Source organism: Rana temporaria, chromosome 12, assembly GCF_905171775.1.
Source record: "Rana temporaria chromosome 12, aRanTem1.1, whole genome shotgun sequence".
NCBI classification, from domain to species: Eukaryota; Metazoa; Chordata; class Amphibia; order Anura; family Ranidae; genus Rana; species Rana temporaria.
Genome location: NC_053500.1, coordinates 114,015,221 through 114,082,014, shown reverse-complemented (window position 1 = coordinate 114,082,014; position 66,794 = coordinate 114,015,221). Strand labels below are relative to the sequence as shown.

Genomic DNA, 66,794 nt, shown 5'->3' with positions numbered 1-66,794 from the left:
ACTAAAACAGAATAGACAATAACAAGGACAATAAAAAATATTAAAACTTAAGAATTGTCAATAAAAGCATTAACGTCAACCTCTATATTGAGTCCAAAAGGGGTATAACTCTTAATCCTGTGGACCCACTGCATTTCAGATTTGGAGATGCTTCTCACTAATGGGCTACCACGCCAGTGGGGGGCATATCTATCAATCCCCAAAAAAATAGTTTTTGAGGGGTCCCTATCATGAACCAAACGGTAATGTTTAGATACCGAATGATTCAAATAACCGGCTAGAATGTTGGTAACGTGTTCATTAAGTCTCACTGAGAGGGCTCTCTTGGTTCTGCCCACATACTGAAGCCCACAGGGGCACTGGAGTAGGTAAACCACCCCTTCGGTCGCACATGTGATAAAGGGTTTAATGGTGTGTTGTTCACCTGTGACCGTGGAAACAAAAAAGTGTGTTCTTCTATGTTCACAACCACTAAGGGAACACACCCGACATTTCCTACACTGGTAAAAACCAGTGAATGAGTTGAGAAAAGTAGTTTTAATAGCAGGTGGATCAAGAACATTGGGGGCCAATTTGTGTCTCAAGGCCGAACCACCCTTAAAAATCACCTGTGGGTTGTCTGGCAAGACAGGACCCAGAATTGGGTCATTCTTGAGGATGTGCCAATGTTTTTTTAGAAGTTTTTTGACACTAAAATGCTGGGTGGAAAAGGTAGTAACAAAGGGGACAACAGGCAGCTTACTAATGTCACGTGGTTTAGTCCTCAATAAGTCAATCCTATCAATACCTTTAGCCTCATTTAGTGTGGATGTAAGGGTACCCTGATCATAGCCTTTTTCCAAAAATCTATTCATCAAAATAGTAGATTGCACCAAAAAGTCTGACTCATTGGAACAATTGCGTTTTATACGTAAAAACTGGCTTTTAGGTACAGATCTCAGCCAAGAGTCATGATGGCAACTGTCCGTGGGGATGTAGGAGTTTCTATCTGTACCCTTAAAAAAGGTACTCGTACAGAAAGCATCACCTTGGACTGAGATTGTAAGATCTAGAAAATTGATGCTAGATTGACTTGCCTCAAAGTTGAGGTGAATGCCTCTCTCGTTGGTGTTGAGAAATGACATAAAAGATTGAAGCTCTATAAGGGGGCCATCCCATAGGAGGAGGATGTCGTCAATGTACCTGGCCCACAGCTTGAGCTGGGGTTGTCGGCAAACATAGACGACATCCTCCTCCCACATGGCCATAAACAAATTGGCCAGACTGGGGGCATATTTAGCCCCCATAGCCACACCCCTATCTTGCCGGTAGAACTGGTTTTGAAACCAGAAATAGTTTCTAGTCGCAGCAAAATGCAATAACTCAAGTATGAAAAAGATTTGTTCATCAAAAAGACCAGAGTCCCGTCGAAGATAATACTCAACTGCTGATAAGCCTAAATCATGAGGAATCACCGTATAAAGTGACGTTACGTCAGCTGTGACAAGCCACATATTTTGAGAGGGTTTAAGGCTAGATAGTAAATTGATAACATGTCGGGAGTCCTTTAAATGAGAAGGCATCCTGAAAACTAACGGTTGTAGAAAAAAATCAATATACCTGCCCACCCGGGAAGTGAGGGAATCTATCCCACTTACGATAGGACGTCCCGGGGGGCAGGTAAGATGTTTGTGTATTTTCGGTAAATAATAAATAACTGGTGTTCTTGGAGCCTTGGGTACAAGGTATAGTTTCTCTTTTTTGTTAAGAATACCATCCTTGTAACCTTTAGAAATAAGTTTGGTTAACTGGTTAAGGTATGAATTTTTTGGGTCACACGCTAAAGGGGTGTAGGTGTCTCTATCTCCCAAAATTCTATCCATCTCGGCTAAATAGTCGGTTCTATTGAGGACCACTATGCCTCCCCCCTTATCAGCAGGCCTAATGACAATCTGCTTGTTGTCACACAGAGAGTCAAGGCCAGTTTTAAGGGTGTGATTAAATTGTGTTTTTTTAATGGGGAGACGATCCAAGTCCCTGAGGACAGTGTCCCTAAAGACTTTGATTGATGGAGCCGTACCCCCAGGGGGGTTGTACAAAGATGCATTGGAAAGACCTGTATGTTTAAAATCTGTCGCAATCGGTTGAGTCTGAACAATAGGATTGGAAAGCATATACCTTTTGATGTTAAGCTTACGTATAAACTTATATGTGTCCATATAAGTTTCGAATTTGTTTAGTTTGCGTGGTAGAACAAACTTCAAACCCTTGTCTAGAATTGCTTGTTCAGCTTTATTGAGGGTTACAGTACTAAGATTAAAAATACCAGAAGGTGTTAAACTCTTTGCCTCTTTAAGTCGTAACCTTCTTCCCCCTCTGACTCCTCTATGGGGTCTCCGGCTCGTTTGACACCCTGACCGGGTTTGTGAAAACCCCATTGCTGGGGATCTTGACCATAGGAACCAGGGCCCCCATATGGGTATTGGCCATTGGGGGGGGGTAGCTGTGAAGATGGATTGGTCCCCCTCAAATTGCCATGATAAGGAGTGATCTCCTTAGTATAGGTATCAATGGGACCATCTCTATCGCGGAGCGGATAGAATCGATTTTGAATGTCTAACTGGTAATCAGTATTCCTATTCGCCGCAGGGGGTGGTTCAAAGTGAGTGGGGCCAGTAACATACCCATAGGGAGGAGGGTATGGAAAAGGCGCACCCCGATAAGGTGGTATGTAGGGTGGTGGGACACCCATATTAGTGGGATAACCCTGTGTTCTCGGTTGAGGAGCCCTAATAGGTTGGGAGTTCTGATGGTTAGAGGAATTACGACCTCTTCCATTTTTAGGGTTCTGATTGGCTTTAACAGTCCTCTGGGAAAGGGGATACTGTTGGGATGAGACATACCCTTTATTCCCTTTAGGGGCTCTAAAGGGAGATCCATCAATAGGGCGTGTATGGGAAAACAGATTAGCATGAGGGTGGGAAAATGATACCTGTTGGGCCAATAAAGGCGTCTCAGGTTGGTTAGTTTCCATAGTCTCAGCTACATTCTCGGCTAGGATTTTCCTTTGCCAAGCAAAAACCACTTGATCATGGTAATCTAGTAAGTCTCTATTATACTTTTTCTTTTTCTTGTTCTTTTGATCTCTATCCTCTTTCTCTAAATAGTTGGATAGTGTTTGGGATTTCTCTTTGAATTCAGGGGTATCACGGAGAGGTTTGAGTTTCTCTTCAATTAATTTGATTTCGTCGTCCAGTTTTGTCAGTTTGTGGAGTTTCCTCCCAATCAAAAACTGGAGGAACTTGACCCCTGCATCATTAAAGTATTTATACCAATCGGTAAGTTCAACATCCCCCTTCTGGGGGGGGACTTCCCACCTCAGACTTCTAGGTACCATACATTGTTTGACGTAGGTCTCTAAGTAGGCTATATCCCATTGAGTATGAGTCTCGGATACAGTAAGATTTTTGAGTCTGGTGAAGATGCCATTAAGGTCACCCTCATCTTCCTTGTATGACTCAAAAACTCCAGAAGTATCTACCTTCCTGGAAGCTCTGTATGAAAAAATATCCATAACGAATGGATAAGTGGAATGACCCCACTATACCCCACTAAAGCTGCAGTAATGATTGTATGTAAACAAATTATGACAAAAAAAGAAAAAATACCGCGCTTAAACCCTAGAAAAATAACTAGCTCAGCTGCAACACGACAGTGTCATACAAACACAAATACAAGTAAAGGAAAAGAAAATGTTGCGCTATTAATAAAGGTTAAGCTAAAACAAACAATTGATAACAAAGAACAAAATTAATGAAAATAAAATTGCAAAGACCCAAAGTTTAGAAGGGAATGAACCACATAACTAGCAGTAAAGTCTTTGTATCAATCAAAAATGATTGTAAGCAAGTTCTTCAATGTAGAAAATAAATTCATATGTTGAAATCATATGTGGTGACCAACACCACTAAATAAAGGATGGAGGCTTACCAGATGGCAAGCAATGGAGAGCTTGCGGCTGCAAACCCCAGCCAGGGCCTTTTGATGATCCTCGCAGGGAGATGACAGGGGATGGATGTTGAGGCCTCCCGGACACAGAACCACAGGATTGCAGCGTATCACACACAAAAAAGACTTAATGGTGAAGTACAGCAGGACCAGCACATAAATTTATTCGTGACTCAAGGGACCACCACCACCAAAACACCCTATGGATAGGAGGCTTACCAGAACAAAAAGCAGTGTGAGCATGTGGCTAAACCCCTAGCCAGGGCCTTTATATTCCCAAGCGGTGGCGATATATCTTAAGGGTCCTCCGGTATGTTATGGTCAGTGGATGCATAGGAAAAATAATAATGCCCACATGGTGAAGTATGTTGACTCAAAAGATTTAATAAAAAAATAGAAACACTTACAGAATAAAAGCAGAAATGGATAAGAAGCCGGCCGGCTCTCATAAACGCCCGTCCACACGGAACGAAAAACGTCTTGCGTCAGCACGCTACCTTCCCGACGCACGTTTCGTCAAAAGCTGACGTCATCTGGGGCACGGGCGACGTGCTGACACTACACATATAAATAGGCTAAAACCAAGCCTCGATCTGAGTCACGGGCTAAGTGAGACTTAATGAACACGTTACCAACATTACGTTACCAACATTCTAGCCGGTTATTTGAATCATTCGGTATCTAAACATTACCGTTTGGTTCATGATAGGGACCCCTCAAAAACTATTTTTTTGGGGATTGATAGATATGCCCCCCACTGGCGTGGTAGCCCATTAGTGAGAAGCATCTCCAAATCTGAAATGCAGTGGATCCACAGGATTAAGAGTTATACCCCTTTTGGACTCAATATAGAGGTTGACGTTAATGCTTTTATTGACAATTCTTAAGTTTTAATATTTTTTATTGTCCTTGTTATTGTCTATTCTGTTTTAGTTTATCCTGTCATTTGTGAACTCGATCTGAGTGACGGGGTGATCTACATGCTGGCCTCTTGAGAGCCTCATTTTTTCTATTCCCCCCCCCCTTTTCCTTCCCCACTTGTATTATATATAAAACTTTATATGCCTGACTAGAGATAGTTATGGTATTTACTGATGGTCCACATCACTGTTTACCTACAGTATAACCTTTTTTTTCTGCTTTCTACCAGAATTCAATTTAATTGGCACATTTTTCATAATATATTACTTGGTTTACACTACACTGTACATATTTTTTATGTATATTTTTACTATATATATTGTATATTTACATTTAAAAATATTTACTATTTATTTATTTTTTTCTTGGAGTTCTTGCACTCACAATATTTTTAGTATATTTTTTCTTAGTATTATTTATTCATTTAAATATAAATATTTTCAGGTATATTAACCTGTAGCTTATCACTTTTATATTCCACTTATTGCATCTAATTAATGCATCTTATTCACAATTTTTGCACAAATATTTGGCTTTTTAAATTTTCAAGCCGAATTTTGATATTATTATTTAATATATTTTATATAATATTATTTTTTATTTTTGATTCTTCACTTGTTTCACTAACATTTTTCTACATTTCTAGTGGTTGATTCACTGCTGACTATCAGGGAACCATTACTTAAGTTTTTCACTTAAGGTGGTGCTTTTTCTTTAATTAATATAGCCATTTATTTATCCGGTATAGCTTAATGTGTTTTTTATATTCACTTATATTTATCCATCCATCCAGCATAGTTCAATGTGTTTTTCACACATTTGATGTAGACCGTCATTTATCTATCTTACCACAAGATGGCCTAGAGGTTTGGGATATAAGTAAAAGAAAAACCCTCCTTTGCCTTGTTTTTGTTTTGCGTTCCAGCATGGCCTCCATGGGCGGTCACTTAGCCCGTGACTCAGATCGAGGCTTGGTTTTAGCCTATTTATATGTGTAGTGTCAGCACGTCGCCCGTGCCCCAGATGACGTCAGCTTTTGACGAAACGTGCGTCGGGAAGGTAGCGTGCTGACGCAAGACGTTTTTCGTTCCGTGTGGACGGGCGTTTATGAGAGCCGGCCGGCTTCTTATCCATTTCTGCTTTTATTCTGTAAGTGTTTCTATTTTTTTATTAAATCTTTTGAGTCAACATACTTCACCATGTGGGCATTATTATTTTTCCTATGCATCCACTGACCATAACATACCGGAGGACCCTTAAGATATATCGCCACCGCTTGGGAATATAAAGGCCCTGGCTAGGGGTTTAGCCACATGCTCACACTGCTTTTTGTTCTGGTAAGCCTCCTATCCATAGGGTGTTTTGGTGGTGGTGGTCCCTTGAGTCACGAATAAATTTATGTGCTGGTCCTGCTGTACTTCACCATTAAGTCTTTTTTGTGTGTGATACGCTGCAATCCTGTGGTTCTGTGTCCGGGAGGCCTCAACATCCATCCCCTGTCATCTCCCTGCGAGGATCATCAAAAGGCCCTGGCTGGGGTTTGCAGCCGCAAGCTCTCCATTGCTTGCCATCTGGTAAGCCTCCATCCTTTATTTAGTGGTGTTGGTCACCACATATGATTTCAACATATGAATTTATTTTCTACATTGAAGAACTTGCTTACAATCATTTTTGATTGATACAAAGACTTTACTGCTAGTTATGTGGTTCATTCCCTTCTAAACTTTGGGTCTTTGCAATTTTATTTTCATTAATTTTGTTCTTTGTTATCAATTGTTTGTTTTAGCTTAACCTTTATTAATAGCGCAACATTTTCTTTTCCTTTACTTGTATTTGTGTTTGTATGACACTGTCGTGTTGCAGCTGAGCTAGTTATTTTTCTAGGGTTTAAGCGCAGTATTTTTTCTTTTTTGTCATAATTTGTTTACATACAATCATTACTGCAGCTTTAGTGGGGTATAGTGGGGTCATTCCACTTATCCATTCGTTATGGATATTTTTTCATACAGAGCTTCCAGGAAGGTAGATACTTCTGGAGTTTTTGAGTCATACAAGGAAGATGAGGGTGACCTTAATGGCATCTTCACCAGACTCAAAAATCTTACTGTATCCGAGACTCATACTCAATGGGATATAGCCTACTTAGAGACCTACGTCAAACAATGTATGGTACCTAGAAGTCTGAGGTGGGAAGTCCCCCCCCAGAAGGGGGATGTTGAACTTACCGATTGGTATAAATACTTTAATGATGCAGGGGTCAAGTTCCTCCAGTTTTTGATTGGGAGGAAACTCCACAAACTGACAAAACTAGACGACGAAATCAAATTAATTGAAGAGAAACTCAAACCTCTCCGTGATACCCCTGAATTCAAAGAGAAATCCCAAACACTATCCAACTATTTAGAGAAAGAGGATAGAGATCAAAAGAACAAGAAAAAGAAAAAGTATAATAGAGACTTACTAGATTACCATGATCAAGTGGTTTTTGCTTGGCAAAGGAAAATCCTAGCCGAGAATGTAGCTGAGACTATGGAAACTAACCAACCTGAGACGCCTTTATTGGCCCAACAGGTATCATTTTCCCACCCTCATGCTAATCTGTTTTCCCATACACGCCCTATTGATGGATCTCCCTTTAGAGCCCCTAAAGGGAATAAAGGGTATGTCTCATCCCAACAGTATCCCCTTTCCCAGAGGACTGTTAAAGCCAATCAGAACCCTAAAAATGGAAGAGGTCGTAATTCCTCTAACCATCAGAACTCCCAACCTATTAGGGCTCCTCAACCGAGAACACAGGGTTATCCCACTAATATGGGTGTCCCACCACCCTACATACCACCTTATCGGGGTGCGCCTTTTCCATACCCTCCTCCCTATGGGTATGTTACTGGCCCCACTCACTTTGAACCACCCCCTGCGGCGAATAGGAATACTGATTACCAGTTAGACATTCAAAATCGATTCTATCCGCTCCGCGATAGAGATGGTCCCATTGATACCTATACTAAGGAGATCACTCCTTATCATGGCAATTTGAGGGGGACCAATCCATCTTCACAGCTACCCCCCCCCAATGGCCAATACCCATATGGGGGCCCTGGTTCCTATGGTCAAGATCCCCAGCAATGGGGTTTTCACAAACCCGGTCAGGGTGTCAAACGAGCCGGAGACCCCATAGAGGAGTCAGAGGGGGAAGAAGGTTACGACTTAAAGAGGCAAAGAGTTTAACACCTTCTGGTATTTTTAATCTTAGTACTGTAACCCTCAATAAAGCTGAACAAGCAATTCTAGACAAGGGTTTGAAGTTTGTTCTACCACGCAAACTAAACAAATTCGAAACCTATATGGACACATATAAGTTTATACGTAAGCTTAACATCAAAAGGTATATGCTTTCCAATCCTATTGTTCAGACTCAACCGATTGCGACAGATTTTAAACATACAGGTCTTTCCAATGCATCTTTGTACAACCCCCCTGGGGGTACGGCTCCATCAATCAAAGTCTTTAGGGACACTGTCCTCAGGGACTTGGATCGTCTCCCCATTAAAAAAACACAATTTAATCACACCCTTAAAACTGGCCTTGACTCTCTGTGTGACAACAAGCAGATTGTCATTAGGCCTGCTGATAAGGGGGGAGGCATAGTGGTCCTCAATAGAACCGACTATTTAGCCGAGATGGATAGAATTTTGGGAGATAGAGACACCTACACCCCTTTAGCGTGTGACCCAAAAAATTCATACCTTAACCAGTTAACCAAACTTATTTCTAAAGGTTACAAGGATGGTATTCTTAACAAAAAAGAGAAACTATACCTTGTACCCAAGGCTCCAAGAACACCAGTTATTTATTATTTACCGAAAATACACAAACATCTTACCTGCCCCCCGGGACGTCCTATCGTAAGTGGGATAGATTCCCTCACTTCCCGGGTGGGCAGGTATATTGATTTTTTTCTACAACCGTTAGTTTTCAGGATGCCTTCTCATTTAAAGGACTCCCGACATGTTATCAATTTACTATCTAGCCTTAAACCCTCTCAAAATATGTGGCTTGTCACAGCTGACGTAACGTCACTTTATACGGTGATTCCTCATGATTTAGGCTTATCAGCAGTTGAGTATTATCTTCGACGGGACTCTGGTCTTTTTGATGAACAAATCTTTTTCATACTTGAGTTATTGCATTTTGCTGCGACTAGAAACTATTTCTGGTTTCAAAACCAGTTCTACCGGCAAGATAGGGGTGTGGCTATGGGGGCTAAATATGCCCCCAGTCTGGCCAATTTGTTTATGGCCATGTGGGAGGAGGATGTCGTCTATGTTTGCCGACAACCCCAGCTCAAGCTGTGGGCCAGGTACATTGACGACATCCTCCTCCTATGGGATGGCCCCCTTATAGAGCTTCAATCTTTTATGTCATTTCTCAACACCAACGAGAGAGGCATTCACCTCAACTTTGAGGCAAGTCAATCTAGCATCAATTTTCTAGATCTTACAATCTCAGTCCAAGGTGATGCTTTCTGTACGAGTACCTTTTTTAAGGGTACAGATAGAAACTCCTACATCCCCACGGACAGTTGCCATCATGACTCTTGGCTGAGATCTGTACCTAAAAGCCAGTTTTTACGTATAAAACGCAATTGTTCCAATGAGTCAGACTTTTTGGTGCAATCTACTATTTTGATGAATAGATTTTTGGAAAAAGGCTATGATCAGGGTACCCTTACATCCACACTAAATGAGGCTAAAGGTATTGATAGGATTGACTTATTGAGGACTAAACCACGTGACATTAGTAAGCTGCCTGTTGTCCCCTTTGTTACTACCTTTTCCACCCAGCATTTTAGTGTCAAAAAACTTCTAAAAAAACATTGGCACATCCTCAAGAATGACCCAATTCTGGGTCCTGTCTTGCCAGACAACCCACAGGTGATTTTTAAGGGTGGTTCGGCCTTGAGACACAAATTGGCCCCCAATGTTCTTGATCCACCTGCTATTAAAACTACTTTTCTCAACTCATTTACTGGTTTTTACCAGTGTAGGAAATGTCGGGTGTGTTCCCTTAGTGGTTGTGAACATAGAAGAACACACTTTTTTGTTTCCACGGTCACAGGTGAACAACACACCATTAAACCCTTTATCACATGTGCGACCGAAGGGGTGGTTTACCTACTCCAGTGCCCTGTGGGCTTCAGTATGTGGGCAGAACCAAGAGAGCCCTCTCAGTGAGACTTAATGAACACGTTACCAACATTCTAGCCGGTTATTTGAATCATTCGGTATCTAAACATTACCGTTTGGTTCATGATAGGGACCCCTCAAAAACTATTTTTTTGGGGATTGATAGATATGCCCCCCACTGGCGTGGTAGCCCATTAGTGAGAAGCATCTCCAAATCTGAAATGCAGTGGATCCACAGGATTAAGAGTTATACCCCTTTTGGACTCAATATAGAGGTTGACGTTAATGCTTTTATTGACAATTCTTAAGTTTTAATATTTTTTATTGTCCTTGTTATTGTCTATTCTGTTTTAGTTTATCCTGTCATTTGTGAACTCGATCTGAGTGACGGGGTGATCTACATGCTGGCCTCTTGAGAGCCTCATTTTTTCTATTCCCCCCCCCCCTTTTCCTTCCCCACTTGTATTATATATAAAACTTTATATGCCTGACTAGAGATAGTTATGGTATTTACTGATGGTCCACATCACTGTTTACCTACAGTATAACCTTTTTTTCTGCTTTCTACCAGAATTCAATTTAATTGGCACATTTTTCATAATATATTACTTGGTTTACACTACACTGTACATATTTTTTATGTATATTTTTACTATATATATTGTATATTTACATTTAAAAATATTTACTATTTATTTATTTTTTTCTTGGAGTTCTTGCACTCACAATATTTTTAGTATATTTTTTCTTAGTATTATTTATTCATTTAAATATAAATATTTTCAGGTATATTAACCTGTAGCTTATCACTTTTATATTCCACTTATTGCATCTAATTAATGCATCTTATTCACAATTTTTGCACAAATATTTGGCTTTTTAAATTTTCAAGCCGAATTTTGATATTATTATTTAATATATTTTATATAATATTATTTTTTATTTTTGATTCTTCACTTGTTTCACTAACATTTTTCTACATTTCTAGTGGTTGATTCACTGCTGACTATCAGGGAACCATTACTTAAGTTTTTCACTTAAGGTGGTGCTTTTTCTTTAATTAATATAGCCATTTATTTATCCGGTATAGCTTAATGTGTTTTTTATATTCACTTATATTTATCCATCCATCCAGCATAGTTCAATGTGTTTTTCACACATTTGATGTAGACCGTCATTTATCTATCTTACCACAAGATGGCCTAGAGGTTTGGGATATAAGTAAAAGAAAAACCCTCCTTTGCCTTGTTTTTGTTTTGCGTTCCAGCATGGCCTCCATGGGCGGTCACTTAGCCCGTGACTCAGATCGAGGCTTGGTTTTAGCCTATTTATATGTGTAGTGTCAGCACGTCGCCCGTGCCCCAGATGACGTCAGCTTTTGACGAAACGTGCGTCGGGAAGGTAGCGTGCTGACGCAAGACGTTTTTTCGTTCCGTGTGGACGGGCGTTTATGAGAGCCGGCCGGCTTCTTATCCATTTCTGCTTTTATTCTGTAAGTGTTTCTATTTTTTTATTAAATCTTTTGAGTCAACATACTTCACCATGTGGGCATTATTATTTTTCCTATGCATCCACTGACCATAACATACCGGAGGACCCTTAAGATATATCGCCACCGCTTGGGAATATAAAGGCCCTGGCTAGGGGTTTAGCCACATGCTCACACTGCTTTTTGTTCTGGTAAGCCTCCTATCCATAGGGTGTTTTGGTGGTGGTGGTCCCTTGAGTCACGAATAAATTTATGTGCTGGTCCTGCTGTACTTCACCATTAAGTCTTTTTTGTGTGTGATACGCTGCAATCCTGTGGTTCTGTGTCCGGGAGGCCTCAACATCCATCCCCTGTCATCTCCCTGCGAGGATCATCAAAAGGCCCTGGCTGGGGTTTGCAGCCGCAAGCTCTCCATTGCTTGCCATCTGGTAAGCCTCCATCCTTTATTTAGTGGTGTTGGTCACCACATATGATTTCAACATATGAATTTATTTTCTACATTGAAGAACTTGCTTACAATCATTTTTGATTGATACAAAGACTTTACTGCTAGTTATGTGGTTCATTCCCTTCTAAACTTTGGGTCTTTGCAATTTTATTTTCATTAATTTTGTTCTTTGTTATCAATTGTTTGTTTTAGCTTAACCTTTATTAATAGCGCAACATTTTCTTTTCCTTTACACGATCGGATTAGCCGACGTAGGACATTTGTTGCCGGAAAGTTTGTCTGTTCTCACAGCAAACATTTGTCTGATGAAAAAGCGAAAAAGTGTGTCCGATGGAGCGTACACACGGTTGCATTGTCCGAAAAAACAGGTCTGTCGGACAATTGTTGTCAAAAAGTCTGATCGTGTGTATGGGACTAAAAAGTCCCAAAAATTCCCCCCATTTTTTCTACTTTCAATCTAGCAGCACACATTAGAGGGGGCTACACTAGACATGTGCAACTCGTTTCAGTCCAAATACAAATTCGGGCACATTTTTTGTTATTCAGGGACTTGGATGTTTTAGAATCTTCAACTGAAATTGTAATAAATTTAGTTGAAATCCGTTAAAATGTGTTTCCTTTTTTCATTTTCTAACAAATTCCAACTTTTCAAAACAATTATAATTCCGATCGGTCAAAAAACAAATCGACCAATTTAAATTCTGTGTGAAAAAAATTAAGCCAGTGATGCTGTGTAAAGTAAAAGCAATCCTAGCGGCTCGATTACTTTATTTTTGCCTAAAAAATTGCATTAGAGAAACTGCTGCGCAAATACCATGTGACATACAAATTACAACACCCACCATTCTATTCTCTAGGGCCTCTGCAAAAAAAAAAAAAGAAAAATATGTAATTTTTGGAGTTATAAGTAATTTTATAGCAAAAAATACAGATTTTTACATGTAAACAAAAAGTGTCAGAAAAGGGCTGGTCTTAAAGCGGTTGTAAACTCTGCTTGTTAATTTTTACTTACAGGTAAAGGCCTATAATAAGGCTTAGCTGTAAGTAAAATGAATACCTCCTAAACATGCAATGTTTAGGAGATTTTCACCCTGCATGCAGCCAGTGACATCAATAGCGCATGTGCTCTGAAGATATGGCATACCTTGCCGAAACTTCAGAGCTTTGTGTCGAAATTGAGGGCTCCTGCGCATGTGTGGGAGTGAGGTCATCGCAGCTTTGGCCAATCACAGCCGTGGAGCTTGCGAACCTGGAAGAAAGACAGGGGGAAGATGTCAGCCCTTTCAGCAGTGACATTACAGTTAGGGCCGCCATCAGGGGGGTACAGGCATTACACCTGTAAGGGGCCCGGGTGGCAACCCCCTTTAAAAAAAACAAAAAACTTTTTTTTTATATATTTTTTATTTCTTTTATTATATACAGTATATATTTATATTATTATTATTAAAGGGCCCAGAGGTCCCCGGATGACAACCCCCCTTTTTTTTATAAAAAAAATTATATTATTTTATTTATTTTTTATATATATATATATATATATATATATATATATATATATATATATATATATTTTATTATTATTATTAAAGGGCTCAGAGGTCCCCAGGGCCCCATGTTGCAAACCCCCTTTTTTTTTATAAATGTTTATTTTTTTATTTTTGTCTATATATTTTTTTTATTAAAGGGCCCAGTGGTCCCCAGGGCCCTGGATGGCAACCCCTCTTTTCTTTTCTTTTTTTTTTGTATATGTATTTTTTTATAATTTTTTTATTAAAGGGCCCAGAGGTTTTTTTTTTTTTTATTAAAGGGCCCAGAGGTCCCGGATGGCAACCCCCCTTTTTTTTGTAATTTCTTTTTATATATATACCTACATATACCCACACACACATATATATATATATATTTTATTAAAGGGCCCAGAGGTCCCCAGATGGTAACCCCTCTTTTTAAAAATAAATAAATATATAGCCCCGGATGGCTACCCCCCCCCCCCATTTATATATATATTTTTCTTTATTTCTTCTCAATTCGTGGCAGCCCCCCCCCCCCCCGCTTCTCAATTTCAGGTGGCAGCACACCCCTCCCCCGTTCTCTGCTCCAGGGGGCCCATGCCTGAAGCTTTGTAAGGGGCCCCATAATTCCTGATGGTGGCCCTGATTACAGTACTGGAGGGCTTTGTTCACAGGTATTTCATAATCTGCTAGTATGCAATACTTGCACATTATGCCATTGCCTTGCAGGGTTTTTATTTTATTTTATTTTAAACATCCACAGTTTACAGCTGCTTAACCACTTAAGGCCCGGACCATTATGTATGTGAAGGACCTGAGGTGTTTTTACAATTTGGCACTGTGCTGCTTTAACTGGTAATTGCGCGGTCATGCAATGTTGTACCCAAACGAAATTTGCGTCCTTTTCTTCCCACAAATAGAGCTTTCTTTTGATGATATTTGATTGCCTCAGTGATTTTTATTTTTGGCGATATAAACGGAAAAATACCAAAAATTTTGAAAAAAAAATATTTTCTACTTTTTGTTATAGGAAAAATATAATAAACTCAATTTTAGTCATACATTTAGGCCAAAAATGTATTCAGCCACATGTCTTTAGTAAAAAAAAAATATGTCAATAATCGTATATTTATTGGTTTTCAAAAGTTATAGCGTCTACAAACTAAGGTACATTTTCTGGAATTTACACAGCTTTTATTTTATGACTGCCTATCTCATTTCTTGAGGTGCTAAAATGGCAGGGCAGTACTAAACCCCCCCAAATGACCCCATTTTGGAAAGTAGACACCCCAAGGAAACTGCTGAGAAGCATGTTGAGCCCATTGAATATTTTCTTATTTTTGTCCCAAGTGATTGAATAATGACAAAAAAATTAAAATTGTTTACAAAAAGTTGTCACTAAATGATATATTGCTCACACATGCCATGGTTATATGTGGAATTGCACCCCAAAATACATTCTGCTGCTTCTCCTGAGTACAGGGATACCACATGTGTGGGACTTTTTGGGAGCCTAGCTGCGTACGGGACCCCGAAAACCAAGCACCGCCTTCAAGATTTCTAAGGGCATACATTTTTGATTTCACTCCTCACTACCTATCACAGTTTCGAGGGCCATAAAATGCCAAGATGGCACACAACACCCCCTCCCCCAAATGACCCCATTTTGGAAAGTAGACACCCCAATATATTTGCCGAGAGGCATGTTGAGCCCATTGAATATTTTTTTTCCCCCAAGTGATTGAATGATGACAAAAAAATAAAAAATTCAAAAAGTTGTCACTAAATGATATATTGCTCACACATGCAGTGGTGTATTTAGGTTTTGTGCTGCCCAAGGCCTGACTAAACTCGAGCAACCCCTAATTTAAATATGATCCACCCCTTCCTGTCAAGGTACACCCCTTACTGTTTAAGACCTGAAATTTTCCAGTGGGGACACTACTTCCAAGGGCCTTGGGGGAGGGGGGGGGGGAATTCCCTTAATCTGCAGAGATTTCCTCTCACTTCCTGATTGGCTATGGGGCAGGAAATAAAGAGAAATGAACGGATGGCAAAAAAATAAATTAACAGGGGCTATAACCAACCCTCATTGAAAATGGAAAAAAAAGTGTTGCTTATAGTTTGACTGATGGGCACTGATAAGGCGGCACTGCTAAATTTATGGAGGACCAGGGCAGCCATCAGGAATTATGGGGCCCCTTACACAGCTTCAGGCATGGGCCCCCTGAAGCAGAGAAGCGGAGGGGGGGGGGGGACCTGCGGACCTCTTAAAAAAAATTGACCCTTTAACCACTTGCTTACTGGGCACATAAACCCCCTTCGTGCCCAGGCGAAATTTCAGCTTCCGGCACTGCGTCGCTTTAACTGACATGTGCGCGGTCGTGCTTCGTGGCTCCCAAACAAAATTGACGTCCTTTTTTCCCCACAAATAGAGCTTTATTTTGGTGGTATTTGATCACCTGGCGGTTTTTATTTTTTGCGCTATAAACAAAAAAAGAGCGACAATTTAAAAAAAATATATATTTTTTTACTTGTTGCTATAATAAATATCCCAAATAAAAAAAAAAACAATTTTTTTTCTCAGTTAAGGCCAATACGTATTTTTCTACGTATTTTTGTAAAAGAAAAAAAAAATCGCAATAAGCGACTGGTTTGCGCAAAAGTTATAGCACCTACAAAATAGGGGACAGAATTATGATTTTTTTTTATTATTTTTTTTTTTACTAGTAATGGCGGCAATCTGCAATTTTTATTGGGACTGCGATATTGCGGCGGACATATCGGACACTTTTGACACAAATTTGGGACCATTCACATTTATACAGCGATCAGTGCTATAAAAATGCACTAATTACTGTATAAATGACTGGCAGGGAAGGGGTTAACACTAGGGGGTGAGGAAGGGGTTAAATGTATTCCCTGGGTGTGTTCTAACTGTGTGGGGGGAGGGGGGTGACTGGGGGAGGTGACCGATGCTGTGTCTCTATGTACAAGGGACACAGATCGGTCTCCTCTCCTCTGACAGCACGTGGAGCTCTGTATTTACACACAGAGCTCCACGTCCCTGCTGTGTCACCGCCGATCACGTGTACACGACGGACATCGCGGCCGCCAGGTACACGCATCGGCTCTTCAGCGATGCGCCGGGACAGTGTTTACCCAGTGGCGCGCGCGGGTAATGCTTTTAAAAAGACGTCCAAAGACGTCCACCCGGCACTTGATAGCCGCGCTGTTGACGTCTTTTGTCAATAGCGCGGGTCTGAAGTGGTTAATAAAAAATTAAATAAAAATTAGTGCTGTCAGTTAAACGCGTTATTAACGGCGTTAACACAAACCCATTTTAACGCCGTCAATTTTTTTATCGCACGATTAAGGAGGTTCACCCTTTAAAAAATTTTTTTTTTTGTCAGCACGTTCCTCTTAACCCTTTCATGCCGACGGGACGCATTTATGCGTCCTCGGCGTTCGGGGGTTATACCAGGATGATGCCTGCAGCCGCAGGCATCATCCCGGTACCGTTGTTTAGAGCGGGCGATCGGCTATCCAAACATAACAACCGATGCGGCTAAAAGCCACTCGGTTGTTATGCCGGAGGAGCGGGAGGGGACATCCCCCCTCCCGCCGCTCTGACCGGGCCTCCCGTCCCACCGGGAGACCCGATCCTCCATCCGCCGCGTTCTGTGTTCAGGCGGAGACTGACACTAAGCCGTAAACGGCTTTGATTCAGTCTCCGCATTGAAACCACGGAAGCGGCGTCATGATGTCACTTCCGGGTTTCTCGGCTGCCAATGGCGCCGGATTTAAAAAAGTACACAGTATTCAGAATCGCCGTTTTCGGCGATCTGAATACTTTGAAGTGCAAAGGAGGGCTCAGAGGTCTTTTAGACCCCGATCCCTCCATAAAGAGTACCTGTCACCACCTATTGCTGCCACAAGGGATGTTTACATTCCTTGTGACAGCAATAAAAGTGATCAAAATGTAAAAAAATAAAAAAACACAATTTAATATTATAAAAAAATAAAAAATAAATAAGAAAACAAAAAAAAATGTTTTAAAGGGTGAACCTCCTTAATCGCACGATTAATCGTGAGTTAACTATGACATTAATGCGATTAATCGCGATTAGAAATTTTAATCGCTTGACAGCACTAATAAAAATATATTTTAAAAAATAATTTTATAAAAAATAAATTAAAAAAAGGGGGGTTGCTTAATGCTCAACTGAGCGCGATTTCGATCCAGCGCTATGCACGTCTGCAGCAGCTCTTCTCCACTCTCCCCCCTCTCACAGGCTTAGAGCATTTGGGAGCCATTGGCTCCAGCTGCTATCAGTCAAAAGCTGTGAGTATAGCCTGGGGGCAGGGCCTAGTCCCACTGTCATTGTCAATTAAGCTTTTCATATTGATGTAACAATTTAAAAGAGACAGCGCACCCAACCAGCTATAGTGACATTTCTTTGGGTGTTGATGTATTTAAACACATTTTAGAGTGTTGCTTTCTCTGAGAGACACAATTCTTTTCACTGTGTCATTTAATAATCACCAAGTGCAGAAGTTTTTTTTTACACAAATCGACTAAGACAGTGAGGCTCCGGATCGAGCACGCACAAGTGCCCCATAGCAGGCAAGGGGAGGAGCCAGGAGCGCCGAAGGGGGACCTGAGAAGAGGAGGATAAGGGCTGCTCTGTGCAAAACCATTACACAGAGCAGATAAGTATAACATGTTTATTATTTTAATGAAAGAAATGTAAAGCTTTACAGTCACTTTAAAGCAGAGTTCCACGCAAAAATGTAACTTCCGCTTTTCGGTACCCTCCCCCCTCCGGTGTCACATTTGGCACCTTTCGGGGGGGGGGGGGTGCAGATACCTGTATAATTCAGGTATTTGCACCCACTTCCGGGGGGAGACTTCCACGGGAGTCACTCCACTTCCCGCCCCCCTCCCCCACTGCCTTCTGGGAAACACACTGGTCCCAAGAGACAGAAGGGACCACGCCGCGCTACTCACGCAGTAGGGAATCGGGCAAAGATTTTTAAATTGAGAATTTTACAATTATTTTGGAGACTAGAGAAAGGCTTAATACTAAAGTATAGATTGTGAGGGCAGAAAAACACTTTCTGAATAAAGCAGATCCTCTAGCCCTGGATATCAGGAAAGAATTCCCTCTATATTTTGTGAGGAGAATGTGTAGGAATAGAACATTCATTAAAAATGTAAATAAAATTCCCTGAGAACTTGATATCTTTTTCTAGTTAAGTGGAATGTTTCATTACAGGATTTAATGGTCTATCTTGTTCTTGGGGTGAAGCTAGAAGACCCCTGATATCTCCATTGAGAGGACATTGTTGTCACTACTGTCACATAAGGGGCTTGTCAGTACATACATATATACATGGTTAGGACACATGTTAATACACAAACACCTATTACTAGGGGTGCAACGGATCGTCATTGATCCGTGATCCAAACGGGTCAACATCCGCGGATCGGCACACCACGCGATCCGCGGATTGAGCCCATAGGAAAGGCCGCCGCCTCGGCCTAGCTCCGGAGCGGTGGGCATCTCAGCTATGACTAAGCATTGTATAACAATGTGAAACGCGTCAGATATATCATCCCACCGTTTGCTGTTTGTGCAGTGTTTTTTTACTGGATTAAAGGCTTTTATTGTTTTTTTACATTTATCGGAGTGCGGCTGTCCATACCTTTTTGCTTCTATTTATGCTTCGTGCATTGCCTGCACCCACTGGATTTTTCTGAGTCCATACTTACCACCGAGGTGCACTCATCTGGAGCGGAGGTCTCTTTCCCCCGGCGGCAGCCTAGGTGAGCTCCCCAGAGCGGCGCGCTGATGGGGGAGATGTGGACATTACAGTGGTAGTGGGGGAGATGTGGGCATTACAGTGGGGGAGATGTACATGTGGCATTACAGTGGGGGAGATGAACATGTGGGCATTACAGTGGGGGAGATGAACATGTGGGCATTACAGTGGGGGAGATGAACATGTGGGCATTACAGTGGGGGAGATGAACATGTGGGCATTACAGTGGGGGAGATGAACATGTGGGCATTACAGTGGGGGAGATGAACATGTGGGCATTACAGTGGGGGAGATGTGGACATTACAGTGGGGGAGATGTGGACATTACAGGGGGGGGGAGATGTGGACATTACAGTGGGGGAGATGTGGACATTACAGTGGGGGGGAGATGTGGACATTACAGTGGGGGGAGGATGTGGACATTACAGTGGGGGGGAGATGTGGACATTACAGTGGGGGGGAGATGTGGACATTACAATGGGGGAGATGTGGACATGTGGACATTACAATGGGGGAGATGTGGACATTACAATGGGGGAGATGTGGACATTACAATGGGGGAGATGGACATGTGGACATTACAATGGGGGAGATGTGGACATTACAGTGGGGGGAGGATGTGGACATTACAATGGGGGAGATGTGGACATTACAGTGGGGGGAGGATGTGGACATTACAATGGGGGAGATGTGGACATTACAGTGGGGGGGACATTACAGTGGGGGGGGAGATGTGGACATTACAGTGGGGGGGACACATGTGGACATTACAGTGGGGGGGGGACATGTGGACATTACAGTGGGGGGGGACATGTGGACATTACAGTGGGGGGGGGAGAACATTACAGTGGGGGGAGATGTGGACATTACAGTGGGGGGGAGATGTGGACATTACAGTGGGGGGGGAGATGTGGACATTACAGTGGGGGGGGAGATGTGGACATTACAGTGGGGGGGGGACATGTGGACATTACAGTGGGGGGGGACATGTGGACATTACAGTGGGGGGGGGAGAACATTACAGTGGGGGGAGATGTGGACATTACAGTGGGGGGGAGATGTGGACATTACAGTGGGGGGGGAGATGTGGACATTACAGTGGGGGGGAGATGTGGACATTACAGTGGGGGGGAGATGTGGACATTACAGTGGGGAATATATATGGTGGTGATCCGAAAAATGATCCAATCCGTGACTCTGATCTGAGGAACGATCCGAACTGTGAGTTTTTTGATCCGTTGCACCCCTATCTATTACACATCCCTACACACACACACACCAGAAGAGGAAGAAGTAGCCATAGAGCCCCTTCCAGCCTTGCAAATGTGACCAGTGCATCCAAGTGGTAATGAGCCTCGGTCATGAAATGATTAAATAAAAGAGGAAGAAATTCAAATGTAAATATACCAAATTTGTATTGTGTGTTTATGAAAGTATAATTATGGATCTATACACATTTGTTTCATTTTACAACTATATATACTCTGAATAAACCAAGAGTCATTTGGTAAAATCAGTTGGCCAGAAGTGAAGATCTAGTGTTCCTGTCGCCCATTCCCTGACACACTTTTGACCAAGAGATTCCAAGCCTGCCCACCACGGCAAGGTAGACTCTTCTAGGGCAGGACCTTCACTAACTACACTAAGCTACCCTACTGGATGCTAGTCATCCTTTTTCTAATGTGATGATTCCTTAATATGTACAACTGATACAAGCAAAGGATTGCAGGAGAGTCCTACTACCCAACTGGCAGGTATAGGTGACCACGTCAGTGTCCCTTGTCTCTGCACCATCATACTGTCAGCAGTGCGGCTGCTTTATGGGGGCACCAGACCGATTTGTCTTGCGGGCCAGTCCATCTCATAATACTGGCACTACACTAAAAGTGTAACACAAGCCGACAGGGACTCTTTTCATGCTGCCCCCCTGCAAAGTGCTGCCCTAGGCCAAGATACAGCATTGCACACATGCCATGGTTATATGTGGAATTGCACCCTAAAATACATTTAGCTGCTTCTCTTAAGTACGGGGATGCCACGTGTGGGGCTTTTTGGGAGCTTAGCCGCGTACGGGGCCCCGAAATCCAAGCACCGCCTTCAGGATTTCTAAGGGCGCAAATTTTTGATTTCACTCCTCCCGTAGGAAAAGAATGATACCAAGATGATACCTAAACCCGCAGGCATCATTCTGGTATAACCATTCCAGCAACATACCAGTACGTTGATGGTTCTTGTTGGACATGTATTGTAATCTTTTTTTTCATGCAGCCTGTTGGCTGAACCAAAAAAAGAGATTGATCGGTGGGTATGCCCACCATTAGAATACCTCCCTTCATCCACCCACTTCTAATGATGGGCATACATGCATCATTTATATATGCCGAAGTATGGGGGCATCCTCCCGCAAAAAAAGTTATGCCGCGCACACACACACGCGGTCGGACTTTTCCACGGACAAACCTCCGTCGGATTTTCGACCGTATGTACGCGGCATTAGGAGCAAAATCACTCCTCCGCCCCTAATGCCCCCATGCTTCGGCATTTATGTTCTTTTTTTTTTTTAACTGTAGTGGTGAAATCCCCTCCTACAGCACTGGAGTCACAGCTTTATGTATCGTGGGAGCAAACGCTGTTGCTATCAAGCTAAATAAAGTTTGCGCTGCAACTGAATGGCGTACCTGCTAAGCAAATGATGGTCAACATTAAAACAAAGTAACATTACAGTATAACAGTAAGATCATACCATACCTGCAAAGCAAATAAAAAGAAAACATAGAAAAAAAAAATTTTTTTTAACGCAACCTGTGCCTAAATATATATATATGCTGAAGCACGGGGGCATCCTCCCGCAAAAAAGTTATGCCGCGCGTACACACAGTCGGACTTTTCCACGGGCAAGCCTCCGTTGGAATGTCGACTGTATGTACACGGCATTAGGAGCAAAATCGCTCCTCCGCCCCTAATGCCCCCATGCTTCGGCATATATGCTCTTTTTTTTAACTGTGGTGGTGAAATCACCTCCTACAGCACTGGAGTCACGGCTTTATGTATCGTGGGAGCAAACGCGGTTGCTGTCAAGATAAATACTCGCCCTGTACTGTGCAATCCTACCCGCATTGCACGGTGCCCTTCTGCCCACCCTATACTGTGCCCTCCTTCCCACCTAATACTGTGCCCTCCAGGCACCCCCAAAATACTGTGCCCTCCTACCCCCTGGTACTGTTGCCCGCTGCACACCCTATACTGTGCCCTCCTACCTGCCCCATCCTGCTAAACCTGTACTGAGCAATCCTACCCGTCTCTCACAGTTCCCCCCTGCCCACCCTGTACTGTGCTCTCCTACCGGCCCTGTACTGTGCCCTCCTGCTCAACCTGTACTTTGCAATCCTACCTGCCTCACACTGTTCCCTCCTGCTCAACCTGTACTGTGCCCTTCTGCCCACCCTATACTGTGCCCTCCAGGGCCCCCCCTCAATATACTGTGCCCTCCTACCCCCTGGTACTGTGACCCTTTGCCAACCCTGTACCCCCTGCCCGCCCCACCCTGTGCCCTCCTACCCACCCCACCCTGTGCCCTTCTGCTCAACCTGCACTGTGCAATGCTATACATCCCACCCTCCTACCCGCCCCACCCTGTGCCCTCCTACCCGCCCCACCCTGTGCCCTCCTACCTGCTCAACCTGTACTGTGCAATCCTACCCGCCTCGCACTGTGCCCTTCTGCCCACCCTATACTGTGCCCTCCTTCCCACCTAATACTGTGCCCTCCAGGCACCCCCCCCCCCCCAATATACTGTGCCCTCCTACCCTCTGGTACTGTGGCCTCCTGCCAACCTTGTACCCTCCTGCCCACCCTGTACTGTGAAATCCTACCCGCCTCTCACAGTTCCCCCCTGCCCACCCTGTACTGTGCTCTCCTACCGGCCCTGTACTGTGCCCTCCTGCTCAACCTGTACTGTGCCCTTCTGCCCACCCTATACTGTGCCCTCCAGGCCCCCCCTCAATATACTGTGCCTTCCTACCCCCTGGTACTGTGACCCTTTGCCAACCCTGTACCCCCCTGCCCGCCCCACCCTGTGCCCTCCTACCCGCCCCACCCTGTGCCCTTCTGCTCAACCTGCACTGTGCAATGCTATACATCCCACATTCTGCCCTCCTACCCGCCCCACCCTGTGCCCTCCTACCTGCTCAACCTGTACTGTGCAATCCTACCCGCCTCGCACTGTGCCCTTCTGCCCACCATATACTGTGCCCTCCTTCCCACCTAATACTGTGCCCTCCAGGCACCCCCCCCCCAATATACTGTGCCCTCCTACCCTCTGGTACTGTGGCCTCCTGCCAACCTTGTACCCTCCTGCCCACCCTGTACTGTGCCCTCCTACAACCTGTACTGTGCAATCCTACCCGCCTCGCACGGTGCCCTCCTTCCCACCCTATACGGTGCCCTCCTTCCCACCTAATACTGTGCCCTCCAGGCACCCCCAAATATACTGTGCCCTCCGACCCCTTGGTACTGTGACTCCCTGCCCACCCTGTACTGTGTCCTCCTACCTGTGCCATCCTGCTAAACCTGTACTGTGCAATCCTACCCGCCTTTCACTGTGCCCCCCTGCCCACCCTGTACTGTCCTCTCCTACTGGTCCCGTATTGTGCCATCCTACCAACCCCACCCTGTGCCCTCCTGCTCAACCTGTACTTTGCAATCCTACCCACCTCACACTGTTTCCTTCGGCCCAACCGGTACTGTGCCCTTCCGCCCAACCGGCACTGTGCCCTTCCGCCCAACCGGCACTGTGCCCTTCCGCCCAACCGGCACTGTGCCCTTCCGCCCAACCGGCACTGTGCCCTTCCGCCCAACCGGCACTGTGCCTTTCCGCCCAACCGGTACTGTGCCTTTCCGCCCAACCGGCACTGTGCCCTTCCGCCCAACCGGCACTGTGCCCTTCCGCCCAACCGGCACTGTGCCCTTCCGCCCAACCGGCACTGTGCCCTTCCGCCCAACCGGCACTGTGCCCTCCGGCCCAGTAGAGGTTGTAATCTTGCCACGGACGAATGAGAGTACTTTTCTGATGAACCGAAGAACTGAAGAGTCTTTAGTCTCAGCCTTTTCTTTTATATTATTTTCCTCAGCCCAAAGCTTCTCGAACTTCTCCTCATATTCATCAATCGGTATCTGTAGCTTCAGCCGTTGACGCCGTTGACGTCGTTGTCGTTGCTGTTAACACAAAAACAGAAACGGAAATCAATTCCTGTATAAACAAAAACAGACAGCTGGCAAAGAAATAAAAGTAACTCACATATACTATAAATGCCAATACTTACAAAGCAGCAGAAGGCCAGCAAACATAAGATGAAGATGACCACTGCCAAGACAGTCGCTATAGAATAGCAAATTCTCCTGTATTCCAAATACCCAGAGATGATAGCTGCTGTTGCCTCCTCTAACGTTTCTACCATAACTGAAAAAAAGGAAAAAGAGAAGTTTAGAAACCATTTCATTTAAAAATTATTATTCATAACTGAGACATTTTTAGAAATATATAGAAATGACAAATACAGGGCATTGCATTTAAGACATTTTTTCATATTTTTCTACCTTTTCTTTTAAATAAGACATGTTTTGTGCATTAAAATGGTTTTGAGCCTTCATGAGCTGTACTGTGATTAACCACTTGCTTACCGGGCACATATACCCCCCTCCTGCCCAGGTGAAATTTCAGCTTCCGGCACTGCGTCGCTTTAACTGACAATTGCGCGGTCGTGCGACGTGGCTCCCAAACAAAATTGACGTCCTTTTTTCCCCACAAATAGAGCTTTCTTTTGGTGGTATTTGATCACCTCTGCGGTTTTTATTTTTTGCGCTATAAACAAAAAAAAGCAACAATTTTGAAAAAAAAAAACAATATTTTTTACTTGTTGCTATAATAAATAGCCCAATTTTTTTTTCCAAATTTTTTTTTCTCAGTTTAGGCCGATACGTATTCTTCTACATATTTTTGGTAAAAAAAAAAAACGCAATAAGCGCTTACAAAAAATGGGACAGAATTATTATTATTATTATTATTTTTTTTTATTTTTTTTTTTTACTAGTAATGGCGGCGATCTGCGATTTTTTTTATTGGGACTGCGACATTATGGCGGACACATCGTACACTTTTGACACATTTTTGGCGCCATTCACATTTATACAGCGATCAGTGCGATAAATATGCACTAATTACTGTATAAATGTGACTGGCATTCAAGGGGTTAACACAAGGGGGTGAGGAAGGGGTTAAATGTGTGCCTGTATTGTGTTCTCACTGTGTGTGGAGGGGGGGTGACTGGGGGAGGTGACTGATCTATGTCCCTATGTACAAGGGACACAGATCGGTCTCCTCTCTCCCCTGACAGGACGTGGAGCTCTGTGTTTACACACAGAGCTCCACGTTCCTGCTCTGTCATTACCGATCGCGGGTACCTGGCGGACATCGCGACCGCCAGGCACGCGCATCGGCATCTCTGGGACGCGCCGGTCAATTGACGTCCTGTTGGATATTCAGAGCCACCGTGAAGCCGTCATTTGACGATGGCCCGGGGCTCATGTGGTTAATAACGATCTTGTAGAGAAATAGGGGAGCTTTATAAATAAGAAATGACTGAACATCCACATGTGTAACAGTGATGTGTGAAATCCTAGCTTTACAAGGAAACCCGTTACTGTTACCCAGGTGACAGCGATTAAAGCGACACAGTTTAAAAATGTTTCTGGCAAAGAAGATACCGTATTTTCCGGCACACAAGATGACTTTTTAACCCCTGAAATTCTTCTTCAAAGTCGGGGGGTCGTCTTATACGCCGGTAACCTAATATGCTTACCTTATCCGTGACATGCAGATCGCGACCGTCCTTTTTTGAAAAGCCGCGCCTCCTCTTTCTGCTGTTCCGTGATAGGCGGAACACTCAGCTTCCCAGGAGACACTGGGGCAGATTCAGATAGATTAGCGGATCTTTAGATCCGCGTAATCTATCTGATTTTCGATCTGCCGGTCCAATTTTGCGAGGCAAGTGCATGATTCACCAAGCACTTACCTCGAAAATTGCACCGTCGGATCGTAACTCCCCCGGCGGAATTCAAATTCCGCGGCTAGGGGGAGTGTACAATTTAAATCAGGCGCGTTCCCGCGCCGATTTAACTGCGCATGCGTCGCCGGCGAAATTTGCCAGTGCGCATTCTCCAAATGACGTCGCTAGGACGTCAATGTTTTCGGCGGCTACGTAAATTCCGGCCATCCGTATTCCCGATCGACTTACGCATACAACGTAAAAATTTGAATCTCGGCGCGGGAGCGACGGCCATACTTAACATTAGCTACCCCTCATATAGCAGGGGTAACTATCCGCCGGAAAAAGCCGAACGCAAACGACGTAAAAAAAAAAGCGACGGGCGGGCGTTCGGTCTTGAATCGGCGGTTCTCCTCATTTGCATATCCGACGCGTAAAAAACTGCGACACCTAGCGGCCGGCGGTAGATTGCAGCCTAAGATCCGACTGGTGTAAGGCACTTACACCAGTCGGATCTAAGGGAGATCTATGCGGAACTGATTCTTATGAATCAGTCGCATAGATCCGACCATCGGATCTCAGAGATACGACGCCGGATCAGGAGATCCGCCGTCGTATCCCCTTGATGAATCTGCCCCACTGTGTTTAGTGTTCCGCCTATCACGGATGCCCTCTCATCCGAGACCGATGATGTAATGGTGGCACAGTCTGGCATGTAATGGTGGCACAGTCTGGCGTGTAATGGTGGCACAGTCTGGCGTGTAATGGTGGCACAGTCTGGCGTGTAATGGTGGCACAGTCTGGCGTGTAATGGTGGCACAGTCTGGCGTGTAATGGTGGCACAGTCTGGCGTGTAATGGTGGCACAGTCTGGCGTGTAATGGTGGCACAGTCTGGCGTGTAATGGTGGCACAGTCTGGCGTGTAATGGTGGCACAGTCTGGCGTGTAATGGTGGCACAGTCTGGCGTGTAATGGTGGCACAGTCTGGCGTGTAATGGTGGCACAGTCTGGCGTGTAATGGTGGCACAGTCTGGCGTGTAATGGTGGCACAGTCAGGTGAGGCGAGGCATGACTAGTAGGAAGGGGGTCGTCTTATATGGAGAAGGATCTGGGGGTTTTAGTTGATCATAAGCTCAATAATGGCATGCAATACCAAGCTGCGGTTTCCAAAGCGAGCAAAGTCCTTTCTTGTATAAGAGAGGTATGGACTCCAGAGACAGAGATATAATTTTGCCCCTGTACAAATCATTAGTAAGACCTCATCTGGAATATGCAGTTCAGTTTTGGGCACCAGTTCTCAAAAAGGATATCGGGGAACTGGAGAAAGTGCAGAGAAGGGCAACCAAACTGATAAGAGGCATGGAGGAGCTCAGCTATGAGGAAAGATTAGAAGAACTAAATGTATTCACTCTTGAGAAGAGGAGAATAAGGGGGGATATGATCAACATGTACAAATATATAAGGGGTTCATATAGTGAACTTGGTGTTGAGTTATTCACTTTACGGTCAACACTGAGGACAAGGGGGCGCTCTTTACGTCTAGAGGAAAAGAGATTTCATCTCCAAATACGGAAAGGTTTCTTCACAGTAAGAGCTGTGAAAATGTGGAACAGACTCCCTCCAGAGGTGGTTCTGGCCAGCTCAGTAGATTGCTTTAAGAAAGGCCTGGATTCTTTCCTAAATGTACAGAATATAACTGAGTACTAACATTTAGAGGTATAGTTGATCCAGGGTAAATCCGATTGCCTCTCGGGGGATCAGGAAGGAATTTTTTCCCTGCTGTAGCAAATTGGATCATGCTCTGCTGGGGTTTTTTGCCTTCCTCTGGATCAACTGTGGGTATGGAATTGCATTGTGTTTTTTATTTTGTTTGTTTATTTTATTTTTATTTTTTTTGTGGTTGAACTGGATGGACTTGTGTCTTTTTTCAACCTGACTAACTATGGGCCATATTCTTGAAGAAAGTAGGCGGGCGGCACGTAAGCCATTTACACTCCGCCGCCCCAACCTACAGGAGCAAGTGCTGTATTCCCCAAACACTTGCTCCGTAGTTTGGAGCGGCGGAGTGTAATTGGCCCGGCGTATCCCCGCGTATATCCAAGGGGGCGGCTTCTATTTAAATTAAGCGCGCCCCCGATTCTAACGAACTGCGCAATGCGCCGGGCTTAAAATAGTGTGCGTCATTGACGTAAAGTCGTATTCCGTCATTTGCCGCAATGCACGTCGGGAAAGTTTTCCGACGGAGCATGCGCTCTACGCTCGGCGCGGGAGCGCGCCTAATTTAAATGATTCCCGCCCCCGGCGGGATCATTTACATTGCGCGCGCTTACGCCGGACAATTTTGCCGGCGCGCCCTCGCAATTTACGGAGCTACTGCTCCGTGAATCGAGGGCAGCGGCGCAAATTTGCGGGGGCGCAGGGCAAAATCGTTGCCCTGTGCCTCCGCAAAACAAAAGCAAATCTCTTTGAATCTGGGCCAATGTCTTTATACAGTTACATCTACTTTGCCAGATTAATTTTTGCAACAGGGTCACTTTAAAAGAGAATGCAAGAGAAGGCAAAACGTATTTTGAGAAAACATGTCTGAAGGGAAAGGAGAGTTATACATAAATCCATAGCAATATAAAGTGTATAAACAGATACATTTACACTTACCATTAGGAATTTCTGTTGTAGGTGCCATCTGGTCCAGAGAAGGTTCTTCTGTAATAAAAAGCAAAAAAATATATATAAATTAGAACATCACATTGGGTAAAGTGCATTAACCATAGAGACAGTCACTAAAGGTACATGTTTTTTCACCTTAATGCATCCTATCCTAAATTATTCCGACAATACCGCCCCCCGTTTTACTTACCTGAGCCCGTTCACCTGCAGCACTTGCCCCCGACGGCCTTTTTCGCCGCTCAGCCTGGTCGTTTGGATGGCTAGAGTGGATGGATTGAAAGCAGCGCAGCCATTGGCTTGCGCCGCTGTCAATCACATCCAATGACGCTGTATTCTAGGGGGCTAAGAATATGCATGCATCATACATACTAGGGGGAGTACAACTGGGGGAGTCTGTAGTGGAGAAGGATCTGGGGGTTTTAGTTGATCATAAGCTCAATAATGGCATGCAATGCCAAGCTGCGGTTTCCAAAGCGAGCAAAGTCCTTTCTTGTATTAAGAGAGGTATGGACTCCAGAGAGAGAGACATCATTTTGCCCCTGTACAAATCATTAGTAAGACCTCATCTGGAATATGCAGTTCAGTTTTGGGCACCAGTTCTCAAAAAGGATATCGGAGAACTGGAGAAAGTGCAGAGAAGGGCAACCAAACTGATAAGAGGCATGGAGGAGCTCAGCTATGAGGAAAGATTAGAGGAACTGAATTTATTCACTCTTGAGAAGAGGAGAATAAGGGGGGATATGATCAACATGTACAAATATATAAGAGGTCCATATAGTGAACTTGGTGTTGAGTTTTTCACTTTACGGTCAACACTGAGGACAAGGGGGCACTCTTTACGTCTAGAGGAAAAGAGATTTCACCTCCAAATACGGAAAGGTTTCTTCACAGTAAGAGCTGTGAAAATGTGGAACAGACTCCCTCCAGAGGTGGTTCTGGCCAGCTCAGTAGATTGCTTTAAGAAAGGCCTGGATTCTTTCCTAAATGTACAGAAAATAACTGAGTACTAACATTTATAGGTATAGTTGATCCAGGGTAAATCCGATTGCCTCTCGGGGGATCAGGAAGGATTTTTTTCCCCTGCTGCAGCAAATTGGATCATGCTCTGCTGGGGTTTTTTGCCTTCCTCTGGATCAACTGTGGGTATGGAGTTGGGTGTATGGGATTGCATTGTGTTTTTTATTTTGTTTGTTTATTTTCTTTTTATTTTTTTTGTGGTTGAACTGGATGGACTTGTGTCTTTTTTCAACCTGACTAACTATGGGCCATATTCTTGAAGAAAGTAGGCGGGCGGCGCGTAAGCCATTTACTTTTCGCCGCCCCAACCTACAGGAGCAAGTGCTGTATTCCCCAAACACTTGCTCCGTAGTTTGGGGCGGCGGAGTTTAATTGGCCCGGCGTATCCCCGCGTATATCCAAGGGGGCGGCTTCTATTTAAATTAAGCGCGCCCCCAATTCTAACGAACTGCGCATGCGCCGGGCTTAAAATAGTCCAGTGCGCATGCTCCAGTTTTCGGCGTAAAACGTCAATGACGCCGACGTGTGCGTCATTGACGTAAAGTCGTATTCAAGAACGACTTAGTAAAACGACGTACCCGACGGGAAAACACGACGCGGACCCGACGCCATACTTAACATGGCCTACGTGGGACTGGCGTAAGGTTACCACTCATATAGCAGGGGTAACCTTACGCCTACGCAAACGACGGTTACGCAACGCGAATTTGTTTGGGAATCGGCGTATCAGGCTCATTTGCATAAACAAATGAGACCTGAACGTAAACGCCACCTAGCGGCCGGCGGAGTAATTACATTTAAGATCCGACAGTGTAAGTGACTTACACATGTCGGATCTTCAGCGTATCTATGCGAAAATGATTCTAAGAATCACTCGCATAGATACACTGGCCAAAAAAGAGAGATACGATGGAGTATCCTGAGATACTCCATCGTAACTTTACTCAGAATATGGCCCTATGTAACTATATGGTGAGTATATCCCAAAACCAACATTTTAGCTGGAAAAATAGGGAGTCGTCTTATACGCCGGCAAATACGGTATACCTGCAAAAGAAGATTGTAAAAACTTCCCATCCCTGCTGCCAAACCCTGCCAATTGGAAGAGTGGTCACCTGAAATCTTCTGGAAAACCAATACTTCAGGTTGATCTCCTGTGTCCCCTCCACCTGTGCTCCCCTTTTTCCTGTTTCTGACCTCCACAACAGGATAGGATACAGTGGTGACTTGCAGTTTGGTGGAAGAAACCATTGAGAACTTCAGAGGACACAGGAGATCAACGTTCCCAGAAGTATCAGTTTCTCACTAGACAAGTAAGGATTTACAATGGCCCAGATTCAGTAAGCAATTGCGCCTGCGTAACCATGGGTTATGCAGCGCAATTGCTTACTTGCTCCGGCGTTACGAATGCTCCTGATTCATGAACATCGTAACGCCGACTAAAGCCTAAAATCTGCGTGGCATAAGGCTCTTATGCCACGCTGATTTTAGGCTGCATTCTTGCGTTGACCGCTAGGGGGCGCGCTCCCATTGTGATCAGCGTATAGTATGCAAATTGCATACTAACACCGATTCACAAAGTTGTGCGGGCCCTGCGTACGCAAGGTACGGAGTTTCGGTACGGCGTCTTTAGCGTAAGGCTGCCCCTTCTAATAGTAGGGGCAGCCAATGCTAAAGTATACCCGCCCTTCCCGCGTCGCGACGTTCAAATTTTACGTCGTTTGCGTAAGTGATTCGTGAATGGCGCTGGACGCCATTCACTTTGAAGCAAATGACGTCCTTGCGACGTCATTTGCCGCAATGCACGTCGGGAAAGTTTTCCGACGGAGCATGCGCTCTACGCTCGGCGCGGGAGCGCGCCTAATTTAAATGATTCCCGCCCCCGGCGGGATCATTTACATTGCGCGCGCTTACGCCGGGCAATTTTGCCGGCGCGCCCTCGCAATTTACGGAGCTGCTGCTCCGTGAATCGAGGGCAGCGGCGCAAATTTGCGGGGGCGCAGGGCAAAATCGTTGCCCTGTGCCTCCGCAAAAAAAGAGCAGATCTCTTTGAATCTGGGCCAATGTCTTTATACAGTTGCATCTACTTTGCCAGATTAATTTTTGCAACAGGGTCACTTTAAAAGAGAATGCAAGAGAAGGCAAAACGTAATTTGAGAAAACATGTCTGAAGGGAAAGGAGAGTTATACATAAATCCACTTACCATTAGGAATTTCTGTTGTAGGTGCCATCTGGTCCAGAGAAGGTTCTTCTGTAATAAAAAGCAAAAAAAATATATATAAATTAGAACATCACATTGGGTAAAGTGCATTAACCATAGAGACAGTCACTAAAGGTACATGTTTTTTCACCTTAATGCATCCTATCCTAAATTATTCCGACAATACCGCCCCCCCCCCTCCGTTTTACTTACCTGAGCCCGTTCACCTGCAGCACTTGCCCCCGACGGCCTTCTTCGCCGCTCAGCCTGGTCGTTTGGATGGCTAGAGTGGATGGATTGAAAGCAGCGCAGCCATTGGCTTGCGCTGCTGTCAATCACATCCAATGACGCTGTATCACAGGAGCTCGCTCGTAAGAACTTACTACCTCGCATGAAGGTGGAAAGTTCTTGAACAGGACCAGAACGAGCTGCACAGTGGAGGCAAGTATAACATGTTTGTTATTTTTTTTCTCTCTTTAAAGTGTCTGTAAAGGCAGAAGGTTTTTTAATCTTAATGCATTCTATGCATTTAGATAAAAAAACCTTTTTTGTGTAGTAGCCCCCCCTATTACCTAAACCCAATCTCTATCCAGTGATGTGCATAAGAGCCTCAGCCGTCCAGGACTGGCTGACACACAGCAGCGGGACGCCATTGGCTCTGCGGCTCCGTGTCTGAAGTGACACAGGCAGCTGTGGCTCGGCTCAGGTGCCCCCATAGCAAGCTGCATGCTGTGGGGACACTCAACAGGAAAAAGGGGCCATGAGAATAGGAGGATGTGGGCTGCTCTGGGCAAAACCATTTTACAAAGCAGGCAAGTATAACTTTTTTTTTGTTCTTTTTAATAATAGAGACTTTAGTATTGCTTTAAACCCCGTACACACGGACCGAATGTCGATCGGCATCAGTCAGTTCAATAGAAACTGTCCAGTATTCAGCCCGTGTGTGCTGCAGCCAGCTCAACAGAAGCCGGCCGTTTGGCTTCTGATGAAGGGGCATGACCGTAAAAGCCCTTCTAACCGGCTCCCAATCGGCGCTCTCAGCCAATGGTTGACAGCGCTGATCGCAGTGTTCTGACAGGGGGAAGCATTTCCCTGTCAAAAACACAATGGAACAGCAGGGGAGATCACTGTACTAGTGTGTACTAGGCTTTAGGGACTCATTTGAGAACTCCACTGGTCTTTGCCATCTATACTCTGCAGACCAATTTTTTTGAATAGACAGGATGCAGTGTGAGAAGTGCAGTGCAGTATAAAACAAAAACAAAAAAGAGTAGATAGCGATATTGGCTTTTTTTTAATTTTTATTTTTTATATTAATGAGTCCTTAAAGTGGAGGTCCGCCTAAAAAAAAAAAAATATTAAAAGCCAGCAGCTACAAATACTGCAGCTGCTGACTTTTAATAAATGGACACTTAACTGTCCAGGGTGCCCGCGATGTCGGCAGCCAAAGCCGATCAAGCGTTGCGGCTTCACTTCCCTACTGCGCATGCACGAGTCGTGATGCGCGTCCTCACTGGTCCCTGCTGTCTTCTGGAACCTGTGTGTTTCCCAGAAGACAGCGGGGAGGTCTATGCCCGGAAGTGGGTGCAAATACCTGTATTAGACAGATATCTTCACCTCCCCTCCCCCCTGAAAGGTGCCAAATGTGACACCGGAGGGGAGGGATCCGAAAAGCAGAGGTTCCATTTTTGTGTGGACCTCCTCTTTAAGATTCAGGTCCATTCATCCTGGCTGACAACACACAGCATTCTGTGGATCAAAAGGAGACAGCTCTGCTTAACTTTCTTTTGCTGAATTCCTCCTATTCCCCTCATTTCCACAATATTAGAGACTAAGGGGCAGATCCTCGTACAGCGGCGCATTTATCCGCCGGGCGTAGCGTATCCAAGATACACTACGCCGCCGTAACTTACTTCTTTTTTTTTCAAATCCACAAAGAATATGCGCCGTAAGTTACGGCGGCGTAGTGTATCGTTGGCGGCGTAATGGCACGCCATTCAAATCTCTATGATGGGGGCGTGTTTTATGTAAATACGTTGTGACCCGACGTAAACAACGTTTTTTTTAACTGTGCATGCGTCGTCTGTGGGGGTATCCCAGTGCGCATGCTCGAAATTAAACCGGAACCAGCCAATGCTTACGACAGGGACGTCATTCTACGCAAATTCCTATTCGCAAACGGCTTACGCAAACGACGTAAAAAATTCATAATTGTACGCGGGAACGACGGCCATACTTAACATTGAGTACGCCTCAGAACAGTAGCTTTAACTATACGCCGGAAAAAGGTGAACGCAAACGACATACAAAACGACCGCCGGGCGCACGTACGTTCGTGAATCGACTTAACTAGGTAATTTGCATATTCTACGCCGAAAACAACGGAAGCGCCACCTAGCGGCCAGCGTCAGAATGCACCCTAAGATACGACGGCGTAATAGAATTACACCAATCGGATCTTAGGCTAATGTCGGCGTATCTAGCTTTCTGAATACAGAAAGTAGAAACGCCGGCGCAGCTTTGAATTTACGCGGTGTATCTATGGATACGCCGGCGTAATTCTTTGCTGAATCCGGACCATAGTCTTTATACAGTTGCATCTACTTTGCCAGATTAATTTTTGCAACAGGGTCGCTTTAAAAGAGAAAGCAAGAGAAGGCAAAACGTATTTTGAGAAAACATGTCTGAAGGGAAAGGAGAGTTATACATAAATCCATAGCAATATAAAGTGTATAAACAGATACATTTACACTTACTATTAGGAATTTCTGTTGTAGGTGCCATCTGGTCCAGAGAAGGTTCTTCTGTAATAAAAACCAAAAAAAAAAAAAAAAGATAAATTAGAACATCACATTAACCATAGAGACAGTCACTAAAGGGACACTAAAGGCAGGGCTCAAAATTTCAAGTCCTGAGCTACTAGCCAGGCCTCAAGGGTTACTCGCCACCAGTTGCCCCGCCCAACCCCTACCATGTCCCTCCCCTAATCCCACCCCTAGACACGCCCTCCTAAATTATCTCATGAAATGACACTTAAATGTTTTATGCCAGTCAGTCTGACACCCCGCAACACCGATCTCGGTAAAGAGTCTCTCATGGAGACTCTTTACCACGTGATCAGCCGTGTCCAATCACGGCTGATCACGATGTAAACAGGAAGAGCCGTTGACGGCTCTTCCTCACTCGCGTCTGACAGACGCGAGTAGAGGAGAGCCGATCGGCGGCTCTCCTGACAGGGGGGGTTTGCGCTGATTGTTTATCAGCGCAGCCCCCCCTCGGATCGCCACACTGGACCACCAGGGAAGCCCACCCTGGACCACCAGGGAAGGGCAAACTGTAAAAAAAAGCCCACCCAAAAAAAGTAAAAAAAAATAAATAAAAAGGCTGGAAAAAAAACACATAAAAAAAAAAGATGCCAATCAGTGCCCACAAAATCTATCCGCTGGAATCCATCCCAACGGATGGATCCGCTGGTCTGTACAGACTCACCGGATCCATCCATCCGAAGGGATCCCCCGCATGCGTCGTAATGATTCGACGCATGCGTGGAATTCCTTATATGACAGCGGCGCGCACGTCGCCGCGTCATAATCGCGGGGGCGGCGCGACACATCATCGCCAGAGGATTTCGGCGCGGATTTCGATTCGATGGTGAGTACACTCCATTGCATGGAAATCCGCGCAAATCCTCGAGAGGATTTATCCGCGGATACGGTCCGCTGGACCATATCCGCGGATAAATCCTCTCGTGTGTATGGGGCCTTAGGGAACATATTAACCCCTTCAACGCCCCCTAGTGGTTAACCCCTTCCCTGCCAGTCACATTTACACAGTAATCAATGCATATTTATAGCATTAATCGCTGTATAAATGTGAATGGTCCCAAAAACGTGTCGAAAGTGTCCGATGTGTTCGCCGCAATGTCACGGTGACAGTAAAAAAAAACGCAAATCGTTGCCAATACTAGTAAAAAAATTTATAAAATAAAAATGCCATAAATCTATCACCTATTTTGTAGACGCTATAACTTTTGCGCAAACCAATCAATATATGATTATTGCGATTTTTTTTTTACCAAAAATATGTAGAAGATTACGTATCGGCCTAAACTGAGGAAAAAAAATGTGTTTTTTTTTTAAATTGTGATATTTATTAAATAAAAAAGTAAAAAATATTGGTTTTTTTTTTAATTGTCGCTCTTCTTTTGTTTATAGCGCAAAAAATAAAAACCGCAGAGGTGATCAAATACCACCAAAAGAAAGCTCTATTTGTGGGAACAAAATGATAAAAAAAATTGTTTGGGTACAGTGTAGCGCGACCGCGCAATTGTCATTCAAAGTGCGACAGTGCTGAAAGCTGAAAATTGGCATGGGCAGGAAGGTGCGTAAGTGCCCGGTATGGAAGTGGTTAAGATTCAGATCCATTTCATCCTGTACAATATACATAGTAAATAAAGATATAGTTAGACAAACCTGTAGCATAGTCCTCAGATATGCCCGTTTCGGGTTCCGGCTCGCCCTTCTCACCAGAAAAGAACTTCTTAATTTTGGAAAAAAAATTTGATCCTGTAGAAGAATGGAAAACATATTAAAATGGGTGAGCAGCATTTAGTAGAAAGACAAGATTCAGTGACATTTTCAATACCATCTGTAATATCCTTTCATCTGTATCAGTAAGCTATATTGGTTCTATCCCCCCACCCCGATTTAAAGGGGTGGTTCACCCTAAAAACTACTTTTTTTTATTACACTGGCCCCCCACATTACAATACGATTAAGGCTATTATTTTTTTTTTGATGCTGTACATACCTTTGTACAGCATATTCACCCGTTGCGAGTCCCGCGGGAGTGGGCGTTCCTCACATGTCTGCGATTGACATTTTGACCAAAAACGAGCTCCGCCCCGTCGCGTAAGCCACGTCACGGTTGGCGAAAGGAGCCGAACCTCGCCAATCCTTTCGCCAATCGTGACGCGGCTTACGCGACGGGGGGAGCTCGTTTTTGGTCAAAATGTCAATTACAGACATGTGAGGAACGCCCACTCCCGCGGGACTCGCAACGGGTGAATATGCTGTACAAAGGTATGTACAGCATCAAAAAAAAAATAATAGCCTTAATCGTATTGTAATGTGGGGGGCCAGTGTAATTTAAAAAAAGTAGTTTTTAGGGTGAACCACCCCTTTAACCTGCGTTCTTGGATTCCTATTTTGCCATTCAGATGTGACACTGGTCCAATAGGAATGTATACTGTTCCTCTCTACAATATGTACACATGTCCCCATGTTTTATCCCTTTAAATGCCCTGCAAGTTCAGAATATCTGCTAATCTGCCAGAAATGCACGCTGCGCCTAAAGTCCTGCTTTGGCTGACAACACACAGCATTCTGTGGATCAAAAGGAGACAGCTCTGCTTAACTGTCTTTTGCTGAACTGCTGAATTCCTCCTATTCCCCTCATTTCCACAATATTAGAGACTAAGGGGCAGATCCTCGTACAGCGGCGCATTTATCCGCCGGGCGTAGCGTATCTAAGATACACTACGCCACCGTAACTTACTTTTTTTTTTCCAAATCCACAAAGAATCTGCGCCGTAGTGTATCTTTGGCGGCGTAATGGCACGCCATTCAAATCTCTATGATGGGGGCGTGTTTTATGTAAATACGTTGTGACCCGACGTCTGTGGGGGGTATCCCAGTGCGCATAGAAGAAACCCCAGGTGGGTCTACTATATGGTCATGCACTGGTACAGGATTCCAAGGGTGCTGGCGGTGCACTAGGCAAGCATAAAGGCTGAATGAAGGATGGATGGCCGCACTCCAAAGACCGTACAGGTTGTCTTTTATTAAATGAACAGCAAAAGCATTACCAGATCACAGAAACAGGGGACAGCCGACGTTTCGCACAAAATCAGTGCTTATTCATGGCTGATGAATAAGCACTGATTTTGTGCGAAACGTCGGCTGTCCTCTGTTTCTGTGATCTGGTAATGCTTTTGCTGTTCATTTAACCACTTGAGACCCGCGTTATTGACAAAAGACATCAACAGCGCGGTTCTCAGGTGCCAACTGGACGTCTTTGGACGTCATTTGAAAGCATTACCCAGTGGCGCGCGGCGGGTAACCACTGTGCCGCTGCATCGCTGGGGAGCAGATGCGTGTACCTGGCGGCCGCGATGTCCGCCGGGTACACGCGATCGCAGGTGACAGCAGGGACGTGGAGCTCTGTGTGTAAACACAGAGCTCCACGTGCTGTCAGAGGAGAGGAGACCGATCTGTGTCTCTTGTACATAGGGACACAGCATCGGTCACCTCCCCCAGTCACCCCCCACACAGTTAGAACACACCCAGGATACACATTTAACCCCTTCCTCACCCCCTAGTGTTAACCCCTTCCCTGACAGTCACATTTATACAGTAATTAAACTAGGGTTGGGACTTTAAATGAGGCGTATGAAAAACACACGCCTCCATCCCTATTGGATACAAAAAAAGGGTTTTTTTTTGGGACTTTAAATGAGATGCGTTTTTAAACAAACAGTAGTATAAGTAAAATAGTAAACGTTTATAACCAGGCTCATACATACCACCCAAACAGCAAGCCAAATTCAACTGTCTAACTGTATATGTTAAAAGCAGAGATTGGTTGCACGCATTTGCAAGTACATGAGTAAGCTGCAGAGCCCGCGCCAAGGCTCTCTGCGATCTGCAGTCCTAACTAAACTTTTGAAGTCTCCTCAATGGAGGCATGTAAAGGCATGTAAAGACTAATGGGTAGATGGAGGACACTGCGTTTTGCTGATACCCTTATACTATTATGCGTTTTTTTTCCAGTGCTCTTCACCACAATACCAAGCATAGGTGGAGGCGGGGACACACCCCTAGTCCCCTGTCCTCCATCTACCCATTAGTCTTTACATGCCTCCATTGAGGAGACTTCAAAAGTTTAGTTAGGACTGCAGAGAGCCTTGGCGCGGGCTCTGCAGCTTACTCATGTACTTGCAAATTGCAATCTCTGCTTTTAACATATACAGTTAGACAGTTGAATTTGGCTTGCTGTTTGGGTGGTATATATGAGCCTGGGTATAAACGTTTACCATTTTACTTATACTACTGTTTGTTTAAAAACGCATTTCATTTAAAGTCCCAAAAAACCCCCCTTTTTTTTATACAGTAATTAGTGCATTTTTATAGCACTGATCGCTGTATAAATGTGAATGATCCCAAATTTGTGTCGAAAGTGTCCGATACGTCCGCCGCAATATCGCAGTCCCAATAAAAATCGCAGATCGCCGCCATTACTAGTAAAAAAAAAAAGAATGAAAAAAAATCATAATTCTGTTCCCCATTTTGTAGGCGCTATAACTTTTCGCTTATTGCGATTTTTTTTTTACAATAATACGTCGAAAAATACAAATCGGCCTTAACTGAGAAAAAAAATAGTTTAAAAAAAAAAAAAAATTGGGATATTTATTATAGCAACAAGTAAAAAAAAAATTGTTTTTTTTTAAATTGTCGCTCTTTTTTTTGTTTATAGCGCAAAAAATAAAAACCGCAGAGGTGATCAAATACCACCAAAATAAAGCTCTATTTGTGGGGAAAAAAGGACGTCAATTTTGTTTGGGAGCCACGTTGCACGACCACGCAAATGTCAGTTAAAGCGACGCAGTGCCGGAAGCTGAAATTTCGCCTGGGAACGAAGGGGGTTTATGTGCCCAGTAAGCAAGTGGTTAATAAAAGACAACCTGTACGTTTTTTGGAGTGCGGCCATCCATTCTTCATTCAACCTTTATCCCAGTGCGCATGCTCGAAATTAAACCGGAACCAGCCAATGCTTACGATAAGGACGTCATTCTACGCAAATTCCTATTCGCAAAACGACTTAGGCAAACGACGTAAAACATTAAAAATTTTACACGGGAACGACGGCCATACTTAACATTGAGTACGCCTTAAGAACAGTAGCTTTAACTATACGCCGGAAAAAGCCGAACGCAAACAACATAAAAAACTACCGCCAGGCGCACGTACGTTCGTGAATCGACCTTACTAGGTAATTTGCATATTCTACGCCGAAAACAACGGAAGCGCCACCTAGCGGCCAGCGTCAGAATGCACCCTAAGATACGACGGCGTAATTGAATTACACCAGTCGGATCTTAGGCTAATGTTGGCGTATCTAGCTTTCTGAATACAGAAAGTAGATACGCAGGCACAGCTTTGAATTTACGCGGTGTATCTATGGATACGCCGGCGTAATTCTTTGCGGATTTCGGACCATAGTCTTTATACAGTTGCATCTACTTTGCCAGATTAATTTTTGCAACAGGGTCGCTTTAAAAGAGAATGCAAGAGAAGGCAAAACGTATTTTGAGAAAACATGTCTGAAGGGAAAGGAGAGTTATACATAAATCCATAGCAATATTAAGTGTATAAACAGATACATTTACCACTAGGAATTTCTGTTGTAGGTGCCATCTGGTCCAGAGAAGATTCTTCTGTAATTAAAAAAAAAAAAAAGATAAATTAGAACATCACATTGGGTAAAGTGCATTAACCATAGAGACAGTCACTAAAGGGACACTAAAGGTGCATGTTTATTCACCTTAATGCATCCTATCCTAAATTATTCCGACAATACACCCCCCCCCCCCCGTTTTACTTACCTGAGCCCGTTCACCTGCAGCACTTGCCCCCGACGGCCTTTTTCGCCGCTCAGCCTGGTCGCAGTGCGCCGGCGGGCGGGCCCCAGTCATACAGTGAGCGTCTATCGCCGCTGGCTGTATCACGGGAGCTCGCCCGTAAGAACTTACCACCTCGCATGAAGGTGGAAAGTTCTTGCGAGGAGGACCAGAGACAGCCGCCGAGGGACCCCAGAAGACGTGGATCAGGGCCACTATGTGCAAAACGAGCTGCACAGTGGAGGCAAGTATAACATGTTTGTTATTTTTTTCTCTCTTTACAACCCCTTTAAAGTGGCTGTAAAGGCAGAAGGTTTATTAATCTTAATGCATTCTATGCATTTAGATAAAAAAAACCTTCTTTGTGTAGTAGCCCCCCTATTACCTAAACCCAATCTCTATCCAGTGATGTGCACAAGTGCCTCAGCCGTCCAGGATTGGCTGACACAGAGCAGCGGGACGCCATTGGCTCTGCGGCTCCGTGTCTGAACTGACACAGGCAGCTGTGGCTCGGCTCAGGTGCCCCCATAGCAAGCTGCATGCTGTGGGGACACTCAACAGGAAAAAGGGGCCATGAGAATAGGAGGATGTGGGCTGCTCTGGGCAAAACCATTTTACAAAGCAGGTAAGTATAACTTTTTTTTTGTTTTTTGTTTTTAATAATAGAGACTTTAGTATCACTTTAAACCCCGTACACACGGGCCGAATGTCGATCGGCATCAGTCAGTTCAATAGAAACTGTCCAGTATTCAGCCCGTGTGTGCTGCAGCCAGCTCAACAGAAGCTGGCCGTTTGTCTTCTGATGAAGGGGCATGACCGTAAAAGCCCTGCTAACCGGCTCCCAATCGGCGCTCTCAGCCAATGGTTGACAGCGCTGATCGCAGTGTTCTGACAGGGGGAAGCATTTCCCTGTCAAAAACACAATAGAACAGCAGGGGAGATCACTGTACTAGTGTGCACTAGGCTTTAGGGACTCATTTGAGAACTCCACTGGTCTTTGCCATCTATACTCTGCAGACCAATTTTTTTGAATAGACAGGATGCAGTGTGAGAAGTGCAGTGCAGTATAAAAAAAATAAAAGAGTAGATAGCAATATTGGCTTTTGTTTTTTTTTATATTAATGAGTCCTTAAAGTGGAGGTCCGCCTAAAAAAAAAAATATTAAAAGCCAGCAGCTACAAATACTGCAGCTGCTGACTTTTAATAAATGGACACTTAACTGTCCAGGGTGCCCGCGATGTCGGCAGCCAAAGCCGATCAAGCGTTGCGGCTTCAATTCCCTACTGCGCATGCACGAGTCGTGATGCGCGTCCTCACTGGTCCCTGCTGTCTTCTGGGACCTGTGTGTTTCCCAGAAGACAGCGGAGGAGGTCTATGCCCGGAAGTGGGTGCAAATACCTGTATTAGACAGGTATCTTCACCTCCCCTCCCCCCTGAAAGGTGCCAAATGTGACACCGGAGGGGAGGGATCCGAAAAGCAGAGGTTCCATTTTTGTGTGGACCTCCTCTTTAAGATTCAGGTCCATTTCATTCTGTACAATATACATAGTAAATAAAGATATAGTTACACAAACCTGTAGTATAGTCCTCAGACATGTCCGTTTCTGGTTCCGGTTCGGCCTTCTCATCAGAAAAGAACTTCTTAATTTTGGAAAAGAAATTTGATCCTTTAGAAGAATGGAAAACATATTAAAATGGGTGAACAGCATTTAGTAGAAAGACAAGATTCAGTGACATTTTCTTTTTTTCATTCAAGTTTAAGTTTATTTTTAAGATAAGAAGAAAATACAATAAAATAAAAATATCGGGCGATACATCAAAGACATACATAAATATGAACATTAAAATTAATTTTATAATGAGTATTTCCTTTTTACTATTTCCTCTTTTCATATAGCCCGTCTATAGACATAGTATCATTCAAATGAGAAAGGAAATACAAAATAAGTAAAAAGAGTAAAAACATCTAAAATAATAATGTAGATCTTAAAAAGGATTACTTCATGTATCAAGGAATTCATAGACCACTTAACCCCTTAACGCCCGCCGCACGACTATTTACGTCCGCACAATGGCACGGACAGGCAGAAGGACGTGTATATATACGTCCTTGCCTTCTAGCGGGTGGGGGGTCCGATCGGGACCCCCCCGCTGCGTGCGGATTCCCGCGGGGAGCGATCCGGGACGACGGCGCGGCTATTCGTTTATAGCCGTTCCGTCGCGATCACTCCCCGGAGCTGAAGAACGGGGAGAGCCGTAAGTAAACACGGCTTCCCCGTGCTTCACTGTGGCGGCGCATCGATCGTGTCATCCCTTTTATAGGGGAGACACAATCGATGATGTCAGACCTACAGCCACACCCTCCTACTGTTGTAAACACACACTAGGTGAAGCCTAACACGTTCAACGCCCCCTGTGGTTAACTCCCAAACTGCAACTGTCATTTTCACAATAAAGAATGCAATTTAAATGCATTTTTTGCTGTGAAAATGACAATGGTCCCAAAAATGTGTCAAAATTGTCCGAAGTGTCCGCCATAATGTCGCAGTCATGAAAAAAAATCGCTGATCGCCGCCATTAGTAGTAAAAAAAAAAAATGAATAAAAATGCAATACAAATATCCCCTATTTTGTAAACGCTATAAATTTTGCGCAAACCAATCGATAAACGCTTATTACGATTTTTTTTACCAAAAATAGGTAGAAGAATACGTATCGGCCTAAACTGAGGAAAAAAAAAATTTATATATGTTTTTGGGGGATATTTATTATAGCAAAAAGTTAAAAATATTGAATTCTTTTCAAAATTGGCGCTCTATTTTTGTTTATAGCGCAAAAAATAAAAACCGCAGAGGTGATCAAATACCACCAAAAGAAAGCTCTTTTTGTGGGGAAAAAAGGACGTCAATTTTGTTTGGGAGCCACGTCGCACGAGCGCGCAATTGTCTGTTAAAGCGACGCAGTGCCGAATTGTAAAAACGCCTTTGGGCATTTAGCAGCATATTGGTCCGGGGCTTAAGTGGTTAATATCGTCCAAAATATTAAATAACACAAGGCATATACCAGATCAATTATACAGATCCACAAAAAGGAATAGATTTTCAGAAAATCTCCACTACTCCGACACCTAATGGGATCATTCTGTGTCCAAGAAGTAGAGCAGTCCCTTCAATCCAACCTCCCTCAAAAAATAAAATCGGATCAAACTGGTATCAAAAAATATATTCTAAAAACTTCAACCACCATAAATTCCCAAAGAAAAAAAAAAGGGGGAATTTTATAAATATGTGCATACAAACATATTCCCCTAATGTAAAACTCACGGAGGGAATAATAAAGTAGGGATAACACTCTTACTAAAAAAAAAAAAGGGAAGAGAGAAGTAAAAACGAGAAAAAATAAAAAAGAAGGTAAGAAAGGAGAATGGAAGAAGAAGATGAAGATCTAGAGAAACAGATAGCCTGCCTGCCAATAGTGTACATCAATCTGAAGCAACAGCCACAATTATGTTCACTGGGTATAGGATATCCCCACGTATTTCAACCAAGGTTCCCAAATTTCATGGAACTGAGTAGAGCTATCTAACATGGAACTAATTCTCTTTTCTTGTTCCATAATCCATGTGTCCTTTCTCTTCATGCGTAATATGGAAACTGATGTTTTTTTCCATGCGGCTGCGATGGTGATTCTTTTTTTTTTTTATATAATCTTTATTTTTCAAAAGAAGTTTTTGCAGAAGAAAAACAGACGTACATATAGTCGGCCAACATGACCCGGTAAATGAAATATAACAATCACATTGCATGGCAATACTGATCCTGTCTCGGGCATTCAAATAAAACACTGTGGCAAACAATACCACTAGGGCATGCCCATACCTGGAAGCGCAACAGGGGGAATGGTAAGCATCATGTATGGTGCACATTATAAACCTATTCCATCGTGGGTCACCCCACTTGCACCACCCAGGCACACCCCAGTGGGAGGTAACACCCTCCACTTAGTCAAAAATGGACAAGACCGGCCTTCGAGAGTCAGACCCTCGTGCAATGTGGGAACAGGGAAAGGGGAACACAGAAAAGGATCTTACAGATAAAGAAAGAGGTTGGGGGGGGGAGGGGGGGTGGGGCGGTACCTGGTACGCATGCATCGTGAAAAAGACAAAACAAAAAGAAATTGACACCGAGATGTCTCCATCCTGGCTCTAACAATCCATGTCGGCATCAGGACCAACGGGGGTATTCCTCTCTCTAATACCGGGCCCCCTGCCAGAGGAAATCGCCCCCTGGTGCGATGGTGATTCTGGCACCTGTCAGTATAAATAAAATAAGTTGTCTGGTAACCTTTGAAATTTGTGGTATCATTCCATTAAGTAAAGCAATTGCTGGGGATTGATGTAGGTTACAGCCTGTGACTCGTCTGATAATATTAAATACCTTATTCCAGTATCCCCGTATCTTGGGGCATTCCCACCAAACATGGATCATAGATCCCAGTCCTTGGCAATCTCTAAAGCATAAGGGTGAGGACGACGGATACATTGAGACCAGTTTAAGAGGAACCAAATACCATCTAGTGAAAATTTTTATGTTAGCCTCTATAAGACATATACTCATGAAGCCCTTAATGGATCTGATAAAATTCTTATACCAATCTTCCAATTCCCATTCAACCCCAAGCCAACATATGAGGTAACTTAGAGTCATTCGTTACAAGCGATTTATAAATAATTGAAATATTACCTCTCCTAGTCAAAGCCTGGTCACATGTATATTCATATGGTGTTAGGATTCCAGAGATTGATTCGTCATCCCATAGACTCGGAGCATAGTCATGTAATTGAGAAAATCTTAATTTTCTGATAGAGGAAGACCAAGATTATCTATAAAATGTTGCTCAGGAAGAGGGCCTGTACGAGAAAAGAAGCGTCCTATACGGTACAACCCCTTATCATGCCACCATTTGAAAGAATCGACATTCATTTTAGAAGTAAAGGATGGATCCTGAAATATATTTGACAAAGGTCGACCTTTAGAAATTAGAGAAGGTTTTTTTTTAAGTGAATCCCATAGGACTAGAGACTGAGATAGAGTCGGCGATAATATAGATGGCCTGTTTTTGGTAGTACACCACATTAAATTTTCTATCGTAAGAATTGGAGATGCCCGTTCTTCTATATCAATCCAATCTGGGCGGTCATTTTTGAGATAAACTTCCAACAATTGTGCTAATCTTGCAGATTGATAATACCATAGTAAGTTTGGAACTCCCAGGCCCCCCTGTTCAGGTAAATTAAAAAGACTACGAGATGGAAGGCGTGGACCTTTCTTATTCCAAATAAACTTGGTAATCTTACCTTGAAAAGATTTTAAATGATTTATTATCGGTATAGGTAATGATCGAAAAATATATAAAAGTCTAGGGAGAAGAGTCATCTTGACAGAATTAATTCTGCCAATCCAGCCTATATTTTGAGCACCCCAGTCATTCAGATCTTTTTCGAGTTTCCTATACATTGGGGGGTAGTTAGCTAAATATAAATTCTGAATATTCGGGGTCAAATTAATACCCAAATACTGAATATAAGAAGTGTCCCATTTGAATTCGTATTCAGTTTTCAATAGAGAAACTGTGGATTCAGAAAGCGAAACATTGAGAGCCCTAGATTTGACCATATTTACAGTGAGACCCGAAATTTTTGAGAATTTGTCCAGTAGGGAATAGACTTCAGGTAGGGAGGTCACAGGAGAGGTCACAAAAAGCAATAGGTCATCCGCAAATAAGGCGCATTTATGTTCCTTTTTGGCACAATGAACTCCCCTGATATTAGAGTTACCTCGAATAGCTATAGCCAGAGATTCAATAACAATTGCAAATATCAGGGGAGATAGAGGACATCCCTGTCTTGTGCCTCTTCGGTTTTCAATAGGTTCCGAGAAAGTACCTTGTAAACGTATCTTAGCTTCAGGGGAAGAGTAAAGAGCAGAGAGAATACCCATACATTTCGTGCCAAATCCCCAACGCTTCAACACTGCAAACATAAATGGCCAAGAAACAGAATCAAAGGCCTTCTGAAGATCTATTGAAAGAAGCATACCTTTTTGTTTACCATCTCCAGTCCAACCTGAATTTAATATAGAAATTAGATCAACAGCTCTCCTGATCTGATCGGGGCCTAGTCTTCCGGTAATAAAACCTACTTGATATAAACCAACATACTGACCCATAAAAGAAGACATCCTATTGGCCATTATCTTAGTAAGTATCTTAAGGTCATTATTTATAAGAGATATTGGTCTATCATTTTCCACAAGACTATGATCTTTTTCTGGTTTTGGGATCACCGATATATAAGCTAAGTTGAGTTGCCCATCTATAGGAATACCCTCAGTTATGTGGTTGAAGAATCTTACCAGGTAGGGTGTCAGAATGCTAGAATATGTTTTGTAATATGAACTCGAAAATCCATCAGGACCCGGGGGCTTTATCTAATTTTAAGTCTTTGACCACTGACAAAACTTCCTCAGCTGATACGGGAGTCTCCATTATCTCCTTATGTATTTCAGTCAATTTGGGATGAGGTAAATCATCAAGAAATTCTCTCATTCCTTCTGATGAGGAATCGCCATTGAAAGCATAGAGCTTAGAGTAGAATTTATGGAAGACCTCTTAACATTCGCCTAGGATTTAGAGTAGAAGAACCATCTTCCAGTCTAATCTTAGGGAGCGTCCTAGATTTGTATCTAGGCGATAATTTACGTGCTAGCATCGGACCTATTTTATCCTTTAGTTTGTAAAATGTAGCATCAGTCCATTTCAAATCCTCCCCTGATTTTGTGGTAAGTGCCAAGTTTAAAGCGGATCTAGCTGCATTAAGTTTGTGAATGGGGAAACCCAAAGGATCGGATTTATGTTTTTTACGTAAATCTAAATATGTCTCTTCTAATTTTTCTATGTCCAGTTTCCTCTGTCTTTTGAGTTTGGCAGCTATTTGAATCAATTTGCCTCTTATGGAAACCTTATGGGCAGCCCACAACGTTTCCGGGGATACATCCACTGTATCGTTAAAATTGAAGTATTCCTGTAAGGATTGTTCAATTTCAGTCGCTAGGATAGGATCCTTCAAAATTGACCGGTTAAGCGTCCAGTAAAACATTTTAGGAGTTGTATCCTCTTTTCTCAAAGATAAAATGACCATAGGAAGACTATATCCACATGAAGAGACTTGTAAACCTGAAATGCCTGTCTTCTCTTAATAGGAGAATTCGACCCCTGAGTGTTGTGAGTCACAACACTAAGGGGTATAGGAATGTTATTTGATCCAGCCATGAGTTATGAGTATAGCTACGGCAGTATAGTGCAATGAAAATCTTATCTACAATCTTGGAAGCGCACATATTGGCAAGCAGGCTGAAGAAAAGAGGAAGATGTGAAGGAAAGAAAAGAAAAAGAAAGAGGAAATAGGAAAATAAAAATAAAAATATAAACAGTAAAACAAAATACAGTAGCATATAAGGTCAAACCATGACCCAGAATGAAGGAGGAGAGTAATTCTCCTACCTTCATTAAAACAAAGAAATTTAGTATAGTCCATATAGAGGACTATATACTTACCCTTTGGGTCGACAACCCGGTAACGGATGGCTCCAGATTAGATCAGGCTTGACAGAGCTCCTCTAGAGCACGTCCAGCGCCATCGACGTGCAGCCACGCCCCTCTTCGTGGCTGGACAGAGACGTCATTCTACGCAAATTCCTATTCGCGAACGACTTACACAAACGACGTAAAAAATTCAAAATTGTACGCGGGAACGACGGCCATACTTAACATTGAGTACGCCTCAGAACAGTAGCTTTAACTATACGCTGGAAAAAGGTGAACGCAAACGACGTAAAAAACGACCGCCGGGCACACGTACGTTCGTGAATCGACGTAACTAGGTAATTTGCATATTCTACGCCGAAAACAACGGAAGCGCCACCTAGCGGCCAGCGTCAGAATGCACCCTAAGATACGACGGCGTAATAGAATTACGCCAGTCGGATCTTAGGCTAATGTCGGCGTATCTAGCTTTCTGAATACAGAAAGTAGATACGCCGGCGCAGCTTTGAATTTACGCGGTGTATCTATGGATACGCCGGCGTAATTCTTTGCTGAATCCGGGCCATAGTCTTTATACAGTTGCATCTACTTTGCCAGATTAATTTTTGCAACAGGGTCGCTTTAAAAGAGAATGCAAGAGAAGGCAAAACGTATTTTGAGAAAACATGTCTGAAGGGAAAGGAGAGTTATACATAAATCCATAGCAATATTAAGTGTATAAACAGATACATTTACCACTAGGAATTTCTGTTGTAGGTGCCATCTGATCCAGAGAAGGTTCTTCTGTAATAAAAACCAAAAAAAAAAAAGATAAATTAGAACATCACATTAACCATAGAGACAGTCACTAAATGGACACTAAAGGCAGGGCTCAAATTTTCAAGTCCTGAGCTACTAGCCAGGCCTCAAGGGTTACTCGCCACCAGTTGCCCCGCCCAACCCCTACCATGTCCCTCCCCTAATCCCACCCCTAGACACGCCCTCCTAAATTATCTCATGAAATTACACTTAAATGTTTTATGCAGAATGAAGTTAGAAAGATACATATTAACAACAACTTTATCCGTGCCCAAAAATGCAGCCTGCCCATGTCTCCCAGTGCAGCCACATGTCCCCAGTGCAGCCACATGTCCCCAGTGCAGCCTACCTGTGCTGGGTAAGAGAGAGGAGAGCCGCCGCCACGTTGTTCAAAGCGAGTGGAACGGCGCGCGGCAGGGAACACAGCTATTGAATTGAAAGCTGTTATATTCCCCGCACTTTGAACAATGCGGCGGCGCTGACTCTCCTCTCTCTTCCCCTAAGATCATTCCCGCCAGCCCTCAAAATCCACTCGCAAAATGCGAGCAGGCGAGTGGAAATTTTGAGGGCTGCTAAAGGTACATGTTTTTTCACCTTAATGCATCCTATCCTAAATTATTCCGATAATACCCCCCCCCCCCCCCCCCCCCCCGTTTTACTTAACTGAGCCCGTTCACCTGCAGCACTTGCCCCCGACGGCCTTTTTCGCCGCTCAGCCTGGTCGCAGTGCGCCGGCGGGCGGGCCCAAGTGATACAGTGAGCGTCTATAGCCGCCGGCTGCATCACGGGAGCTCGCCCGTAAGAACTTACCACCTCGCATGAAGGTGGAAAGTTCTTGCGAACAGGACCAGACACAGCCGCCGAGGGACCCCAGAAGACGTGGATCAGGGCCACTATGTGCAAAACGAGCTGCACAGTGGAGGTAAGTATAACATGTTTGTTATTTTTTTTTCTCTTTACAACCCCTTTAAAGTGGCTGTAAAGGCAGAAGGTTTTTTAATCTTAATGCATTCTATGCACTTAGATAAAAAAACCTTCTTTGTGTAGTAGCCTCCCCTAATACCTAAACCCAATCTCTATCCAGTCATGTGCACAAGTGCCTCAGCCGTCCAGGATTGGCTGACACACAGCAGCGGGACGCCATTGGCTCTGCGGCTCCGTGTCTGAACTGACACAGGCAGCTGTGGCTCGGCTCAGGTGCCCCCATAGCAAGCTGCATGCTGTGGGGACACTCAACAGGAAAAAGGGGCCATGAGAATAGGAGGATGTGGGCTGCTCTGGGCAAAACCATTTTACAAAGCAGGTAAGTATAACTTTTTTTTTAGTTTTTTTTAATAATAGAGACTTTAGTATCACTTTAAACCCCGTACACACGGGCCGAATGTTGATCGGCATCAGTCAGTTCAATAGAAACTGTCCAGTAATCAGCCCGTGTGTGCTGCAGCCAGCTCAACAGAAGCCGGCCGTTTGGCTTCTGATGAAGGGGCATGACCGTAAAAGCCCTGCTAACCGGCTCCCAATCGGCGCTCTCAGCCAATGGTTGACAGCGCTGATCGCAGTGTTCTGACAGGGGGAGGCATCCCCCTGTCAAAAACACAATGGAACAGCAGGGGAGATCACTGTACTAGTGTGCACTAGGCTTTAGGGACTCATCTGAGAACTCCACTGGTCTTTGCCATCTATACTCTGCAGACCAATTTTTTTGAATAGACAGGATGCAGTGTGAGAAGTCCAGTGCAGTATAAAACAAAAAAAAGAGTAGATCGTGATATTGGCTTTTTTTTAATTTATTTTTTTTATATTAATGAGTCCTTAAAGTGGAGGTCCGCCTAAAAAAAAATTATTAAAAGCCAGCAGCTACAAATACTGCAGCTGCTGACTTTTAATAAATGGACACTTACCTGTCCAGGGTGCCCGCGATGTCGGTAGCCAAAGCCGATCAAGCGTTGCGGCTTCACTTCCCTACTGCGCATGCACGAGTCGTGATGCGCGTCCTCACTGGTCCCTGATGTCTTCTGGGACCTGTGTGTTTCCCAGAAGACAGCGGGGGAGGTCTATGCCCGGAAGTGGGTGCAAATACCTGTATTAGACAGGTATCTTCACCTCCCCTCCCCCCTGAAAGGTGCCAAATGTGACACCGGAGGGGAGGGAACCGAAAAGCAGAGGTTCCATTTTTGTGTGGACCTCCTCTTTAAGATTCAGGTCCATTTCATCCTGTACAATATACATAGTAAATAAAGATATAGTTACACAAACCTGTAGCATAGTCCTCAGACATGTCCGTTTCTGGTTCCGGCTTGGCCTTCTCATCAGAAAAGAACTTCTTAATTTTGGAAAAATATCTTGATCCTGTAGAAGAATGGAAAACATATTAGAATGGGTGAGCAGCATTTAGTAGAAAGACAAGATTCAGTGACATTTTCAATACCATCTGTAATATCCTTTCATGTGTATCAGTAAGCTATATTTGTTCTATCCCCCCACCCCGATTTAACCTGCATTCTTGGATTCCTATTTGGCCATTCAGATGTGACACTGGTCCAATAGGAATGTATACTGTTCCTCTCTACAATATGTACACATGTCCCCGTGTTTTATCCCTTTAAATGCCCTGCAAGTTCAGAATATCTGCTAATCTGCCAGAAATGCACTCTGCGCCTAATGTCCTGCTTTGGCTGACAACACACAGCATTCTGTGGATCAAAAGGAGACAGCTCTGCTTAACTGTCTTTTGCTGAACTGCTGAATTCCTCCAATTCCCCTCATTTCCACAATATTAGAGACTAAGGGGCAGATCCTTGTACAGCGGCACATTTATCCGCCGGGCGTAGCGTATCTAAGATACACTACGCCGCCGTAACTTACTTTTTTTTTCAAATCCACAAAGAATCCGCGCCGTAAGTTACGGCGGCGTAGTGCATCTTTGGCGGCGTAATGACGCGCCATTCAAATCTCTATGTTGGGGGCGTGTTTTATGTAAATACGTCGTGACCCGACGTAAACAAAGTTTTTTTTAACTGTGCACGCGCCGTCTGTGGGGGTAACCCAGTGCGCATGCTCGAAATTAAACCGGAACCAGCCAATGCTTACGACAGGGACGTCATTCTACGCAAATTTCTATTCGCAAACGACTTACGCAAACAACGTAAAAAATTGTACGCGGGAACGACGGCCATACGTAAAATTGAGTACGCCTCAGAACAGTAGCTTTAACTATACGCCGGAAAAAGCCGAACGCAAACAACGTAAAAAAAATGCGCCGGCCGGACGTACTTTCGTGGATCGCTGTAACTAGCTAATTTGTATACTTGACGCGGATTTCGACGGAAACGCCACCTAGCGGCCTCCGAAAAATTGCAGCTTAGATCCGACGGCGTACTAAGACGTACGCCTGTCGGATCTAGCCGAGATGGCGTTGTATCTTATTTTGAAGATACAAAACAGATACGACGCGCAAAATTTGAAATTACGCGGCGTATCAAGAGATACGCCGGCGTAATACCTTTGTGGATCTGCCCCGAATTGTTTTGTAGTCCAAGATAATAACTGGGAGATATCCTTAAGTTAACACAGAAAGCGTGCACAGCACATGGACAAAGGCCGGTTAAAGCAGGGGTTCACCCTAAAAAAAAAATTCTAACATTACATCCAGCATACTAACGACGACATTAACAGTATGCAGGTCTTTTTTTTTTCCGCCGTACATACTGTTATATTGTGATCTTCTCCCCGGCTTCCGGGTTCTAATTCCCGCGGGACTGAGCGTTCCTATCCCTGGGTTAGATGATTGACGTGTTGTGAAAAAGTTCCCATGTCGCACAAGGCGCGTCACCAGTTTTCTGTAAATAGCCGAGCTGCGAGTCAGCGCTATACGGCGCCTGCGCAGTCAGCTCTAAACGGCGGGCGCAGGCGCCGTATACTGTAAATGTCGTTAGTATGCTGGATGTAGATGTTAGAATTTTTTTTTTAGGGTGAACCCCCGCTTTAAAAGTGGGGACAGTGGCCTTATGTTGGAATACTGATAAGGGGATTGCACTGGACACTTTTTCTGGCACTGTGCTATATGCCAGGTGTCCAGTGTGCCCCTGTGCCCTTAAGGAGGGGTGGGCTCCCTCCAGGCTCACCTGCCCTATGCCTATCCATTATAATGCATGTGCTTCTAATAGGGTTGTCCCGATACCGATACTAGTATTGGGACCGATTCCGAGTATTTGCGGGAGTACTTGTACTCCCGCAAATGCCCCCGATGCCTCATCCGATACTCTCCCCCCCCCCCCACCGCTACGCCGCATTCCCGCTGCTTGGTTAATACGGGCGGGGAACATTACAGCTTTCATTTGAATAGCTGTAGTGTTTCCCGCCGCGCCGCGTATAGACACTCCCCCTTGCTCGGGTGAACTGTCCAATCCCGAGCAAGGGGGAGTGTCTATACGCAGCGCGGCGCGAAACACTACAGCTATTCAAATGAAAGCTGTAATGTTCCCCGCCCGTATTAACCAAGCGGCGGCGTGGCAGCATGTAGGTAAGGGGGACATGGCTGCATATATGGGGGGGACATGGCTGCATATATGGGGGGGGGGGACATGGCTGCATATATGGGGGGGGGGGACATGGCTGCATATATGGGGGGGGGGACATGGCTGCATATATGGGGGGGGACATGGCTGCATATGGGGGGGACATGGCTGCATATGGGGGGGACATGGCTGCATCTGTGGGGGGACATGGCTGCATCTGTGGGGGGACATGGCTGCATCTGTGGGGGGACATGGCTGCATCGGGGGGGGACATGGCTGCATCTGGGGGGGGGACATGGCTGCATCTGGGGGGACATAGCTACATCTGGGGGGGACATGGCTGCATATGGGGGGGACATGGCTGCATATGGGGGGGACATGGCTGCATATGGGGGGGAAATGGCTGCATATGGGGGGGACATGGCTACATCTGTGGGGGGACATGGCTGCATCTGTGGGGGGACATGGCTGCATCTGTGGGGGGACATGGCTGCATCTGTGGGGGGACATTTAAAAAAAAGTATCGGTATTCGGTATCGGCGAGTACTTGAAAAAAAGTATCGGTACTTGTACTCAGTCCTAAAAAAGTGGTATCGGGACAACCCTAGCTTCTACTATGGAGACTCCCAAAATTTAAAGTTAGGACTGCAGTTAATACTGGGGTGCCGTGAAATGGCTCTGCAGCTTACGCATGCATTTGCAAATGTGTGCAAACAATGCCCCTGTTTTTAACGCATAACGTTAGACAGGATAATTTGGTTGGTTGCAGGCTGGTTGGCAAGTTGAGCTAGGAATTTTCTTTGGTTTCGTTTTACACGTGTCGCCCTTCCATGTGCTCCTTGTTGCAAAGGCCAGTGGCCATTTTTGTAGAGAACACAGAAGAGTTGTGAATTCCAGACATGACCACATTATGACACTCGCCTGCCTGCAAGCCCCCCTCCAGCAATGACAGAAAAGTACTCTCCCATGCTGCCCCATGTCACTCTGCTTGCTAGGGCCACCAGAGTTCTCGGCTTTACTATTCTACCATCGCTCTGCCATTCCTGATGTAACATCTGGGCGTGCTCACAGAAGTTACATCATTCCCAACACCAGGATGCATTCCCTGCATCTTACACATGCCCAAATAACGCTGGAGTGTACATTGCACCGCACATGCCCCACAAGCAGTCTACGTTATTTAAAAGAATGCCGGGTGAGAGAAAGGAAAAGATTTCATTTGTTTTTATTATGCTGTTATCCTGCATGTTTATTTTGTACAGTCTACTTCCCCCCCATATGCTGCGGGCCAGATTCACGTCCGATCGCGTATCTTTGTGCGGGCGTAACGTATCCGATTTACGTTACGCCTCCGCAACTTAGACGGGCAATTGCTGTACTCTCAAAGCACTTGTAAGTTGCGGCGGGGATGCGTAAAATCGGCCGGCGTAAGCCCGCCTAATTCAAATTTGGAACAGGGGGGGCGTGTTTTATGTAAATGTTGTGTTACCCCGTCGTGATTGACGTTTTTCCCGAACGGCGCATGCGCCGTCCGTGGAATTTCCCAGTGTGCATTGCTCCAAAGTACGCTGAAAGGACGTCATTGGTTTCGACGTGAACGTAAACGACGTCCAGCCCCATTCACGGACGACTTACGCAAACGACGTAACTTTCAAATTTTGACGCACTTACGTCACCATATAGCAGGGGCAACTATACGCCGGGAAAAGCCTAACGTAAACGGCGTAACTTTACTGCGTCGGCCGGGCGTACGTTCGGGAATTCGCGTATCTAGTTAATTTGCATACTCAACGCGGAATTCGACGCAAGCGCCACCTAGCGGCCAGCGTGAATATGCAGTTACGACCCGACGGTGTAAGAGACTTACGCCTGTGGGATCTAACAGATATCTATGCGTAACTGATTCCAAGAATCAGGCGCATAGATACGACGGCGCAACGCAGAGATACGACGGCGTATCTGGAGATACGCCGTCGTATCTCGACTGAGAATCTGGCCCTGCATGTCTAACCTATACCATCTCTCTGGTAGTATAAATTAGCAGAGCCTCAATGGTATGTGCAATCATAGGCATTTCAAGAATGGATTCAGCTCACAAAGCCAATGCCCCAGAAATAAGGATCCTTATTTTAAAAAAAACGCGAGAGATGAGAGACACTGAGATTTGAAAATAAAGTCAAATGGGCAAAAATAAACATCCTTATGTTATAGCTTTGCGAGTTGAAGCAAATGTAACATTACTTTAGCCTTACCCCTTTTCCGGAAGTCCTTCTCTTTAGATAGTTGGGGATAATCTTCTGATTTGTCAATAAAAGAAATAAGAGAAATACAGGGCATTAGAATGAGGCACATAACATATATACGTGTGTGTGTGTGTGTGTGTGTGTGTGTGTGTGTGTGTGTGTGTGTGTGTGTGTGTGTGTGTGTGTGTGTATATATATATATATATATATATATATATATATATATATATATATACACACACACACACACACACACACACACACACACACACACACACACACACAGTATATCTACATAACAAATAAAGTAAACACTGCCAATGACCATCATTAGGTTGAATAAACTTGGCAATTAACTGGAGGGGTTAAACAGCCAATGACCATTAGGCTAGGTTCACACCTGTGTACAGGCCGCGGTTTGTACGGGCACCAGAGCCCATTCATTTGGATGGGCTGCCCTCTCCCATGACACGCAGGAAAGAAGTCCCTGCACTATTCTTTAAATCGCACCCCGCACAGGAACCTCGTTTCCCAGTACAGTTGTAATTTCCAGTCTGGGCACCGTTCCATTAGGATTAATAGCACCCGCCTACGGGTCCCGCAATTCTCTGTGTGGGTGGTTGAGGCTGCCGCACAGATGTGAACCTAGCCTTAAAGCGGGAGTTCACCCTAAAAAAAAAAAATCTTAACATTAGATTGATGCTCATTTTGTCTAGGAGAATCGGGTAGTTTTTTTAAAAAACGAAGCAGTACTTACCGTTTTAGAGAGCGATCTTTTCCGCCGCTTCCGGGTATGGTCTTCGGGACTGGGCGTTCCTACTTGATTGACAGGCTTCCGACGGTCGCATACATCGCGTCACGAGTAGCCGAAAGAAGCCGGCTCTATACGGAGCCTGCGCACCGACGTTCGGCTACTTTTGGAAAATCGTGACGCGATAGATGCGACCGTCGGAAGACTGTCAATCAAGAAGGAATGCCCAGTCCCGCAGCCCATACCCGGAAGCGGCGGAGAAGATGTATCTCTAAAACGGTAAGTACTGCTTCGATTTTAGAAAAAAACTACCCGATTCCCCTAGACAAAATGAGCATCAATCTAATCTTAAAAATTTTCATTTCCGGGTGAACCTCCACTTTAATGAAGGTGAAAGTAAAAAAAAAAAAAAAACGCTGACCACCAATGTGTGGAAATTCCACCACTGACCATCAATTGGGGGGGGGGGGGGGGGGGTGTTAAAAAGAAACTGTCATTGAGCACCAATGGAGGGGGTTAAATAAATGCCGCCAACGCCCACCAATGAGGGGGGTTAAATAAACATTGCCATTGACCACCGATGAGCAGGGTGGAGTTTAAAGTTCATGGCCACCAACCACCAGTGAGGAGGGTTAAAAAACAGCAAATAATCACCAATGGTGGGTGGGATGTTAATTAACACTGAGACAAAGTACCACGTTAGGGTTTACTATTGCGTCCACAAAAAAACATTTCTGGGGATTTGTGACTGACAGTAATAATGGTGCTTATTGTGCGCCAATTCTCTCTTCCATACATATATGTAACACGTTATAGAACAAGCAGTAATACATACACATTATATATATATATATACACACACACACACACATATATATATACATATACATACACACACAAGCAGTAATACATACATACATATACATACATACACACACACAAACATATAAATATATATGACAATGTAATGCTTACCATAGAATGATTCATTTTCCTTGTCTTCAGTCGTAGACATCGTCTCCTCAGTGACTTCCTTAGGCATGCCACTGGATAAATCTCCTGCATTAGTAGCAGGCATCCTATTTGCCAGTTTACCTGGAACTGTAAAAAAAAAAAAAAACACTGTGAGTACAACTAATAACAAAGTTAAAGTATAACTAAAGGCATTTTTTTTTCTTTTTTTGAAACTTTGGAAAGAATGGAGAGGGATTAGTACACCTGCCAGGATTGTACAATTATCTGTGCCCCCGTTAGGGAGATTCACCTTCTCTATTTGCCCCGTTAACCGTTGTCACTGAAAAAAAATCCAAATGTTGGATTGTCGCAAGACTGGTAATAGAGGGGAAATCTTCCAATGGGGAGGCTAGTGTTGGTGACAGCCTGGGATTTCCTCACTTTGGAGAGATTTCCTCTCATTTCCTGTTGTGGCTATAGGACAGGAAGTGAAGGGAAATCTTCCCAATGGAAGAAAGGTGGCAAAGAAACCTAACACAACAGCAACATGGAATTTTTCACACGGGAAGGAGCATAAATGCGGTGGTGACTTATAGCCAGATTCAGAGAGACTTAGGCTGCCGTATCAGTAGATACGCCAGCCTAAGTCTGAATGTGCGCCCGCGCTAATTTAAGCGTATTCTGGTAACCAGATACGCTTAAATTAGGCTCAGATACGAGCGGCGTAAGTGTCTTACACCCTTGTATCCTAAAGTGTAATTTTTAGGCTGACCGCTAGGTGGCGCTTCCATTGTGGTCGGCGTAGAATATGTAAATCACTACTTACGCCTATTCACGAACGTACGCCCGGCCGCCGCAGTACAGATTACACCGTTTACGTAACGCATTATCTGGCCTATAGTTATTCCATCAAATAGCTGAAATAGTAATGTTAAGTATGGCCGCCGTTCCCGCGTCGAAATTTTTACGTCGTTTGCGTAAGTCGTCCTTGAATAGGGATTTACGTCATTTACGCCCACGTCGAAATCAATAGGCCCGTGCGGCGTATGTTGCCGCAATGCACACTGGGAAATGTAGGCGGACGGTGCATGCGCCGTTCCAAAAAGACGTCAACCACGTCAGGTCAAACGAAATTACTATAAAACACGCCCCCTCAGCCTATTTTGAATTAGGCACGCTTGCGCCCGCCGCATTTACGCTACGCCGCCGTAAGTTAGGAGGCAAGTACTTTGAGAATATAGTACTTGCCTCTCTGACTTAAGGCGGCGTAGCATAAATACGATACGCTACGCCGCCTTAAAGTTGCGGCGATCTCTGTGAATCTACCTATGTATGTGTTAGTGGTCAGCCCAGTTACTACCTCTTAGTGGAAGGGGAAAGTTAAGACAGCGCCACCACCCTCCTTTTTAATATCATTCTACTTGTTATATTCTCTCTCTAGGGGGAACATAATAGAGGGGGCTGCAGTCTTACAACAAGCCACTCCTAAGCGCAGGTTCTCCATCTTATACTAATAAATGCGGGTAAAAGCAACAGAACGTGCATAAATGTATGCGGGATATGACGAGGGATCACGGCGGACACACAGGCTGGCTCTATCACATAACACACAATGGATGGGGGGCACACAATGGATATGATGGAGGAGGGGGGGGCACTGATCCCTGTATGATGGAGAAGGGGGGGCACTGATCCCCGTATGATGGTGAAGGGGGGGGGGGGGCACTGATCCCCGTATGATGGTGAAGGGGGGGGCACTGATCCCCGTATGATGGAGAGGGGGGGGGCACTGATCCCCGTATGATGGTGAAGGGGGGGCACTGATCCCCGTATGATGGTGAAGGGGGGGGCACTGATCCCCGTATGATAGAGAAGGGGGGCACTGATCCCTGTATGATGGAGAAGGGGGGGGCACTGATCCCCGTATGATGGAGAAGGGGGGCACTGATCCCTGTATGATGGAGAAGGGGGGGGCACTGATCCCCGTATGATGGAGAAGGGGGGCACTGATCCCCGTATTATGGATGGGGGAGAACACTGACCACTGTATGATGGATGGGGGGGGGGGGGGACACTGACCCCTGTATGATGGATGGGGGGAACACTGACCACTCTATGATGGATGGGGGGGACAGGACACTGACCACTGTATGTTGGATGGGGGGGCACTGACCACTGTATGTTGGATGGGGGGGGCACTGACCACTGTATGTTGGATGGGGGGGGGACACTGACCACTGTATGATGGAGGGGGGGGTGGGGACACTGACCACTGTATGATGGGGGGGGGGGGACACTGACCACTGTATGTTGGATGGGGGGACACTGACCACTGTATGTTGGATGGGGGACGACACTGACCACTGTATGATGGGGGGGGACACTGACCAGTGTATGTTGGATGGGGGGGACGGACACTGACCACTGTATGTTGGATGGGGGGGGGAGGGACACTGACCACTGTATGTTGGATGGGGGGGGGACACTGACCACTGTATGTTGGATGGGGGGGAGGGACACTGACCACTGTATGTTGGATGGGGGGGGACACTGACCACTGTATGTTGGATGGGGGGGGACACTGACCACTGTATGTTGGATGGGGGGGGGACACTGACCACTGTATGTTGGATGGGGGGGACACTGACCACTGTATGTTGGATGGGGGGGGGGGGACACTGACCACTGTATGTTGGATGGGGGGGACACTGACCACTGTATGTTGGATGGGGGGGACGGACACTGACCACTGTATGTTGGATGGTGGGGGGGACACTGACCACTGTATGATGGGGGGGGACACTGACCAGTGTATGTTGGATGGGGGGACACTGACAACTGTATGTTGGATGGGGGGACGGGACACTGACCACTTTATGTTGGATGGGGCGGGGACGACACTGACCACTGTATGTTGGATGGGGGGGGGGGAGGGACACTGACCACTGTATATTGGATGGGGGGGGGACACTGACCACTGTATGTTGGATGGGGGGGGGACACTGACCACTGTATGTTGGATGGGGGGGGGGACACTGACCACTGTATGTTGGATGGGGGGGGGGACACTGACCACTGTATGTTGGATGGGGGGGGGACACTGACCACTGTATGTTTGGATGGGGGGGACGGACACTGACCACTGTATGTTGGATGGGGGGGACGACGACACTGACCACTGTATGTTGGATGGGGGGGACACTGACCACTGTATGTTGGATGGGGGGGGGGGCACTGACCACTGTATGATGGATGGGGGGGGGGACACTGACCACTGTATGATGGATGGGGGGGACACTGACCACTGTATGTTGGATGGGGGGGACACTGACCACTGTATGTTGGATGGGGGGGACACTGACCACTGTATGTTGGATGGGGGGGGACACTGACCACTGAATGTTGGATGGGGGGGGGGACACTGACCACTGTATGTTGGATGGTGGGGGGGGACACTGACCACTATATGTTGGATGGGGGGGGACACTGACCACTGTATGTTGGATGGTGGGGGGGACACTGACCACTGTATGATGGATGGGGGGGGACACTGACCCCTGTATGTTGGATGGGGGGGGGGGGACACTGACCGCTGTATGTTGGATGGGGGGACACTGACCCTGTTTGATGGATGGGGTGGCAGGGACATTGACCACTGTATGTTGGATGGGGGACGACGACACTGACCAGTGTATGTTGGATGGGGGGACACTGACCACTGTATGTTGGATGGGGGGGGGGGACACTGACCACTGTATGTTGGATGGGGGGGGGACACTGACCACTGTATGTTGGATGGGGGGGGGACACTGACCACTGTATGTTGGATGGGGGGGGGACACTGACCACTGTATGTTGGATGGGGGGGGGGGACACTGACCACTGTATGTTGGATGGGGGGGGGGACACTGACCACTGTATGTTGGATGGGGGGGGGGGACACTGACCACTGTATGTTGGATGGGGGGGACACTGACCACTGTATGTTGGATGGGGGGGGACACTGACCACTGTATGATGGATGGGGGACGACGACGACACTGACCACTATATGTTGGATGGGGGGGGGGGGGACACTGACCACTGTATGTTGGATGGGGGGGGGGACACTGACCACTGTATGTTGGATGGGGGGGGGGGGGGGGACACTGACCACTGTATGTTTTTTTGGTCTAAAGCCGCGCATGCGCAGTAGCGTCAGCGGCGAGCATCTTACACGGGAGAGTGATCTGCATGCTACACCGGAAACATAATATGGCTAAGGGGGCGGAATCTTGTCGTGAGAGCCGAGCGATCGATCAGCCAATCACATGATAAACAGAAACAGCAAAAGATCAGCTGACTTATCGCTCCTATCCCACATCTATCACATGACCAGACTCCTCCCCCACAGTGTCCTGTATTTCCGTGTTCGGTAGAAGTACTTTCCCTGGGAAGAGAGTTCCGGAGACACAGCGATCGGCCACAACATAGGAATCCTGATATTATCACTACAGTCTATAATATAATAATGCTAGAATTTACTGGAAACGAATCGTACCTGGCCGCTGATGTGAAGAATGTACACACGCAGCTAGAACTAAAAGAACTAGCGCACACTTCATAAAGAAACTCATTGTGACTACGGAGCTCTGCTAAACACAACCGCTCTGATAATCTCACACAAGAGTAATGATTGAAGCTCCTCTGCAGTCTGCACGGCGCCTTATAAGGACTATGTGTGACGTCACAGGCTGGGTCACGTGACGCAGGGCTAACGCTGATTGGATGAATCTGTTTTTATCCCTGTATGCGAGCAGAGCGAGCTACACGATACATCCTGAAGGTCCCTCTCTGTCCATCATAATTTTATATTTTTTTTTTTTTCCTCTCCCTCTCTCCCCCCATCTATTCTCCAACAGTGCAGCAATTTGCCCATTCTGTAAGAGTAACACCAGGGCTGCAGCCAATACTGGTCGCAAGGCTAACCCCCAGCATGGTGAACATGGACCAGTTCACCGCTTCGGACCTCCTATCTGTAGGGTCCTTAAAGGCAGGGGTCCCCTCTACTGGAATTGTGGTCAACTTCTTCATCCTGGATACCAGGGGGTACACGACCCGAGGCGATGCCCATTTCTTCAGAAGGCTCTCTTCAAAAGGGTAACAGGCCGCCATGGGTTTTGGGACCAAAAAGGCCCGCTGCAGTCATTCCCATTCCTGGTCTATTCTTGCGTATCTTATTTTGATACGTTTAAACACCTTAGTAGTGCGGGTCGGTTTGTGTGACCCAAAAGGGACAGACTCTTCAGTAGATTCTCCAGCTTGAGGGTTTCCCGCACTGCGGCGATAAGAGCTTCAACAAGCACCTTCTCCTGAATTTTCCCCAGAGGATGGTGGGAGTTTTACCCCCCCCCCCTTTTCACCCACACCGCTTCAACCCTGGCAACAAATGACTCCAGGACTGCCGACAGAGCTTCCACAGGTGCACCAGTTGCTACCATCGGCATGTCTGGGGAAGAAACACCAGCTTCTGACGCCATGCCGACCCAGGCATTTGACAGCCACTGGGACTAAGTCGAGGTACACAAAAAATGCCCACCCTCCTAGCTGCACAGACTTAGGGGTATACCCAAAAGACTAACCACCCCGAACCAGGCATTGCTCAGCGCTGCCGCCCGCTCAGTGTGTCTGAGGAGATAGTCATTTAATAGTAAAAAGGAAGCGCTAGAGGCCAGAACATGTGAAAAACAAATAAGATGGTTACCTCAGGAAAACAGAGCGCAGGATACAAGAAAATAGCCGACTGCTGTATAGGCCATAAAAACAATGCGGCTACAAGAAAATGGCCACCGCTGTATTAGCAATATGACAGTGTGGCCCCAAGAAAGACGCTGGCACTTCCAAAATGGCGCCAAACGATCCTGAGGCAAGGAAAACCAAGCAGATTGCTGGTGTAAGGGCCTCGGCCTCCAAAATGACCACACTAATAGTGGACAGGAATACAAAGCACGTTTAGACTGTTTGTGGGGGGTGTGCAGACACCCACAGCAACCAATACCCCAAGAGAGGACATCCCCCTAAGGCAGGGGTCTCAAACTCAAATTACCTGAGGGCCACAAGACAAGTTTTCATATGCCATGGGGGGCCGCATGCAAACTTTCAAACGTCAAAAACAACAGTACTGGTGTCAGCGAGCACATTAACCCCCAGCACTGGTGTCAGCGAACACATTATTAACCCCCAGCACTGGTGTCAGCGAACACATTATTAACCCCCAGCACTGGTGTCAGCGAACACATTATTAACCCCCAGCACTGGTGTCAGCGAACACATTATTAACCCCCAGCACTGGTGTCAGCGAACACATTATTAACCCCCAGCACTGGTGTCAGCGAACACATTATTAACCCCCAGCACTGGTGTCAGCGAGCGCATTATTACCACCTGCACTGGTGTAAGTCAGGGTTTGACAAATTTGCTTGGAATCTAGGAGCCAGCTAAAAAAGTTAGGAGCCAGAAAACGCACCCCGTCCCGACGAGCTTGTGCGCACAAGCGAACACATACGTGAGCAGCGCCCGCATATGTAAACGGTGTTCAAACCACACATGTGAGGTATCGCCGCGATTGATAGAGTGAGAGCAATAATTCTAGCTCCTCTAACTTAAAACATGCAACCTGTAGATTTTTTTAAACGTCGCCTATGAAGATTTTAAAGGGTAAAAAGTTTGTCGGCATTCCACAAGCGGACGCAATTTAAGCGTGACATGTTGGGTATGAATTTACTCGGCGTAACATTATCTTTCATAATATTAAAAAAAATGGGGATAACTTTACTGTGGTCTTATTTAATTAAAAAAAGTAATTTTTTCCCAAAAAAGTGCGCTTGTAAGACCGCTGCGCAAATACGGCATAACAGAAAGTATTGCAATGATCGCTATTCTATTCTCTAGGGTGTTAGGATAAAAAATATATATAATGTTTGGGGGTTCTAATTAGAGGGAAGAATATGGCAGTGAAAATAGTGTAAAATTACATTAGAATTGCTGTTTAACTTGTAATGCTTAACTTGTAATACCAACGGCCACCACCAGATGGCTCCAGCTCCAAAAAAAAAAAAAAAAAAATTTTTTTTTTTTGCTCCCCTCACTTCCACCCTGCCTGCGGGCCATTTATAACTGGTCCGCAGGCCGCAAATGGCCCGCGGGCCGGTACTTTGAGACCACTGCCCTAAGGGTAACCACCTTGTGGCAATCTGCCAAAATTATAGCAGGTGTCATGGCAGAACCCGAGTACATTGTGTTGCTTTGCAGACCAAATGAAGTATGCTGCAAAACACCTGGGAAGATAAAGGTCCACTTACTACTTCCCCGACCTGTTCAAGCACCCTCCCTGGTGTCTTTTCTATTCCAGGGAATACTTAATCAAACCCTAAAGCGGTCCATTGAGGGGGATCTGTATTCCATCCTGGCCCAACATAGGTCCCCTTACCCCAGCAGTTGGTCATTTATCAAAGCTCTAGAAATCCTTAAAGAGTTTTGCAGCACTGGAACTGGTAGTAGATAACCTGTACTTGCATCTATCCCTTACAGTTCCACCTTTGCTCCCATTCCTTGTCCTATGGGAGAGAACAAGGAGGTATGAGCCTTTTACAAGGAGCGACAGGGTGCAGACGATCAGCCTATGACTAGCAGCGAGCCACATAATGGAAAAAGAGTACCGCTCCAAGCCCTGCGACCTACGCTGTGCTCCCGCCCTGTAGTATTGACAGGTGCAGACTCTGCGCTAATCCGTGGATAAAATAAATTGTCCTGGACCGCTGCACTCTGATAGGCGATTTATTGAAACAAAATGAACAAAGGAATAAATCCAAAGCTGTATGACATCTAAAAATTCATGCAACAATGCAATCAAAAGTAGAAAGGGGACAAAAAAGCCATGTCCACTTTCTACTTTTGATTGCAGTGTTGCATGAATTTTTGGATGTCATACAGCTTTGGATTTTATCCGTTGTTCATTTTGTTTCAATAAATCGTCTATCAGTGCAGCAGTCCAGGACAATTTTTTTTCCCCCCACAGCCAGCCACAATGAAACCCCACAACCAGTAGGGAAAAAGGGGACACAGCCAAACTCCCCCAGTCCTGCCGGCCTGAGGATAGCACGGAATAAACCCAAAACCGCTGATGGGGGGCCCCCCCCCCCCTACACCAGGAGTAAGAAAAGAGGAACCCCCATTTGCCTCCTACCTTAGGGTGTCCCGGACCCGCTTCCCTACATACAGTCTCCTCCCTGGTGACTTACCAGCACAGGATAAAATGGCTTCCACCATCCTCTGTAGTCCTGAAGGGTTGAGCAGAGAGGATCTCAGTCTAGCACTGTGGATCAGACGCTTCCCCTGAACAAGGCATGGAGCTTGCAGCCCCGACCACTTGGTCAGTGTTTGCTACCAGCATGGCTGCCCTGCAAGCAACAGGACACCATGAGTCCACACCGCCCCCGGAAGACTCGCCCGAGTCAAAATTCCACACTGCAAGTGTACCCGAGCCAGCAGGCATCGGCCAACCAGACTCCAATAGAGGGTGGGGGGTCTTCTGGAGTAAAAATTCAAGACTCCCTACCAGGGCAGCCTGAACAAGCCAGAGCTACATGCCTCCCCAGGTTAACTGCACCTTTTTGGGATGCTGTAGCCAGGAGTCCCCTGCCACCTAGCACGAAGGCCTAGATTTAAAAAAAAAAAAAACTTTCAAAGTTCCGGTCTGGCCAGAGGAAACACATACTGAGGGGGTGCTGCCTGTGGTCTGTCCTTGATGTGGATTAGGCGTTGCCTCTGATAGGTGGGAGGAGCCTCTGTAAGTTGTCCTGAAAAACTTGGGAAAGAATCCTACCCACCTTCACCACCACTTTAAGGGCAAAGGTTCTCACTGCTGTCCTCAAAGTGTGGGGAAATACAGTACTTAACGTGGAGTTAGCGTATTTATC

The 66,794-nt window shown here is 45.1% G+C and overlaps 1 protein-coding gene across 1 annotated transcript; it reads right to left on the bottom strand.

Annotated features, from left to right (window-relative positions):
* Positions 1-23,823: 23,823 nt before the first annotated feature.
* LOC120918595 lies at positions 23,824-49,498 on the bottom strand. Its single transcript, XM_040330265.1, has 9 exons — positions 49,310-49,498; positions 42,548-42,640; positions 40,743-40,790; positions 36,769-36,861; positions 35,053-35,100; positions 32,300-32,347; positions 29,067-29,114; positions 24,690-24,826; positions 23,824-24,582 (listed from the first exon to the last, which is right to left on the bottom strand). Exons 1-9 carry the CDS (start codon positions 49,335-49,337, stop codon positions 24,082-24,084), a joined length of 1,044 nt encoding a protein of 347 aa, XP_040186199.1. The 5' UTR covers positions 49,338-49,498; the 3' UTR covers positions 23,824-24,081.
* Positions 49,499-66,794: the final 17,296 nt, after the last annotated feature.

Bases quoted from the DNA above. Each gene is read 5' to 3' on its own strand.
- LOC120918595 (XM_040330265.1), bottom strand. From the start codon at position 49,337: ATGGCACCTACAACAGAAATTCCTAGTG. The intron at 32,348-35,052 runs GTAAGTGTAAAT...TTTTTATTACAG, and splicing joins TACAACAGAAATTCCTAATA to AAGAACCTTCTCTGGACCAG. The intron at 29,115-32,299 runs GTAAGTGGATTT...TTTTTATTACAG, and splicing joins TACAACAGAAATTCCTAATG to AAGAACCTTCTCTGGACCAG.